The 69,840-nt window shown below is 33.2% G+C and overlaps 4 protein-coding genes across 4 annotated transcripts in view; 2 read left to right on the forward strand and 2 right to left on the reverse strand.

The window, feature by feature from the left end:
- The window catches only part of LOC134684396 (low-density lipoprotein receptor-related protein 2-like), a 23,012-nt gene extending 21,776 nt beyond the window's left edge, over positions 1–1,236 (reverse strand). The window contains exons 1-2 of the mRNA XM_063543680.1: positions 1,175–1,236; positions 425–547 (exon numbers count right to left, since the gene is read on the reverse strand). Of these exons, the coding sequence (XP_063399750.1) occupies positions 425–547; positions 1,175–1,229 (178 nt within the window). The 5' untranslated portion in view covers positions 1,230–1,236. The remainder of the gene's footprint in view (positions 1–424; positions 548–1,174) is intronic.
- Positions 1,237–36,716: 35,480 nt separating this feature from the next.
- On the forward strand, positions 36,717–38,555 carry LOC134683707 (complement C1q-like protein 4). Its single transcript, XM_063543020.1, has 2 exons — positions 36,717–36,939; positions 37,827–38,555. The coding sequence occupies exons 1-2, from the start codon at positions 36,747–36,749 to the stop codon at positions 38,255–38,257; spliced, it is 624 nt and encodes a 207-aa protein (XP_063399090.1). The 5' UTR covers positions 36,717–36,746; the 3' UTR covers positions 38,258–38,555.
- A 3,629-nt stretch (positions 38,556–42,184) lies between these two features.
- On the forward strand, positions 42,185–44,817 carry LOC134683708 (complement C1q-like protein 4). Its single transcript, XM_063543022.1, has 2 exons — positions 42,185–42,741; positions 44,235–44,817. Exons 1-2 carry the CDS (start codon positions 42,546–42,548, stop codon positions 44,663–44,665), a joined length of 627 nt encoding a protein of 208 aa, XP_063399092.1. The 5' UTR covers positions 42,185–42,545; the 3' UTR covers positions 44,666–44,817.
- Positions 44,818–53,180: 8,363 nt separating this feature from the next.
- Positions 53,181–60,558, reverse strand: LOC134685333 (fatty acid-binding protein, liver-type-like). Its single transcript, XM_063545013.1, has 5 exons — positions 60,469–60,558; positions 60,035–60,253; positions 58,320–58,495; positions 54,904–55,020; positions 53,181–53,518 (listed from the first exon to the last, which is right to left on the reverse strand). The coding sequence occupies exons 2-5, from the start codon at positions 60,102–60,104 to the stop codon at positions 53,459–53,461; spliced, it is 423 nt and encodes a 140-aa protein (XP_063401083.1). The 5' UTR covers positions 60,105–60,253; positions 60,469–60,558; the 3' UTR covers positions 53,181–53,458.
- Positions 60,559–69,840: the final 9,282 nt, after the last annotated feature.

A 69,840-nucleotide genomic window follows, 5' to 3' on the forward strand; every position in this document is an offset into this window, starting at 1 on the left:
AATTAATTTGAGATGAATATAACTTTGTTCGCAGGTTTCGTGGATCTTGGAAATAGGAGAAGACGATAATAAGGATAAACTACGTGTATTGAAATATTCTATTAAATTACAGTATTTATTTGGAAATCATATCTGTTTTCAGAAGTACTCTTTCATAGAAAAGATGAAATTTAAAAAAAAATAGGCACGACAGGAGTTTTGAGTAAAAACAAAAGGCAGGATGAGACACTTTGCAAAATACAAAGGCAGGATGGCAATTCATGTAAAATAAAGTCAGGATAAACTATAAAAAAGGCCGGACCGAATAAAGTGACAATTAAAAAGGCAGGTAAGAGATTTCAACTAAAAAGATTCAGGACATTTTTTTTTTGTTCTAGCCCTCCCCCCTTAAAGTCAAGTGGTAACTCCCTAACGTGTCACGAACCGTCACACCCATATTCATCAGTGCTATTTCCGCAGTCTGCAAACCCATCACATCTTTTCTCCTGTGGATAGCATTGGTCTGACCCATGGCATTTCAGTTGATCATCTGAACAAGCGTCAGCTTCTGTATGATAAATAATAGTATGTTTTAGTAATACAAGTTCATCTTTTTTTCAAACAATAGAGACAAAAACAGATGATTAAGCATCGACACAATCAATCTCCGGCGCAGAGTTCATATCCGTTCCATACATGCTTTGCAATACTGCACTTAATATGACTAGAATATTAACCCAACATCCAATGGGTTTAGTGTAAAGACGTCATTAACAGCCAGAGAAAAACTTTACCTTTTGCAATGCCAAAATATAGACATCGAAACAATCACATATACAAAACAGTCTTATATCAATAACTAGATTTTCTAGGGATACATTTTTTTTACCTAGCAATTTAAATGCAGATGACTCTCGTAGATTGGTATCGCATTATAAAACACATTGATGCCCTCAAAAATAAATCCCATCTTAACTTCACGTTTTATTTCAGAGAACCACCCCGCACTTCATAGGATGTACAATACAGTCCTACACCTCCTAGAGTGTACGGTCCAACACCTCATAGGGTGTACAATACAGTCTCACACCTCCTTTGGTATACCGTCCCACACCTCATAGGGTAATAGTACATTCCCACTGATCATAAGGCAGGCTCCCATCTTTTAACATTTCTTACATTTACTAGAACTTACTTGCTGTATGGAGTCCAATCAGAACCATCAACATAAAGCTAGATTGTCTCATCATTTTATTATAGACTAAAATTAAAACAAAAATTGCGTATTTATCTAATTTTTTCTAAAAAAAAATATAGTTTTGTTAACTGACATTTGTTTTGTCGGTATAAAGATTTATAAATATAGTATTTTCATTGAATATTTTCCCCAAAACATCGTTCTTTTAAAAAAAACGTTTACATGTGTATTTCCAAATATCAGCAAAAATATTGGAACTTTAATTGGATAGATATATAATATAAAATTAAATACCAAACATATAAATTTTCAACATAACAATTGTTATTTAGGTTAACGTACATTTCTTTACTACATAAAGTTAACAAATCTGACCATCATAATGTACATGTCAAAATTTCCACTATAACAATAAACTAGTTTACACATGAATAATGATTGTAGTCTGATCATTTTTACACGGATCCTCTAGAATATTATTAGTTTCTTATACTTAACTATCTGTTATTTGCTAGTAAGAAATTTCGCTACTCTGTTTCAAAGTAACAAGCTGTCCAAGACAGTTTTAGATTAATAGTTAATAAATAATAAAAAGCAGGAAAAGCAGAAAAATGAAGGGTATGTGCGCTTGTTTTTGAGTCATTTTATTCATATACTAAACATTGGTCACCTTTTTTTAAAGAAAATATAACAGGGTTCTAAGAAGTTTTTCAAAGATGACATTTCTAACTCTATGTATTCGAAATAGGGGGAACGGAGGGGGTGAGTGGGCAAAAACAGTCTTATTGCACTACATGAATGAAAAAGTATTCAAAATATCTGGCAATAATTTAAAAAAAACAACAAGAGGAGCAAATATCGTTCAGTAAAACAGATCATGCTTAAATTATTATACAATATTTACACCTGGACATAAATAAAACATATTACCATCGTTTACGTACGATGGAATGAAATAAAGTAAGTAAATTTAAAATAAGATAAAATGAAGATATACTTTGCAATAAATAAAGGCAAAAGACGTATACCACTGTCAGAAACTCATAAATCGATAGAAAAAAAACTTAAACTGAGGAGAACGCATCAAATATAAAAGAAGAACTACGACCCAACATAAAAATGTAACACACACAGAAACAATCTAAGCATTAGACAAAATCCGACTAGAATAACAAATATAACATCAAAACTAAATACATAAATTAGGGATAGATAAGTACCGCGACACGTCTTATAACAATATGAATTCAAACTCAAATATAAGAGGAGACAAACGACACAACAGAAACACAACATTCAAATGTAACACACAGAAACGAACTATATCATTTTCCTGACATGGTACAGGACATTTTTTAAAGAAAAAATGGTGGGTCGAACCTGGTTTTGTGACATGTCAAACCTCCCGCTTTAATGGTCATGTTAAATATAACATTAAAATTACTGAATAACATGACAGGACTACAAAACAAATAAATGTGAGAACATATTCGACAGAAAAACACATAATTAATAGCTAACAAAAGTTACCAGGTTCAAAACTTAATACACCAGACGTTCGTTTCGTCCACACAAGACTAACCAATGACGCTCATTACACTTTCCAGAGTTTTGATTTTTTTTAACTGTTATCATATTTATGCGGTTTTTTTAAATCTTAAAATGTTTCATTCCAAAAACTTTTTATTGAAATGGTTTGGTTCCTGTTTTTTTGAATGATTATTATGATTATCTTTAATAGTTATGTATTAACTGGAATAGCCATGTTCATACATGTATAGTACATTACGTTAAATAATCTTCACTTCAAACTTGATCATAAAAGAGAATAATTCAATGACTGAAATAAAGAATAAATTAAATATCAAAATATATATGAGGACAATTTACCTTTCGTCTACAGAAGCTGGTCTTATACCTGATTTGAATATTTTATTATATATATACAAAAGTAATTGAAGTCGCTATGGTAACTTAAACTCATATAATAATATATAATTTTTGTATCCGACCGTTTAAGCTGTATAGCCAGATGAGGTCGTTAAAAACTTCAATGTGTTGTAATGCGTTATTATTTGCTATACATAAACTAAATATATAATTGGTACAGAATTTTTTTTAAAGTACTAGTTACTTAATGTACTTACTTACAGTGTACTTAATTCAACAATTTCGAATGTAAATTGCATCATGATAAACTAGATTTGGTATTTCAAAACGTAAAATAATTATTTAAACAAGCTTAAAAAGATCTAAATCTTGTTTATTTGTATGTTTAAAGGACACAAAGGTTTCAGGTCTTTGTTTTTATGTATTAATGAAATAGAAAGTGCACTTTTTGTGCTGACATAAACTGTCATGGTTATATTTATAAATTAACTTTTTACAAAACTTTCAATTTTTTGAAATAATAAGGCATTTCTACCTCAGGCATAGAATATCTTAGCTGTATTTGGCAAATGTTTTAGGAATTTTGGTCCTCGAAGCTCTTCAACGTCGTACTTTATCTAGCCCTTTTAACTTTTTTGATACGAGCGTCACTGATTAGTCTTTTGTAGACGAAACGCGCGTCTGGTGTATTTAAAAATTTAGTCCTGACATCTAAGGAGTTTATCTACATTCACAACAATTTTATCATTTCTTCCAAACATAATAGCACATATGAAGACTTACTTTTAAAATAAAAAATGCCATCACTTAAAGTAAGACGCCTAAGAACCATGGCAATATAGGTCTTTAGAACAGTCAATCATGAACATCTAGTAAACCTCCATGATCTTATAAATATGAAAAAACTAAATATTCTTTCAGATTTACCAAAATTTAGCCGAAATACCTGACGTAAGAACAACAAGGTATGGCTTGAAATCTTTCAGATATTCTGCTGCCAAACTATGAATTAAGTTACCAAACCACTTTAGAACTGAAACATCTTTTATCCAATTCAAGAGTCTAATAAACTCATTTTCCATAAGATCAAAAAAGTGAAAAAAGTATATTGAAACAAAACGCATTTATCTAACAGGGTTACATGTATACCCTATAAATATATTTTTGGTGTTTTGGAAAATGTTGTTTGTGCTGTTTTTAGACCCTTCTACAACGAAATTTGTTTTACATGCCCACGTATAAAAATTGCAGTTTTTATCCAACGCAATCATAGGTTTGAACGTAGTGTTCAATTTATTTGTATGTTTAAAGGACACAAATGTTTCAGGTCTTTGCTTTTATGTATTAATGAAATAGAAAGTGCACTTTTTGTGCTGACATAAACTGTCATGGTTACATTTATAAATTAACTTTTTACAAAACTTTCAATTTTTTGAAATAATAAGGCATTTCTACCTCAGGCATAGAATATCTTAGCTGTATTTGGCAAATGTTTTAGGAATTTTGGTCCTCGACATGACAAATAACCCAAACACGACTCATTCAGATCATCGTCCTAGTGACAACAGCAATATTACACATATACAGCCTTGTTCAGTTCTCCTTAAAGACATTTTGATTTTTGATGACACAGTACAACACTGTCGCATTTCAAAATGTGAGACCAAAGGCTGCAAAACTTGTGCAATTTTAATTACAGATGCTGAATTCACTAGCAATTTGACCAAGAAGTCATATTTTACCAGAAGTTACGATGATCTGAATTGTAAATCGATAAATGTCGTCTACGGATTAGAGTGCAACCTTTGCGGCTTGGTATACGTCGGTGAAACGAAAGGAAGGCTAAACAAACGTATGTGCGGTCATAGATCAGACATTAACCTCAATGCTAACGACATTCTATACCAGCATTTCAAACAGCCCGATCATTCCATCGTTTCTATGACAGTTCGAATTATTGAAAAAATATACCATAGCTCGAACAATCCTAATCTTTCAATGACTCTCCGTAGACAAAAAGAAGACTACTGGATTAGACAATTGGGAACTGAAACACCGTATGGCTGCAATGACAAAATTGATGGTAAAGGTATTCTATCTAGTCCTTCGTGTAACTCGGTGAATGTGATGAATATTTTCAACTCGACTCCTCGACGTAGACGTAGTAATGGCCATCGTCATTATACATCACCCTCTGTGCATGATGTCTCTATTAATGACTTGCTGCCATGCATACAAAAACCGTTAGGTATTCATCACATTCGCACGAAACTTTATTCATTACCCCTTTCAAAACTTTATTCTCTGTTCAATTTATGTTTGGAATCCACTGTTACAAACCCTCATTCAAACCAATACAAACTACAAGCTATAATTTCGGATATTGCTAGTCACCGACTTTTCAAGCCAGTTCGCATTGGAAAAGATGAAAAAGAGAAAAGATCTTTTCTAAATCTTTCCTTTGCCAACAAAGGTCTCGATGGCGTCAACCTAGGCAATATCCTTCATCATAAATTAGTTCAATCGAAAATACCTCCTTATTTCAAAGACCAGTCTGTACCAATAATTTCTTATACCTATACCAAACCTATTGCAACTAAAATTTTCAATTACAAACGCGTTTTGCAGGATCTCGATATTGACGACTTCAAGTCTAAACCTCCTGATTGCATTTGTGCTAGTTCCCAATTCACATATAATCCTGCTGGCCACGTTATTACCGATGACCTTAACATTGTTAATAACACTTCTCTACGAAACGTGTTATCGAAAGGTCCGAAATATCGTGAGCCTAAATCCATCAATTGGAAACACAACTTTAAAATTTTGATGGATTCAGTCGAGGATTATGCCAGGCAATGGGCTAAGTGCGAGAAGGAAGACGTAGACACTCTATCCGAATGGATTAAGGCAGTGAGGTCGTTAATACAAATCAGAATTAAGAAACTGAATGGGTCCATCAATGCCCATGCTACGTCAATCTTCAAAGATCCAAATGTTGCTAAACACCTATCTGACCTCCATGATGAATATGTTGTTGTCCCCGCAGACAAAGCCCCAAATAACATCGTTTTTATCTGTAAAAGTCATTACATTAATTGCTTGATAAACGAATAAGGTATAGACAATTCACTTGGAAACCCAACATATACCCTCACGACACTTACCAAAGAGGAAATCCTGGATAATCATAGGTCTGTTCTTTGTCCCTTTGGTATTTCAACCAAAGATGAAGAACTGGATCTTCCATCACTGTATTGGATACCTAAACTACATAAGTGTCCTTACAAACAACGGTATATTGCTGGGTCTTCCAAATGCTCCACGAAACCCCTTTCTAAATTATTAACATCTATTTTATCAGCAATCAAAGACGGGCTTCAAAGTTATTGTGAAACTGCCTATTCTAGAGGTGGCGTGAATCAGATGTGGATACTTAAAAATTCCAAAGATCTTTTAGAGTACATACAATCTAATTCTCTTTCATCTTGTAACAGTATTAAAACATTTGACTTTTCTACTCTTTACACAAGTATTCCACATTCCAAACTAATAGACAAATTAAAAGAGTTGGTATTACTTTGCCTCATAAAAAAGAATGGCCAACGTAGATACAAGTATCTTGTCTTAGGGAGGGATAAATCATACTTTGTTAAGAATCATTCTGATTCAAACAAAAAATTCTCTGATACCGATATAATCAAGATGCTTGATTTCTTGATTGACAACATATTTGTAACGTTCGGAGGACGTGTTTTTCAACAGACTGTCGTCATCCCAATGGGAACAAACTGTGCCCCTCTACTTGCTGACTTGTTTCTTTATTACTATGAGGCTGACTTCATGCAGGAACTTTTTAGGAAGAAAGATAAGAAGTTAGCAATATCCTTCAACTCTACTTTCCGCTATATAGATGACGTTCTTTCACTAAACAATTCAAAATTTGGTGACTATGTGGATCGCATCTATCCTATCGAATTGGAGATAAAGGATACTACAGATACAGTTAAGTCGGCTTCATATCTTGACTTAAATCTAGAAATTGACAATGAGGGTCGGTTGAAGACAAAACTTTACGACAAAAGAGATGATTTCAGCTTTCCAATTGTGAACTTTCCATTTCTAAGTAGCAACATTCCAGCAGCACCTGCATACGGGGTATATATCTCCCAATTGATACGATATTCCCGTGCTTGCATTTCCTATCACGATTTTCTTGATAGAAGGTTACTGCTCACAAGGAAGCTATTAAACCAAGAGTTCCAAATGGTGAAGTTGAAATCATCTCTTCGTAAATTTTACGGACGCCATCACGAGTTGGTTGCCCGTTATGGAATAACCGTTTCACAAATGATATCGGATATGTTCCTTACGTCGTAACTACAATCCCCTTCCCTTTCATGAATTTGACCTACCGAATTAGACTATTTACCGGATTTGTAATCACATAAGCAACACGACGGGTGCCGCATGTGGAGCAGGATCTGCTTACCCTTCCGTAGCACCTGAGATCACCCCTAGTTTTTGGTGGGGTTCGTGTTGTTTATTCTTTAGTTTTCTATGTTGTGTCATGTGTACTATTATTTTTCTGTTTGTCTTTTTCATTTTTAGCCATGGCGTTGTCAGTTTGTTTTAGATTTACGAGTTTGACTGTCCCTTTGGTATCTTTCGTCCCTCTTTTTTTGAACGTAGTGTTCAATTTAGACTCATATATATATATATACAACTCTTCTAAACATCAATCCAACAATGTTAGATCTGTAAATTTCCTTTCGCAAATTTTTTTGTTCTTCCCTCGCCGGGATTCGAAGCCATGCTACTCTGATATCGTGACACCAAATCGCCAGCACTGCAGCCGTCCCGCTAGACCACACAACCACCTGGGCTTCACAAAAGTACATCCTTCGGTGGCCATGTGTTACCTTTCTTCGACAGTTTTAATCTAGCGGCATACTACAGTACATGATATATTAGGCATGGAGATGTTATTGTTACAGATCAGCTAAATTATCTATAGTAAAGGATCCTACAAATTAATGTAAGATACACTCACCGAAAATAATTATATTTATAAGTACGTCTGAGTCAGTGACAATTCTACAACAGATTTATCCATCGGTTCACCTTCAATGATGGTGATACATGACTGTGTACATTATGTATATACAACTCGTCTAAACATATATCAATTCGTTTGCTAGGATTGTGTCTCTTACGACGTTTTGGTTTCAATGAACTTAAAATCTACTAGAACACACCCGTGATTTCGCAAGTCCATGACTGAATTGAATTATGTAACTATGCGTAAGCCTTATTTTAGTATTGATATTGTGATCTGATAAAGTCATGCCGATTATAAGATACACAGTTTGCTCTGCTTTCAAATCTTTCTGTTTGAACCCGTCGACCTGGAACTTATCAATTATTGGATATATTAACCATTTAACAAAAGGTCCTGGAATGGATCATTTTTTTAATCAACAGCATTGTCCTTTATGAGCTATAAAAAAAGTTGAATTCTTTGATTCGCTGTTTTATGTCATGCCCGCTAACAAATTGAAAACTGTACCTATATGCCTTATTTTGAATCCAGATTTTAAGTATTCGTATTGTTATCTTAGAAAGTCTTACTGATTAAAATACTACAATAAGGAACAATTTGACAATGGTTGAGTTTAGTAGGGTCAACCCTGTGCTTATGACCCGTGTATATAGCAAAATCATGAATACACCGTTTGGTGGTGCGCCTGTCAGATGCGGAACGTACAGATAAGGTAATAGGTAGCAGGTGAATATAATATTGGTATCGATATCGGATTCGACCCAAACCTTTTTAATTATTGACAATATTAATTATGTGAAAAACAAAAGGGTCTGGAGTGGAGTAGTTTTTAATCTACACGAATGTCTTATATTAGCTATATATAAAGTTGAATTCTTTGATTTGCCGTTTTTACCCGATGACGGCTGACAAATTGGACCTTGTTATTTTAGTAATATAGATGGTAAGCCGTTTACTATCTTTTTAAACATCAAGGTATCTTATATCATCAGAATTTCACAATTCGGAAGCTAAAATCATACCTTTTGTCGAAGAGGTTTATTTTCAGATATAAAGCTTATTTAACTGTACATATGTTGTTTCCCTAAACTCAAGTGCGTTCATAATATGGGACAATATCCATAATGCGCCTCCCATTGAGGAACACAAAAGTTGTGTGTAAACGAAACATCTCTGTATAGTGATATTGAACATGTCAATTTTTAACAAGTGACTGAGCTTAGCCATTTGTGTTGATCTGGAAAGTAAGGGACATTAGAAGAAATGTGTAAAAACTATAAGGGGTTACATGTATTATGTATTCAACGCATTAAATTATTGAGTGAAAAAGGGACTTTTTATCATGAAAAGCCGCATCACGAAATGATATTCGGTGTATGCTAATTTACGAAAATGTAACCACTTTCGAAACAAGACATCATGCACATACAAGTCTACGATATGGGCTTAGCTACATAAGAAAACGTTACCATTACCGCCTACAGAGAAACGATTGCGCATATTGCCTCAATTTATTAGGAAGAAGCGGTATGCGTGCCAATTAGACAACTATCTATCTAAGTAACAATTTATAAAAAGTAAACCATTTTAAGTCAAGGTACTTCCTTCAACACGGATCCATATAAACCAACTTCATACAATTTACTGAGAGAACATAATATTTACAGCAGAAATTGAAGTTAAATGATAATTCTAACTTTTGTCTTTCTTCCTAAAAAAAAACCTCTTGTTTGAAGTCGTCATGATATAAATGAGGAAACAAGCGCATACCGGTAGCCAGACATTGAAACAAAATAAACACTGTTAAAGTCAACGTTCTGTTTAAATTGTGACTGTTAAAGTCGAGTTCATGAGTCCAAATACCCCCTTTTGGAAATTCCTGTCTACGGGCCTGGAGCGGTTGGTTCTCTTGGAATCAGAGTGATAATCACATACGTACAAATGAATTCCTCCATAAGGTAAGCTACTTGTTATAATTTACTTTGGCCAATCAAGTTTACGGAACAAAGTATGAACACCTTTTTTCATTTTGTGTCTTTAAGTTGGAATGGGAAATACTTGCGTGTGTTAAATGAAAAAAAGTTCAATGTTTTAATACGGACTAATGCATGATTAATGAGTCTTATATTTTATGTGCTTTTTTGAAGTGTACACATCGGATTCATGTCACCTCTAGAAAAGGTAGTTTTTACAATAACGTTTAACATTATCTATAATACTAAAATTACGAGGTCCAATTTGTTAGCCGTCATCACATAACATCGACGAAACAAAGAATTCAATTTAAAATATTACTAATATAGTACAAAGGTGTAGATTAAAAATTAAACCACTCCAGGCCCTTTTGTTTTCCAAGTAATTAATATTGCCAATAATTAAGAAGTTCCGTGTCGAGTCCGATGCCGATACCAATAGTATATTCACCTTTTACCTATTACCTTATCTGTACGTTCCACATCTGACAGGCAGACCACCAAACGGTGTATTTAGGACTATGCTATTTACACTGACGGGTCATACTCACAAGGTTGACACTACTAAATTCCATCAACCATTGTCAATTTTTTTCATATTGTAGTATTTTAATCAGTAAGACTTTCTAAGATAACAATACGAATACTTATCACAGTTCCAGTTCGACGGGTTCAAACAGAAAGATTTGAAAGAAGAGAAAACTCTGTATCTTATAATCAGCATGACTTTATCAGATGACAATAATAATATTGAAATAAGGCTTGCGCATAGTTTTATACGGGAATTCAGTCACGGACCAGCGATATCACGGGTGTGTTCTAGTAGTATATATAATATCAAAGAAGTATAAGTAATCAGAGACTGAAATTCAAATTAATTTCAGAATATCTTTGTTTCTGTTGATACAGATTTCATGCCTCTTAATGCTCTTAAATTTACAATTGTATTTTTAAATACCAATTTAAAGAGCAAAATGATTCAACTAGTTACCTGTATTGATCTTTATCTTGAACTGTGTCGGAAATAAATAAAATTGAGAAAGGAAATTGGGAATGTGTCAAAGTGACAACAGCCCGACCGTAGAGCTGACAACAGCCGAAGGCCATCAATGTAGCGAAAAACGCCCGCTCCCAGAGGCGTCCTTCAGCTGGCCCCTTAAACAAATGTGTATACTAGTTCAGTGATAAACTAAACTCCGAATTATACACAAGAAACTAAAATTAAAAATCATACAAGACTAAAAAATGCCAGAGGCTCCCGTGACTTTGGACAGGCGCAAAAATGCGGCGGGGTTAAAAATGTTTATGAGATCTCAACCCTTCACCTATACCTATGTCAAAGCCCTAATTTTAATTAGATTTTCTCTTAACAGTTTTGAAATAAATTTAGGAATAATGTATGCTATTTAAAAACAAAAAATGAATAACCCATTTACATTCTACACTCTACACGACATGATACAACATTCTCTGCACTATTGCATATAAAAAAGAAGATGTTGTATTATTGCCAATGAAATAACCTCCTAACCTGGGACACTGGTGTTACACTACAACATAACAATGAACTATAAAATCAGGTTAAAAAGGCTTAACTGATACATCCAAACAACAAAATAGACACTAAGTACAGATCTGAGAGTACTTGCAGTTACTAACTGAAGACTGCTAACACCCAATGTCAGATACATCTGAACCCAACAACTTTCTTTATTGTCAACGAAGCTATTGCCTAGAAATCTGCCAGATTATCCTTTCCAAGAATGACTTTTAAAGGTTGTTTTTTTCGCAATATTCACAGTGTCTATACAATAAAGTGCAGTCAATAGGACTCGTCACCGAATATAAAGAAGAAAAAAAACAGACTTCCAAAACAACAAATGTTGTCTTTTGATTGCCACTTAGACAACTTTCCACAAGAGACTAAATGGCACAGCAATTAACAACTATACGTCATCGTACAGCCTTCAACAAACCCCATACCGCATAGTCAGATATAAATGGCCCCCATCATTCCCATATGAAAAATGTTAAACAATTCAAACCACAAAAACTAACAACCTAGTTAATGTCTAAAATAAAGAACGAAAAACGATATGTTACAAAGCAACAAATGACAACCACTAAATTACAGGCTGTTGACGTGGGACAGACACATGCAGAATGTGGTGGGATTAAAAACGCCAACCTTCCCAATAACCCGGAGCAGTGTTATAACAGTAAAAAATCAGAATAAACATAAACCCAGTTGAAAAGGGCTAATCTTAACAGATGAGTACAAAGAGAAAAAAATCTAACAAAAAAAAACCCAGAGATATGTGGACGACTAAAAATTCATCACCACAACAAAAACACTAAATACAGATATGAGAGAACTCGCAGCTGACAGCTAGTTCCATATCAGTCATAAAAATCATGCATCTTAGACTAACATTTTATGACCTCATATTATATTCCATGGTGGATAATACTTCAATTGTAACTACCTACTATGTTTAAAATAAAATATGTAAATATCATTATTTTTTCATGTTTTTCTTGTTTTTCTTCTTTATATTTTATAACTTACATTGAGTAGTAACCCTTAATTTACTGCTACACACTAGAAACACAAAAAAATCACTATCAAAATAATTCCTAATTGTCCCACCTTTAAACTTCCCAATTGTCCCACAAACATATTCCCGATTGTCCCACAAAATTGCATTACTTTTTTACCTGTAATTTCAAAAAGTGGGACAATCGGGAAGACACCATAACTATTGTTAATGTAGACAGGTAAACGCATAACAATACGCACATTAAAATTCAGTCACAGAAAAGTCCGAGTCTGATGTCAGAAGATGTAACTAAAGAAAATAAACAAAATGACAATAATATATAACAGTATTTGCATGATGCTGCATGATTTCTTATGTGATAGTCGGTTAAAGAGCTCACCAGAGCTCATGTTTTCTCTGTTATTATGTATATATTATTAATTCGTATATTTTAACAAATTTGATTCGTTTAAGGATAGTCACATGTTAAACTATATTTTCGAAGGTAGAGAAAAACGGCGGATAGCAAAAAGCAAAAAAAAATAATTACCCGATTTACTTTGTTACGTCATGTAATGAATTTTAGGATATCGTTAAAAAGTTTTGAAAGAAATGATATCTGTGATCGATTATTTGTTGAAAAATATCTTTAATTAGATTGCAAATACATGTCAAACATACACAAAAAGTAAATTAAATAACAAGTAATATGTTGTTATAGTCAAGGAGACAATATTATATATAAAGATCTATAAAATTCAAACAAAATCAAATGACGATTTTGATACAAATATGCATAATATAAACGGAAATTAATAATATAACAAATATAGCCATTGTATGAGGTCAATACAGGATATATCGACCTCATACAAAGGCTATAAGTCAGGATCCTGTGGCCTTTGTTAGTCTTGTATTATTTTAATTTTAGTTTCTTGTGTACAATTTGGAAATAAGTATGGCGTTCATTATCACTGAACTAGTATATATTTGTTTAGGAGCCAGCTGAATGACGCCTCCGGGTGCGGGAATTTCTCGCTACATTGAAGACCTGTTGGTGGCCTTCTGCTGTTGTATTTTTCTATGGTCGGGTTGTTGTTTTTTTGACACATTCCCCATTTTCATTCTCAATTTTATTACTTAATTAGACTACTAGTAAGCATACGTATGGAAATAAAAATAAGCCATTATCAATTTATCTGTTAACCTATTATGTATATAGCTATTTAAGGTAAAAACTGTATGCAAAGTTTGCAACTGTTTCGAAATTGAGTTGATATAAGAACCCTACTAAATAGACCAAAAATCATCTTTTATGTCGTAATTGAATGTTCCAAAACCAATCAAATTCATATACATGTATACGTGTCACACGGTTTTAATAATGTCGATTTTTGTTCGACACAGCTCATCCCATCAACATTCGGCAATATGATAATTATTCTAGCGAAAAAGAACTTGTATCACTAAGATAGGCTACAGTGAAAAATTATCAAATGGCTAGTTTTGTACTTTAAGCATAATGCATACATAGATCTCGTTATACATAACGTGAAGGTTGAAATAATGATTTATTTTTAAAATTTGGAATTTAATATGTCTGCATGGGCTTCACGTGAACTGATATCTTGTTGAATAACCAGTTAGCTATGCGAGTGAAAATAAGTAATGTCATATAAACAGATAAAACAAGACATTTGAATTTAATGGGAGTTTGTATAGTAAATCGCAGCGTATTTAACATATAATTGGAAATTGACTCTTTTACGCCATCCTGCTAGATATTAACCTACAAAAAGCAATAGTACACCCAAACTGTCTGGTATTAATTGCTAACTCTCCGTAAAGTTTGCTTTTTGTGTATGCTTTATGAAAGGAACTGTTCACATAGCGTGAACAATTGTCCGAATCTTGACATTCATGTCCAGTGCAGGATGTTTATTCAATATTGTCGACATCGCGATATCTACAATGTTAAAACGATATCGTGTAAACATCGTTTACATTGTTTGAACCCTTATATATTGTTTACATCGTTGACATCGTTAACATTGCGATGTATACAATGTAAACACGATATCGTGTCAACATCGTTTACATTGTTTGAACTCTTATACATGGTTTACATCGTTGACATCGTTAACATTGCGATGTATACAATGTAAACACGATATCGTGTCAACATCGTTTACATTGTTTGAACTCTTATACATTGTTAACATCGTTAACATCGCGATGTTTACAATGTAAACACGATGCCGTGTTAACATCGTTTACATTGTTTGAACCCTTATATATTGTTTACATCGTTGACATCGTTAACATCGCGATGTTTACAATGTTAACACGATGTTGTGTCAACATTGTTGACATTGTTTGAACTCTTAGATATTTTTTACATCGTTGACGAAATCACACTATACGCATCGTTTTCGGTGCCGCTATAGTGTCGTGACTGTATTATGACGTCGCCGTTTTCGAGTCCGTCGTAAAAGTTGCTAATTTATAAGATAGCGAGTTGCCCAAAGGAAAGTTCAACTAAAGCAGGAAAATGATAATGAACAAATTATGTTTTTACAACTGTTATAATTAAATTAAAAATACGTGTCCATAAGGAAGGATCTGATTGTATTGGGGTTTACGGAATACAGAATAATGGATAAATACTGCAGAATAAAAGTCAAATAAAAAAGAAGAAAAGATTAGAGAATGATGAGGTGCTAAAATATAAAGAATAAAAATACTGGTAACACAAACTTATTATTAATAAATGAATTACCCTCTATCCAGACCCTTATGATAACAACGAACATATCCATTCAAAACATATAATCAGTAAGAACGTTTGAAATTCATAGCATATTCAATATTATTAAGTACCCTCTAGAACCATTTTCTTGAAAACAAAGTATGCGACATATACTTTTCTTGGAGCGTATTGTCGCGATGCTGTATGTAGGGTTCATGGTATATTTTTTTGGGAGGGGAGGGGAAGAGGGATATTAATAGGTTAAGAGTAACAGCATGTAAGCGTACAGCTTCTGGAATCTGTAGTTTTCTGTTCATCCAAGGAGGTTATATGATAACCCTCATGGTTCATCAGAGTATTGTAAATAAGAACAATGAGTTTCGACTTTCTTCAAACTGTCGTTAACGCACTGTAGGACTAGCAAGTTAAACATAAGGCCGCTATAGACATCAAATAATCTGGGAACATCAAACGATATGCCTAGTTCTACATTTTGATACTATCGATTAACTAAAACAACATTAAAAAGCTTCGCTGAGAGCAGCCTGATACGCCCGCAGATGTTAAATCATGAACAGTTGGGGCACGTTTGGACACAATATTCTGATACTGTCTGAGTTTGGATTGTGATCATCAAATTTTTGAGATAATATAGGTTTCTGACACAAAATATATGTGGTCGAAGGTCTTAAAAAAACTATTGTGCAAAATATGACACCCTCCCCCTTTTCGACCCCTTTAAGAATAATTACCCCAAAACTCAATCCCAGCCTTTACTTTGTGGTATGGAACCCTGAAGTGCATTTTTAGATAGATCCACACACTTAAACACATGTTATTGTCAAATAGTAAAACTAGCAAAATGCTTGTTTTTGGTCCCTAATTCCTGAAGGTTTTGAGCAATTACATGCACCCTTAACTCAATTTCAGCCTTTCATATGTGATATGAAACCTTGTGGTACAATTTCAGAGAGATTCATTACTTCTCAATGTCATATTAGCAATTTATAAAAATATAAACGGAATTTACATCAACAGATATAAATAATTCATCAAACTTGTATGATAATTGGTGGAAGCATTTTAGAGTTATCGTACAAAAACTGGAAAATCCCCCCTTTTTAAATGAATAAAACCCTACATCTCGGAAACGTAAAATCGAAAATCTGTAAAATTCTAAAGGGAGCTTACATAAATAGATATGACTAATTCACCAAAGTTTTATGAAAACTGCTGAAAGCAATATTTAGTTGTTGTCCGAAAACGGATAAATCCCCTTTTATAATGAATAAAACCCTATAACTGAGAAACATTAAATCTAAAATTCATAAAAAAAAAACTAAAGGGAGCTCACGTCAATAGATATAAACAATTCACCAAAGTTTTATGTCATTTGGTTAAAGTGTCTGACGTGATGACGACGGACGGACAGACGGACAGCGATATACCATAATACGTCCCGTAAACGAAGGTATACCAATTTAGCACGTATTATACATTTGGCTTAACAAAAATTAATCAGTATTGGCAAAAAAGGTACACATACCGTAATAAAAGATAAATGTAACAAAAAAATATACATCTAAAGAAAAGGAGGTGCACCCTTTAGAAAATAGAAACTGCAATCTTACTCTTAATTTCATCGGAGCTCAAATTTTAACTCTTACCAGAATTTATACTCTATTAAAAGTAGCAATTTTTATACGTGTGCATGTAAAACAAATTTCGTTGTAGGAAGGTCTAAAAACAGCACAAGCAACACGATGTAAACATAAAGGTATAGACTTATATATACAATATAAACACGATGTTGACACAATATTGTCAATATCGCGATGTATACGATGTGAACGATGTAAACAGAAAGGTAGATACTTTATATATATATTTACAATATAAACACGATGTTGACACGATATTGTCAACATTGCGATGGATACGATATGAACGATGTCAACATAAAGGTATAGACTCTATATATACAATTTAAACACGATGTTGACACAATATTGTCAACATCGCGATGTATATACGATGTGAACGATGTAAACAGAAAGGTAGAGACTATATATATATATATTTACAATATAAACACGATGTTGACACGATATTGTCAACATCGCGATGTATACGATGTGAACGATGTAAACATAAAGATATAGACTCTATATATACAATATAAACACGATGTTGACACAATATTGTCAACATCGCGATGTAAACGATGTGAACGATGTAAACAGAAAGGTAGAGACTTTATATATATATATACAATATAAACACGATGTTGAAACGATATTGTCAACATCGCGATGTATACGATGTGAACAATGTAAACATAAAGGTATAGACTCTATATATACAATATAAACACGATGTTGACACAATATTGTCAACATCGCGATGTATACGATGTGAACGATGTAAACAGAAAGGTATAGACTTTATATATATATATATATATATATATAAACGAGTCTAAATTGAAAACTACGTTCAAACCTATGACTGCGTTGGATAAAAACCGCAATTTTTATACGTGTGCATGTCAAACAAATTTCGTTGTAGAAGGGTCTAAAAACAGCACAAACAACATTTTCCAAAAGACCAAAAGCGTGAAAAAGTATATTTAAACAAAACGCATTTGACTAACAGGTCGAACAACTGATGTTCTTTAACCCTGCTGACTGCCATTGACGATTGCCAAATAAAATTGATCACAAGATGTTAATATAAATTTAATACGTCACAGAAAAAAAAATTTTGTTAACTTGGTATATATATATATACAATATAAACACGATATTGTCAACATCGCGATGTATACGATGTGAACGATGTAAACAGATAGGTATAGACTCTACATACACAATATAAACATGATGTTGACACGATATTGTTAACATTGCGATGTATGCGATGTGAACGATGTAAACAGAAAGTTATAGACTCTATATATACAATATAAACACGATGTTGACACGATATTGTTAACATTGCGATGTATGCGATGTGAACGATGTACACAGAAAGTTATAGACTCTATATATACAATATAAACACGATGTTGACACGATATTGTTAACATTGCGATGTATACGATGTGAACGATGTAAACAGAAAGGTATAGAACATATTGATAGGAAACAATGTAAACACAATAACGACTCTATAAAGTTGACATTGCGATTTTGACAATATCGACAAAACATCGTGCACTGGACATAGTTCAATCTTGAGTAATTTTTAATCCAAGCATATATTGCCTTTTGGAACTATTGGTTTTGAATTCTCAACTTCGCAATGAATCTAAAATTTAACTGTTTTGATTAAAGCACCACTGGTGGGTCTTTTATAAACAAAAAAGACTATCTGGCGTGCTACAAGTCTGATATCCTTAATGAGTTTATACCAGTATTTTACAGTAGACTGCATAAGGGTATATGCTAACAACTTGATTCATTTCTAATGGCATCCCTTAAGTAGCCGAATATAAAAAGTAACAATCAATAACCACAGTTTCGAAAAATTACGGACAAATTCTACGTCTTTCTTAGTAAATAAAACACACTACACAGGCAACGCAATATTGCCAAATACGAACCCAATCAAAAACTAAGGATTTACTAGAGTGTGGTGTTGTGAATAAACAAAAAAAGGATACTGGTAGTGTTGCTATTCTCAATTGCAATGTGTGACCCACCGTGACATTTCCAAGCTTATGGCATGGATGTATAACGTAATTATTTGCAAAACGCCGTTAAAGCAGATGTCGGGTCGAGATCAAACTCCATAGATGTTTGTTATAATTTGCCAAAATGTAATTTATAACATGACTTCTTTAGTGCATAATAAAATGTATGGGTCATAGTGCTTTTTTGAAGCTGCAAAATTGTTGGATAGAACCTCCAATTTACTCCGGTATTTAATTATCGTTTTGGAGTATTTGTTATAAATAGAGGTTTCATAGATAGAATTTTTAAAATTGCATCATTTGATAAACGCACCGTAACAATCGGAATATTGATATTGACACACATAATACACATGTTAAAATAGGCACAGAACATGGTATGACACACTTAATTCTTTAATATGATATATGACGTCTTTATTAAGCTTTGTAAACATAATATGTTTTACATAATTATGTAAACGCATCAACGTACTATTAGTACGGCGGCTTTGTGAAAAATTGTGCACTTTCTGCTACAAGCAGGAAGTATGGCATAGAACTTCCTCAACTATTACTCTTTTATTTAAGATAGGAAGGATTTTGAAAAAAAATGTCTCACTTCCGGTAAAATCCAAAATGGCGGAGATCATACATCCATCAGCCCAAAATCAAATGCTAGTAGGTGAAATTTAAGGTATCATTATCATCCTACTATCAGGATATTTGGTATAAACCTTTTTTTTACTACTTTTGAATAAATTACGTCATCAGTGTCTGAGTAGAAAGTTGATGAACCAGGGATATGTCAAAGAACGTCTCGTCCTTTTTCTAAAAAAAAGTTCATCTGAAGGTACCAAGAACTTGTTGATAAATATTCTGTATCAACTTTTCAAATAGTACACGATGGTCTTGATTTATAGATTATGCGTACTGATGTTGTTTATCATCTTAACAACGTGTTTTGTAGTTCTTTCATTTGTCTTTGTTCTATTATTAATATTACTTTTACTGTTGAATGGTTTTATGTGATCTCCGTTTGACGTGGCTCGGTACTTGTACATCTCGTCAATGTGTTTGTATTGGCTTTCATTTTTTTTGTGGTTTGTTTTATATATGCGACTTTTTGTATTTCTTTTGTTCTTATAACATGACTCTGTACTATAAAAGATCCCGTTAGTATGATATTGTTCTATTATATGTCATTATAATATTTTTCTATTATGAATTACAAAATACGTTGAACCACAAACGTCAAAATCAATCAATCACGTAGTGGAATTAACCATTTGTTGATTCTTATAATAAATTTTATTTATAACTTTTGGACAAGTTTAAATCTCGGTTTATTTCTGAAATTTATTCTTACATACTTTTGATTGTTTAACCCTGTATGCTATCATTGCCTATGTAAATTTTAAAATTGTTTGTATGCACATTGAACGACAAATTTATGTGACGTATACATTTTCTGACCTCACATAAATTAAATCAATGAATGTGTTCGTAGATAGTAGATGTTTCTGTGTTCTATTAAATTGTTTCTTTTAAAATTGTTATACGATGATGACTGATGTACCCATATTTTGACTGTTTTATTTATTGTGACTGTTTATTAAACGCATCAATGTAAATATAACGGAATTTAATGATACTGTCATTAAAGTGTGAGGGTTATCGCTATAGAACCAGGTTTAATCCACCGTTTCCTACATTTGAAAATGCCTGTACCAAGTCAGGAATATGACAGTTCTTGTCCATTCGTTTTTATGCGTTTTGTTATTTGATTTTGCCATGTGATTATGGACTTTCCGAATTGATTTTCCTCTAAGTTCAATATTTTTGTGATTTTATTTTTAAGATGTCTTGAAACCCTACTTTCGGTAAATTCAACATAACGGACATTGTACTGAAATAAGGTTATTTTTTAGAGAGAGAAATTGAAATGTGTTTTAACGTAATTGCTTCTATCATTAAAATGCACTGGAACCTTTCTTTTCTTGCTCCACGTGGATAAAATGTATAAGACATATGTCTTTAAAACATTTACTTTCGGTATTATTCAAAATGGCGGACATATAAATATCAATTTCTAATTGGGATTTTGCCCTGTCACATGGGATATTCAAAATCCCGTGTTTTTATAAATCAAATTGCAAATTAGATATATAAGCAACACCAGAAAATCAATGAAATTATTGCATCCCATGTAATTGCACACACTGTGGTTATATATGTTAATGCTGTTTTGTTCCGACATTTGAAAGTTCCGGGCGGAAAGAACTAACTAGCCGAAAAGTTCTGGAGGAACTTATCAATTAATAACTTTGTTCTTTGTCTGGTTAAAAGATCCACCGGAAAAAAGTGACTTGTTGAAAAGTTCCAACGGAAAATATTAACTAGCTAGAAAGTACCTTTTTGCCAAATTCGACAAAACCGGAACTAACAAACTAGCCCAAAAGTTCCAACGGAACTTATCAACAAGTCAAAAAGTTTCATTTGGAGAATTGATGCAAAGTAAAAGCGTAACATATTATCTTTGAAAGGCTAGGTCCAAATATATGTCAAGGCGAATGTGTCTGGAAATTCTTGTTGTATTGTTAAAAGAGATCTTGACACAAACAAAGTTGGATCGTCTTGGGCGCCAGTTTAAAGCAGTTTTGACAGAGATAGAATCAATCAGCGTTGTTGAGCCCTACTCGGAAGTAGAAGTCTTCACACTACTTTTTTCCGTAGCACCAATTTATAAAAAAAAAACCAAGATCTTAATGTTTGTGCCAATCCCCGATGGTCTGTTCGGAGACAAACAATGACATCGATGAGTGATGTGGGACATTTACCCATAACAGATATTAGCTCATTTATGTCATTTTATGAGAACCTCTTCCTCAGTGCTATTTGCAGGAGTAGGTAGATAGTTTGATCGAGAGATGTTCCGAACTATCGTACTATAAACACCACGACTGGAGGAGTAGATTATTAAACAGCGTCGGCCTTCGGCGGTCCGAAGTGTTAGTAGAATACAAAGATAAAATTTTACTTCGAATTTACGAAGTCTGAGAGGTGGATCGAGAATATTCCATTTCGTGAGTACCACCTGTGGATGTTTCGTGAACAAACTTAATAATAACGCTCCGATCGTTTGTGGCACAACTTCACGGGACCTGGTTCTAAGCCGAAAAAATCATTACATACGATAAAAACGAAAAGCAATTTGTACCATAAGTTGATCGAGTTGTGTGTCTTCATGATCTCTTCTGTTAGTACACCTCTGAGGTCAAACGGAAGGTGTGTATTTCTAATCAAATGTACATAGCTTTTTAATTAGTGATTCGAACCTTGTCACCCACGTGCAACCGAGCCGTGTAAATGATTTTTCAATGCTCAACATAAGAATCTAACAACTCGCAACTTTGTGAGTGACGGGAACATGCATTGTTACAAGTGCACCATTAATACTCCAAGATTCAGAGAGAAGATGGAACCCGGCATCGTTTAACACCTCATCTTCACCAAAGTACAAATCGGTCTTGACGTCTAAATAGAAAAGTTAGTTGGACGGATGAATTAGCTAGAGGTACCCAAAACTTTTCAACGTAAATTCGAAATACGATGCGTGTCAGATCGCTGTTTGCTAGCTTAAGCTTGGACTACTGTTCTTCTCATCAGAAGAAAGAATTCACGTTTATTCTTAATATCATCAATGTTTTCTCCAAATACGACTGCTTAGTGCTGCCCAGGACCAAAATAATGTGACGATAAAAGTTGCTTTTTAAACGGTATTTAAGTCAAGCATTTCCATATTACTATGAACGGAAAAGGTTACCGAATTCCACAACAGAGAGGTCAAAGTGCTATGCCAAAACATGGCGTTGATGGCTACTGAACCGATTCCGCAAGAATAGAGAAAAGTTGGACCGCCCTATGAAGGAGAAGATGACCAAATACTTTAAAGCCAAATCTACGAGCACATGCGTGATTGGTACTTCAGTTGATCTCGTTCATCAAAAACCCCCTTCCCCTAAACTGATATCGATGAAAATGACTCCAGACGATAAGGTATTGCGAAGTAGAAATAGAGGTGATGTGATAATGGAAAGGTAATTTCAGTTATTTATTTTTGGAATCAAACAGTTGCACATTGAGTCACAACCTCTCTCTTTAAGCATAAAGGTTCCTGGTTCGATCCCCGTTCCTGGGAGAAAATTTCAGGGACCAAATATGTAATCTCCCTTGACACAATTTTAACAAGATGATAGTCTGTCGGAATTATACAATAAACGGATGATCTGTTTTAAGATAACCATATCTCTTGCACGTAAAAGACACCATTGTAAATTTCGAAAAAGAGCAGGCTTATGCCTCTAAAAGCAGCACTCGCACCAGCAAAGTGGAGGGGATTAACATAAGTTGCAAAAACTTGTTTCTCCAATCCACTAAAAATAAATATGTTTGAAATAACCTGTCTGGAAGGTCTATATTTTTTATGATTCTCCGATACTGTTAAGGGTTAAAAGAATGTGAAGGTTACTAGTAACCAACAGGTTTAATGGTATTTTCTTATATAGCAGGGTTACTTGTATAAAACTATACATATGCTGCATTGGATTGTACATGAGATGTCGACGTGTATCAATTGGTGTAAGGGTTTAACTAAGAGAAGTTGGTTGCGGGTACACTATTGCCTGTAGGTGAAATTGTGATATGCATGTGTGTGCCAGAGGGAGTTACATAACTAGTTTGAAAAACGGTAGTACTGGCGTGTAAATTATGATAAGTTGATTATGCGGATTGAGTGAGTTTACTAATTTGACTGATTTTTTAAATGTAAATCAACCACGTCTTCATACGAGCAAACTTTACAATTTTAAACTCTTTCTGAATATCCTTTTCTATGACACGAAAAGCTGTGACATTCTCAATTTCTATATCGAAATTATTTCTTCTGTCATTTCTTTAAAATTCTTCTAAAGTCTTGTATCTGGTCATTTATTTCCAGAACGAATGGCTTTCAGCTTTGTAACCATTTTCCATTGTTATGATAGAAACTATCCATGATCATCCCTCTCTATCAGTAAAATCAAATAAGGGTACCATGTTTTATTTATTTATACTAGTCGCAGCAACGAGAACCCCATGCTAAACTGTTGAAAATAATGCAAAGTAGACTGTCAATTAAGTCTGTAAGTGTATAAGGAACTTAAGTTGGTATACTTTGCTGATTCTGATACGCCTTTTTCATAATTGTTTCTTGTCTAACATTTGAGTTGGCTTCATACATCACTAAATTTTACTTCCCTTCGACATAATTAAACATAACACCTCTAGAAGCCTTGCGCAAACGGTGCACATGTTTGCCCTTTACAAAACCGATTGTTGAGAATACCGCGGGAGTTAAGACGTTGGTTTTACCGATGTATATCTAGGGTTGACGTCAGTGTGCGATCAAGACTTAGCACCTCTGATATATATGAAGTAAACGTTAAACTGTATGGTTGTGTTGTATATGTATTACGATAGTAGAAATAGCATCGACATTAATTGTGCCATGGCCAGAGGGTAAAATGGATACAAAGATGAAAGCCATTTGTTCCGGACTTAAATGAGCAATTACAAGACCTTGAAAAAAAAATTAGAGATAAAAGTAGTTCCGATATAGAAATTGAGGCAGTCGCAGCTATTTTAGATTCATCGCAACAGATCTAGAAAAAGGGACATTCTTATAGATCTTAACGATAAAATTCTAAATTTGTTTTCAAATTCAGATTTTATGAATGAAGTTTTCTACATACGGATATAACTTTCCTTACCAGTCAAAACTTCGCAATTAAAATAGAACACCTAGATGACGGAGATACTTCCAACCGGAACTACGTCATCTAAATGCTTTACTTTACCTGTACCCCAGTTTTTTTTTTCATCTGTTCAGTAACATAATTACTACTATAGAAAATTAGTTAGGTGGGTAATTATCAGGTGGTAAGTAGAAAACTTCATTCATAAAATCTGAATTTGATAACAAATTTAGAATTTCTTTTCATTCATTTTCTACGTACCACCTGAGAAATATACATATAGATAGATTACAAAGCCTTACCTCTCTGGTAGTAGGGTAATTGTCTATGGCTCTGCGTCTCTTCATCCTAGGTATAATCTTTACTTCATACCACTTGTTCATTTTAAAAACATTCTTCTGTACACTTTCAATATTTACAATGTCTTTATTTTTTTCTTCTTTTTCTTTAGTCTTTTTATCTTTTCTTTTTTTTATTTCTCGAACTGCACATTACATTAACAAATATATCATGTATTTTTTTATGATTTTAAAAACAATCTGTTATATACACATCAGGATAAAACCTTAACATCTACATTTCTCAAATAAAACTTGTTGAAAGTTGTATCTCTAGACCAGTCAGCTGACTCTCAAATACTCTTCATACTAGCCCCATTGAATTAGGCCCATGAAGGTCCAATTGCTCTCGTACTGTGAGCTTTCACTTTGAAATCTGTATTTTCATATGCATTTTGATTGTATTTACTAACCACCTAAAAATTGGATGTGATGTAACCGGTTTGAATGGTTTAACCGTTGACAAGAAAAGTTTTCCTTCATCTTTCCTTGTTTTTTCTGAACGTTTCAAATAAATCGCAATGGCTCTTTTATGAACCAGCTTTTTATTGTGTTCAAAGTAAGGCACAACAATGTTAGTTCCATAATGATTTGGTTTATCTTGTTTTGGTCTCAAGAAAACAAGTCCTTTCTTATGAACATTCACAAACCCCTCTCCTATCCTCAATGCTTGTAAGTCTGAGCACCTCCTGTACGTTGTGATTGCTGTAAGAAAATCCACTTTATAAGTTAAGCATTTAATATCAGCTTTCAATAAAGGTTCAAAAGGCGACTTTTGTAACATGTCCAACACTTTTTGTAAATCCCATTCTGGGACTAAATTTATTTCAGGAGGTCTAGAATTGAAAACCTCTCTAAGTAGTCTAATAATATAGGGATGTTGCCCAATTGGAACATTATCTATTGGAGATAGCAATGAAGATAACATTGACCTATAACCTGCTATAGTACGATATTGTAAACCTGAAGTGTACAAATGAGATAAAAAATCTGCACATTCTGCTAAAGTCGCTGCATAGGGATCTTTTTCCCGTTCACTACACCAACTATAAAGCATAGTCTTGCTGTGTGCAAGATCTCCATGATGCGGGATTCGGGATTTGGATGGTAAATGTTTGTTTTTGGTTGATACAGTAGATTTTGCCTTATTGGTAGTTTTGTTGGACTTGCTACTGATTTTTGAAGAAGCTCTGTGTATCAATGTCTTCTTGGCCACATTGGAGCTATCAGAATTAGTCGACAATTGAATTGACTCATGTGTTTTAGTACGTTTGGAATTAGACATATTGGGGGAAATGCATATGCCCATATTTTCCCCAATGATATCGACAGAGCATCTACTGCTAGAGCACTAGGATGAGGTTTCCAAGCACAAAACACTGGTCTCTTGTTATTGTGCACTGAGGCAAACAATTCTATTGTTGGTTCTCCCCACATTGCAGACACTGATTGAACTATCTGATTGTTCAGTGTCCACTCTGTGGGTTGTATTTTGTTTCGAGACAGATGATATGCAAGAACGTTTGATGTCCCCGCTATATGTGAGCTGCTATGAATGTCAGATTGTTCTGAATAGCCATTTTCAATAGACACCATGTCTTGTAACAAAGGTGTATGGACTTGGTGCCCCCTGTTTGTTTACATATTGAACCACTGTTGTGTTGTCGCATTTGAGTTGCACATTTTGATTTTGTAATTGTGGTAGAAAAATTTGCACTGTTCGAATTACAGCTTCCAATTCCAAGAGATTTATGTGTTGTTTCTGTTCTTGAACAGACCAAAAACCTTGAAAATCTGATTGTTCTTGTGACCCCCAAACCCTGTCTTTGAAGCATCTGTTGTTATTGTGAGGGTTGCTGACCACTAGTGTAATGATTTGCCCTTGGTAGTGTTTGCTCTGTCCAACAACCAATTAAAATGATCTTTTAGGTGTTGAGTAAATGAAATTTGATAAGTGAGATCTCTGGTGAATGATTTCCAGAAATGAAGTAGATGTTATTGAGGAGGCCTCATATAAAGGCGTGCATTGGGTATCAATTCTATGCAAGAAGCTATCAAACCCAACAACATTAGATAATCTCTTGCCGTATTGTGTCCTTTCATTAAGCGTATCACTAACATTTCTAACTTTAATAAAACAAAAATCCAAAGTTGGAGAAACTATCTCCTTCTTGAAATTGAACAATGCTCCTATGTAAGTGATCTCTTGTGATTGGATAAGAGAAGATTTTTTGAAGATTTACTATACATCCCAGTTTTATCAGAAGATTGAGTATTTTCTCTCTGTCTGAAATTAACATTGTCTCTTGAGCATTCACTAGCAACCAATCGTCCAAATAAGTTGCTAGGCGTATGTTCTGGATTCTAAGATGAGCTGATACTACAGTAACTGTTTTTGTGAACACTCGAGGTGCTTGAGAAGGACCGAATCACAGAGCTACAAATTGGTTACATTTGCCTTGTATACAAAAACGTAGAAATTTTCTGTGTGTTTTGTGAACTGAAATATGGAGATATGCATCTTTCAGATCTAGAGACAACGCCCAGTCATGGGGTTTTATTAGATTCAAAACCTTTGTTAAAGTGTTTATCTTGAAATGTTGCTTCCTCAGATAATGGTTGAGAGGTTTCAAGTTTATCACAGGTCTTAAATCGCCTGTTTTCTTGGGAACCAGAAAGGTGCACTCTAAAAACTTTGATGTATCTCTGCTTGAGGTACAATCTCTATTGTATTTTTTTCTATTAAATCTTCTACCTCTGCTAGAATAATAGGTAGATTCCTCGCATTGACAGAAGTGTGTTTTTTACCTGTCAAGTGAGGAGTTTCTTGAAGTTCTAATTTCAAACCCTCTTGTAAAGTTTTCAGTACCCATTGATCGTTTGTTATTGATTCCCATTCCTGAATAAAATGTTTAAACCTCCCATCACTGGTCTCTGAGGCAACAACATTAGATTTTTGGCATCAGGAAATACATTAGAGAAAGAACTTACCCATGGTTTGTTAGCTTGCGTCTGTTTACCAGATGACTTGAACTCTCCAAAGTTCTTCGTTGGTATCTTAAAGTTACTGTCAAATTTAGGCTTTTTCACAAATGTTGACTCTGATGTAAATGTAGCTGTTTGTTGTCTTTTACCTAACTGTGAACCAAGTGTAACTCTTCTATTATCAGGTAAAACCTCAGCTAATTGTTTATTTCTGTCAGTTTTCTCTTTCATTTTGGTATCAAACTGAGAACCAAATATACCATCTGCTGTTAATGGTAAAGTCACAATAGTGTAAGCATAGTCTCTTAGTTCATTTAGACCTGTATCATACATGGTAGCACGACGACGTAACATGTGGTGAAAAGCACCAGTTCTTGCCGTCTGATCTAAACCTTTGGTTGACAAAGCAAATATGTCTCTTACATTCTGAATTGCACTATCTAAATTTTGCGAATCAGATGTTAAATTATCCAATAATTTTCCACTTGCTTGTTGCAAATAACAAGTCGTGATCAATCCCGTGGGGGCCGCAACTTAAACCTGAAAATCTAACTTTTCAAGTGACTTTAATTTCTTAGTAAATAAACTTGGGACTCGGCCAAAAACAGCGTTTGGACCATACCTTTCAACAGTAAACTTTCTACTGTATTGTCCATTGTCGGTACATTGAAGTATTCTTGACAACTTGCATCTTTTGGGGAAACTTTGTCTATAATTTTCCTTATAATTAGTGATTTTGTGAGTAGTCTCTGTTCTCAAAGAACCACGTGAAACATCAATTTTGTTTTGTTCTAACACTAAACCTGTTTTCTCAGTCTTTAACGTAGTATAATTATCTAGACCAAACTTGTCACCTAGTGTATGACTCACATAATTATCTTGCTTCTCTGTTTCACAAGATTTTTCATTTCTGTTCTCTAAATATTTCTGGAACCTGTCATGTTCACCAGATTTAACTAATACTGATCTACTGTCACAAGTATTGACATCTTCATGATCAGAATTTCTAGAATTCTCAGAGCCCTCTTCACTGAATAAAAACCACTATTATTACGTTCCGAATCCGAAATTCGAACAGATAGTGTTTCAATATCACCACCGCTATTTTGGTGCTCATTAATAGCACTTTTCAACGGGTTAAGAGGTCTACGAGCAGCACTAAATGCCTCGACTGTGACCGTATTTTGATTCTCATGTTCTGAACTTGGAACTTCATTTCCGGTGTCAGTTAACTTGTCTTGAAGTAAATCAAAGAATTTACCCATTTTAGTATTCATTGAATCAAATTGTTTGTCCTGTTCTTCAATTCTTGCCAACATACGACATTCTAAGTCTGACAAATTGTCTTTCTTGCTACGAGATGAAGTACGTTTCTTACATTTCTTCTCGGGAGCAGAAGTGACTTTGTCGGAGGCCATTGCATTATCCTCTAACACAGAAGAAGTGTCTTCCTCGACATAGGCATCCGAGCCTTTACTTTTCATTATCTTAATCTTATATAATTTAAATAACTTTGAAAATATTTTTTAACGTCTGAACTCTTCGGCATAAAAAATAAAACTGGGGTACAGGTAAAATAAAGCATGTAGGTGGCGTAGTTGCGGTTGGAAGTATCTCCGTCATCTAGATGTTTTATTTTAATTACGAGGTCTGGACTGGTAAGGAAAGTTATATCCGTATGTATATTTCTCAGGTGGTAAGTAGAAAATGAATGAAATGAAAATGTGGACGCTATCTCAGATGAAGAAGTGGTGGTTGAAATTCAGTAAACAGATGATTAGATTCGAGTTCAATTCAGATTCAAAATCCGTCATATTAATAAACTTATTGAATCCTCACAATTAACTTGGTGCATGCGCGAAGATTGAAGTCGTATACTTTTGATCTGTGCTTAAAAATGTATCTTTTCATCTTACACTTCCCTTATTACTGCCATAGGATTGTAAGATCGTTCCATAACATTAAAAAGATACTCATTAATCCACAAATTGATCGAAATCCTAATCTTACAGGAGCAAAAAAAAATTAATTTTACGGCAATCATCAATGTAAACAAAGACAAAGATGGCGGCAAATACGAATTGACAGCTATCTGGAAAGAAGGGAAAATGTGTGTGTGTAGGTGGGTTCATCCTAGCACCGCAATTTTCTTCAGATACAGCAAATTATGTCAAGCCTTGTCATATTCCTGTCTCTTATGGCAACTGGGCAACTCATGAAAATCATCAATACTGTAGATCATTTAGATCATATAATAGTATATAATTATCCTAAATTAACCATCATGAATAGTACCTCATGAGAACAACAGCTCATCCTGGGAACTTTCAAAATACACATTTATTTTACAATAAAACAGAATTTTTTCATGGAGCACATGGTAAACAAACATATCATTTTGCATACTTATCTATGCTACTGATAGCCTTATCGAACGACATTAATCTTAAACAAGGCCCATGCAGATACAAATGTTTTTCTCTGTGGAACCTATGACGAACCCGTAACATGGGAATACAGGGGTATAGTGTGTGATACCTGTAACCAGCGGTGCCATACCACCTGTAAGTCAGTCAGGTCTCGAAAAATAATTATAACATCTAAATGCTATAACTTAGGACTGTCTTATCTGTGACTGTCCAAATTAAAGCTCCGTATGCTTCGAAGTAATACTATCCACCTCAAATTCATTCAGTATCTTGTCTGACATATCATTTCAGAGTCCACTGCCATATGAATGTATCAAACCTATGCATGCATCCATACCGGACAGAAAGAAGCAGGATAAAAATCCAAAAAGTATACCTATCAAGATGCTTACTTTAATCTTTTGTTCTATCTAGTCAAAACAAGGACTAGTAGAGAACTTAGTAGAAAGCACTAAACCAGGGAACTGAAACATTGATTGATTCCTCTGTAAAAGACAACCAGGTAATTCCACAAAATTGTACCATCTAAAGAAATGATCGCAACATTAAATAAAGGAATTGGTGTGCTTATAGACAAAAATAATGACTATGTAGGCACACCTGTGCCAGACCTACAGATAAATCGCGAAATCGTATGGGCTAAAATTAGCCTAACTAGAACCAAAGATCTGTATCTGGCATCAAACTATAATTCAAAAACAGCAAATGAAAAAAGCCTTGAAGAACTTGCGCACAGTCTTAAAAGAGACAAAGCAAAAAAAAATGGTCTTTATAGTAGTAGGCGATGACTTCAATCTTCAAAGCTTAAAACACTTTAGAGGCCCCAATACTCTAGATCTAGTAAATACAAACAATCCAACTCGTTTTTCTCGCACCAAAATTATACCTGGAATATCATACCACATCATCGTCTTTAGTGAAATAGACACCAAGCCTTTATCAAGGAAACACAAACCACTGGAATCCCATTATATAGAAAGGCAACCTGGGAAACCATCAAATAGGAAATGATTGAAACCTATGATAAACTAAAAATATTAGCTGCAAACGGAAGTTCAACAGAGGAATTCTGGCTAATACATTTGTATTTAAAAAAACAAGCTTAACCAAAGTGTAATAGATCATATCCCTCATGAAATGGCTAAACAGAAGGATAGCCTCTTTTGGCTTACACTAAATTTACGTAAATTAATATGCCGCCTTGGCAAATTATATAAACAAAAGAAAAGGTCAGCGGATCCTAAAATCACATCTTAATTTAAAGAAGTCAGGCAAGCAGTACAGAAAGAACTCCGTAGACAATATGAAAGTACATCACAAATATACACATAAAGAGGAAACCCATCAATACATTAACATGAAACGATTCTTGGCATAAATTAAACACATGAAGACTGACAGTAGCTGAGTGGCACCACTACATAGTAATGGAGAACTACACTCACATCCTGTAGACCAAGTATTTATCCTATATAAACAGTTTCAGTCTGCATTCTCTTCGAAGGAAATATATAGTCCAAAATGAATTCAAATATCGTTGTCATATATAAAGGCAACAGTAGTATACCGCTGTTCATAACTCATAAATCCATGGACAAAAAACAAATGCCAGGCCAATATCCACCTGCAGAAGAACTTAATGTAACAGAAAATGGAGTGCTGATACTACTCACAAAAACAAATCCAAACAAAGCATCAGGACCAGCTGACTATCTAAAACTAGGAATAATAAAAGAACAAAGATTCTTACCATCATTTTCACACCATCACTTTCAATAGGAGGGGAAGTGTACCATCTGACTGAAGGAATGCCAATGAAAGCCCAGTTTTCAAGAAAGGTGAGAGATACAAGTCAGAGAACTATAGTCAAATATCTTTCGCATGCATCTGTTGTAAACGCATTGAACATATAATAACAACCCATATACTGAAGCATGCTGAACTATATCATTTACAGCACTGTCGTAGTAAAAGATCATGCGAATTACCCAGTTGATTTAATTTGTAGATGATATCACCAACAACATGAGCACAGGAAAGCAAAAACATGTACTAATATTGGATTTTTTAAAAACATTTGAAAAGGTTGGCCACAGTATCCTCATACACAAGCTAGAACACTATGGAATCCAAGGACATGTTAACAAGTGTCCAGCTTTTTGTCACATCGGATCCAAGCAGTAGTTGTAGATGGTGAAAGCTCATCACACATTGCTCTAGATTCTGTAGTACCCCACGGCTCTGTACTTCGGCCTTCATTATTTCTATTCTACATTAACGACAGGCCAGATGGATTAAATCCACCGTCCGATTTTTTGCAGACGATACTTTAGTGTACCTCAAAAAACCTTCAGACAAAGACTCAAATGATCTACTAAAAGATCTGAACAAACTTGGAATTTAGGAAAAGAAATTGAAAATTTCCTTTAATTCGGACAAATCCAATGTGCTTACCATCAGCAGAAAAAAATCCAACACATTTGCAACCTCATACAATTACATGGCCACATTCTTGAACCAGTCAGCAGTGCTAAATACAAAGGCTACCCATTTACATCAGAACTAAAATGAAATGACCATGTAAACAACATATGTAATAAGTGAAAACAAAACAATTAGCTTTCTTAATATAGGATCAACCACAGTAAAGGAGAATTCCTACAAAACATTAGTTCGAATAATAGTAGAATATGCCAGTCCAGTATGGGATCCATACATTCAAACAGACATTGACAGAATCGAGATGGTCCAATGAAGAGTAGCACGTTATGTATCAAACAAAACTCATAACCACACCAGTGTTAGCATGATGCTCCAACACCTAAAAAGCACATATCTGGAACAACGATAAAAAGAAGCAAGACTTACTATGCTTTATAAAATAGAAAACAACAAAGTGGCAATATCAAAGAAAGAACAACTAATACAACCAAAAAGACTAGAAACATGCATGGCAAATGCTTCCAACCACCATCGGCTTCCAGTGATCATCGCAAAAATTCATTTTCGCAAAGAACGATTCGGGATTGGAACGCTCTCCCTCATGGGGTTGTATCAGCCCCCTGTCAGTCGATGCTTTTAAACCATCGATGACAAAGCTGAACTATTTTTTTTTAAATGGGGGGAGCGGGTGGTTTTATATGCGCACCAAACACATAGGAGTATGATCGATTGATTGATTGATTGATTGATTGATTGAAAGATTCTCTTTATTTCCTCCAGTATACTGAAGATTTACATTTTATAACACAAATATACTTATAACAAGTAATGAACAACATATAAATACAAACTACAATTAAAGCACATACAAACAAACAAAAAAAAACAATGTTACTTATATATATATATATATATGTGTATCTTTATGCTACATTTGTTTAGTTAAGATATTTCAGTGACCAAAATTAAACCTATACTCAGATAATTCGACTTTACATTTACTGTACAGATGAAATATTTGTTCTGCAAAGCAACACATCATGTTTTTGTCAAGACATACATGCGCAAACATACCTTACCAAGTTTACTGATCCTAAAGCCCGCATATCTATAGTCAAACGAGACAATTTATGCTTTAATTGTTTAGGGAATCACCATGATAATGAGTGTAAATCAATACGAACGTGTAGACAACGTAACAAGAGACATCATTCCAGCTTATATAATTTAAGTAATCATTGTAACATTGAACTGCAGGCAACCCAGATAAAGAGAATAATCTCAGTCTGAATCAATCTACATCTGTATATATCAATAATGATACTGAAAACAAGGAATATACGAAAATTTTACGATCTTTGACACAGATGCGCACTAATGTGCTATTGAAGACGGCTGTAGTATGGATACTTATTGATTAAGGTGCACAATTTTTTTTTGAAAGATGATCTAGCAAACAAACAGAATTTGAAAACTGAAAGAGTTGAAGATGTACACCTATCGGCATTTGGTAAGGACAACACCAGCACGAGAGAATTGTAAATCCATCGTTTACATTGAACCAGAAAAAAATAGGCCGACCCCCCTGTTTTTTGCCATTTTTTTCAAATTTTGATCTCTAGTTTCAGATTTTTTAACATAGCGCCCTTCGATACCTTGCGCAAAAGAAGCGCCTGTTTCTCCTCTTCAAGACGTATATACATGTAGTCATACCCCGTGACACCCCTCATTATTATTCTCTAGAAACCCTGGAATTGGCCAACCCCATTTCTGCAAATGTGTATGTTAGTTTGATTAAACAATGATATCAAAAGTGCTATAAATTACAGGGTAGGACTACTTTTACATACGTTCTAAATTTAAGTGGGTGCATTGGTGGTCCTACACCTTCAAATATTCTGTTGATATATGCAGAGTTACTGTGGTACGGAATATTAGCCTAAAAAGAGATGTGACTTATTTTATCAATGGATGGGATCTAAAACATTTCAAAATTGAGTTGCATTTGCAATATTTGGAAGGGTTTTATGCCTTTCTAAATATTTTTTTATTTAACTGCCGTTGTTGTCTTACTCTGTTTTTTGGTTTGTCAATATATCGCCTTATTGTTCGCTGGCTTATTGTTCGCTAGCAATTATTCGCTAGCTTCAGCCTGGTTATTAAATAAACTGGCTTGTCCTTTAAAAAGATGATATTTCGGATTTGTCAATATTTGTCGCATTGCGTAAATATATTGAGTAATGTATATGTTATGTAAATAGCACGGGATTTTTAAAGCGCATATAGTTGTTTTGTTTAAGTAATTGAAGATATATTGACATTCGAAGCTCGTATACCGTTCAGTAAGGCAGCTTAGGTACCCCCCGGATTTAGATGCTTGTATATTTGAAATATTTGCACTCATAGATATATATATATTTATACTATCAGCTGGGCAGTGTTTGTTTGATTATTTAGATTTCTATGTATATATGATTTCTGACTTCGTTTTTCAATTTTGTAGGCTGTCGTGTACTATGCAGCGATGTTGCCGATATCCTGACAACGGGACTCAGTGTTTTGTTTTAATTAATTAAAACAGTAAGCTGCACATGTTGGCGAGCTATTCCTATGTAAAGTGTTTGTTTTTATTTTATAAATACTTTATCTACGTTTGAGAGGACACATAAGAAAATAACGCAATTTAGCCAAGCTTATAACGTTATAATGCAAATATCTTGATTTGAATTATAATTCATTGCGTTTTCTATAAATGCCCCTCTGTCATTCATTTCGGTTGTGATTTACTAGTAGATAAAAGCTTTATCAGCCCGGACAAAAACAAATTCCTTGGTAAGTTCAACAGGATAATTTTGTTTAGTATACATACTGAAGGCGTCATTATTGAGAGCCAAAATATCATCCAAATATCTAGAAGTGTTGTTAAATTTTTTAATCAAATGTTGTTTCGATGGGTCTTTGCTAGTTTTAGTCATAAAATTTGTTCTCGTCTTGCAAATTAAAATAGAACCAGAAATATACTAGTGTGAACATCATTGATGGGTTGCTACGTTAAATAATCAAATGTGTGTTACAGGTGATTCACTTAATTTATTTTTAAAAAAATACATCTGGGACTTGTTTTTGAAAGAAGATGTCCTAGGCTCCGTCCTGAAACTTAAATTTGTAATAAATCAGATAATGTTAAAACTGACTTCCGACATGTCTGACTATGTACATCAAAGATTTTTCTTAGGAATTCCTCATTACTTTAATTTATGGCTAGGATATCATAATCCTTGTCCTATGTGTGTGATGTATTGAGTACGGATCTATACTTTGCAAATGGTTTATCATTATCCGTAATCATTCTTTACCGTATTTCTACGAACATTATACGGCCTTATCCTTGAATATAACGTAGATAGGTGAATTTACTGTCATTAAATATACCTTAAAGTTAAGACCACTTTCAGACAACATTAAGACACATTAAGTTTGCGTTCTTAACTTGTGCCAATTCTTTGAACAACGATATGTGTTAGGATGCGTTCATGGCATGTCCCCGTCTTTAGTTCGCTTTGATAATCAGGTCCTATGTCTATAGATTACAATAATTTTCATCGAGGTAAACTGATTACACTTGAACAATGTTCTTATCTATACAAATCATATGATCAAACTTGAAAGACGCATAAATACACAATTATTACGATGATAGTATTTTATCTTTTCTTCTTTTTGAATGTGGATGTTTTTGCATTGAATATTACACGTTCTTGCGACGAAGATCCGTCAAGCAATTTTTGTCTTTTGCAGAAATTGAACTCTTTAGAACAGGAACTAAAGACATCGCAGTCAGAAGTTCAGACCCTGAAGAAGACAGTTGAGACCCTTCAAGCACAAGGTATAACATTTAATTTCGTTTATTTTATTATTCAAAATATGAGAATGGTCCATATGTGATATAGATATAGGAAGATGTGTTGTAAGTGCCAATGAGACAACTATCCATCCAAATAACAAGTTATAAAGGTAAACCATTATAGGTCAATGTACGGTCTATATGTTCACTTTCTGATGTAAAATTTGCAACAAAATGTTGAAACACGGTTCATCTTCATAAGTCAACAGTTGTACATGTTGCTTTTCTAGTTTTTTTTCCGATTCTTCAATTTATGAAAATTTCAATGTACAGTTTTTCTATTTTATTTTGTTGAAAGTTAACACCAGTTATCGAAGTGGATTATTTGAATAACGAATGCCAACCAATAATATGTTGCATAGTTTACGTACTTACACCAGATGTAGCAAATGATTGCAATCATATGTTGATTGATTTGAATCACTTGAGTTTATGCATGTGTGCAAAAATGTCCATATCACTTGCGGTATACAATCTTAACATTTATATTTTTTGAAGAGCGTTTGTTTTGCTGTTTTCGATGTATAACTGCACTGACAAATCCCTGCTTTTTTGGGGAGTGGGGGGAGGGGGACAAGTGAAACTCAAATTACAATTGTATTTGAAAAGACTTGCAGCAAGTCTGGGCTAAATGTATGTCCCATCGGTCTTCATTTGATCAACATAGGATTTCTTTTGAAGCGATATCTCCTGAATTAGACACTACAGGTGTCGTTCATTTTTCGTAAAATATATGATCATTGGCTTGCAGATTGTTATTTTTATTCCCTATTCAAGCAGAAACTATATTGAAAATGATATCATGAATGATACAACCATTACAAAGCGTTTCAAGCTACGATGAAATAAAACTTTTATCTATTTTTCAGACACCAACTGTCCGACTGTTGCATTTAGAGCTCAGCTTACCAAGGATGTAAACAATCCTTCTGCAGGTTTCCATTTCGTTTTTGACGATGTTAAACTTAATATTGGCAATGGCTACAATACCCACCACGGCGCCTTCGTAGCACCTGTTTCAGGCATATATTTCTTAAGTTTCCGATTTACCATTTCTGGAGGTAATAGTGGTTCGTTAATTCGTCTTGTCATGAAGATAAATGGGGAGTTAGTTTCAAACACCATGAGTGCGTATGAGTCTCACATTGTTGCGGATTCATACACGAATATCAACCATCTAAATGCTGGGGATGATGTGTGGATTGAAGTGAATGAGAATAATTATCCTTTTGTCATTTATGGAGATAGAGCAACCGTTGGACCATATTCTGTATTCGAAGGATTCTTAATTACCTGTTGACACACATAATGTCTAAGGGATAACCAAATATTGATAATGTAGTAATGCAGTAGTAATAATATTTATTTCCAAAAGTTATAGGTTTGCAACATAAAATACACATAATGTATATGGGATAGTACATGTTTATGTGAAACATTTTATAATTTACCATATATAAATGCTTATGCTCTCAAAGTATATATTTTCCCAAATGACAAAGCCCTGCAAATAATTCAAACTAATTACATTTATAGAGCCTGAACTTTTTGATTGGTATTCGTTGGTTCATTCCTTTGCATATTAAATGTTCGTCAATCGTATTGTTCATATTTTTATCGAATGGTTGAAAGTTGTACGCGTATCATGTCAGAAAAGAAGATTTTGATTTATATTCAATTGTAAGGTTCTCCACGTTTAGCAGCAATATACCTAGCTGCGGAACCGTAGCTTTTAGGTCTTTATGCTATTTTTTTTACTTGTCCAACATGGTCCGCAAATAGTCAAAAAATAGCATAAGGAACTAAAAGCTACGGTTCCGCAGCTACACTATACCAACCTTAGCAGCAGTATACCAGCTTCACCTGCATATTTCATAAAAGTTTCCCAATTCATTCAATATTAAAGAGCTTTCAAATGCCCACAATACTTTCTAAAAGTCATCCGTGTTTAAGCAAAACATTATGAACGAGGGCTATGTCATTGAACGTTTCGTCCTTTTTTCAAAAAAAGTTCACCTAAAGAGAGTTTGATGATAAAATATTCCGTATCTACTTCACAAATGATAATGATGGTCTTGAAGTATAGATTCGATTTTTCTGGCTACTGATGTTTTTTTGTCATCTTAATATTGTTGTAGTGTTCTTTATATTTGTATATTTGTTTTTACTTTACTGATAAGTATATTTATGGATCAACACTGTTGGCGTGACTCGGTATTTATTCATCACGTTAAATGTGCTGCTTTGACATCTATGTTTTTAAATGTCAAAGCAGGACCGGGACTGTGTCACTTACCAAATGTCTGACAACGAATAGTTACTTTCAAATAAGGTACCGCTAGTCTTCCGTTTTTCAAATATTCAATTTAAAAAAAAAAAAAGGGGAGGAACTGATAAATTTTCGTCTTCAAATATTTAATAAGAAAAATAAAATTAAACAAGGAACTCATTATATTGTTTTGATTTGTCTTCTTTTGAAGCGTATTATGCAAATTCAATATTTTAAGCTAACCATCAGACGAGCAATTTATGTACAAAAAGCTCACCAGTGACGCTCCAATCAAAATTGATCAAAGGTAAAATAAAGTACAAAGTTGAAGAGTGAAATGTGGGAGAATGCACTGAATATGTCAAAACATCAACAAAAGTAAAGGTCAAACGAGGAACTTGTATTTATTCCGTTTTTGAATATTCAATTTAGAAGAATTATAAAAGAACGAACTTTTACCTACTCATTTCTCCTTCTTCAGATGGCTTACAAATAAGCTGGTAAGTGTCACACGATAATCTTTTCTTTGTCGTTCATGATAAATTGAGAAAAAGGTAAATCTGTTGATTGGTGGTTGTTCATTGATGTGATTACCACATCGCTTTATTTAGAATTGAAAGCTTCTTGTTTTTATAAATTCATTGGTTGTTAACAAAAGCACAATTTAAATAAAGCACAGGTACACAATCTTTGTACTGCCGCCACACATCAACGGTATGTTCGATATGGTTAGAAACTACGATCTTAAAATGTACCTGCTTGGTATCGAATTAAAAGTTGAACTTCCAGCCAAAAGTCAAACCAAAACCAGCGATTTATTTCAAACATTACTTTAGTATGCAATGTATGGGTTTTATTATTTTCATAATATTGTTAAATGATACATTTGAACTATTTCTTCGAAAAAAAGTAATTTTCTGATATCATGTACTAAATTTAGCCTGCCATGAACCATTTTCTTAAAATATTATTTAATCAAATTATTACACTTCTCAATAAACGTTGGTTGATTCTTATTTTGTTACGATATTTGCCATTGTCATTCAAGATTTGTAGGACCTACCTGTTGGAAAAATAAAAGTGTATGCACATGGTTCCTACAAATATGCTTAAACCAATCTATATTAAACATTATCAAATAATTAAGAATGGCAGTCTAAAAGTATGAGGGTCTTGTAGTTTTTGTCGTTTTCTTAATTATTTTCTAGATATGCCACAAAAAAAACTCTTGTTGGATACGGTTTGTTATTGGCAGTATACCGCAGTAATTTACTCCTTTGTTTTTTTTTGTCATAAATTTATCTATTATACTTCACGTTAAAATGCCAAGTTTTAATTGGCTTATACTAGGGTGTTAATTTACTCTAGCACATGGCTGAGCGGGTAGACCAACGGTAATTTAAACGACAATGCATTGAATTGACATTAAGTCATTAAAGACAATACTTAAAGTTGTATAATATATCAAAAAACATTGTGAACCGACTCAAACTAATTTCTTTAACAATTGTTGAAAAAACATATTTAACTTGTTAATATTTTTTCTTTTAAACCTATAAACCATTGTGTGTTATGCTTATTGTTGATATTTTTTTATTCCATACTCAAACGCATTCGTTCACCATCGATTGGTTTCAACAGGTGATGTACGTACATTTCATCATGTTCATTGTGATGTATATTTTTCCGCCAGATATGAGGCCTTTTGGAAGTTTTTTTTCTCCAAAATTTAAATCAAACAGATAACAATAATAAATTAAACAACACTTGTTAAGATTTTTTTCTAGATACACTGTAGCAGAGCTGTTTTCCTGTTTTGGGCCGATTTCTTATATCGTTGATATGTCAATTATAATATTGTCTATTTACGTCACCTCTGTTGATTTTTCTACTACTTATAACGCTGTGTAGTTCGTGACTACATAAAAAATACTTTTAAATAAAATTCATCTGTATGAGACTATAATGATATGACATTCAGTATAATAAATTAAATAACACATAGCTGAGCGGATGATAGAGCATATCGGTACTCCTTGAAAAAATCTTTTTAAATATTTACAACAGTATAAGTAGTTATCAAAAGTACCAGGATTATAAGCTCTTTTTCCCTACAGTACCATTCTCCATACTCATAAAAAATCAATGAGACTTGATAATAATGATTGAAATTCTCTTATTTTTTTAATTTATATATTTGCACAATACCACGCTTAATTGTGAACGCCTTAAGCGCGTTTCCTTCCAATTGACAAGGACAGGCGAATTCCAATTAGGATCTACGACATACGGTATTTCGATTTTTTTATTTTTTTTTAGATGAAAACTTATTCTAAAGCAGGAAATTTAAAACAACTAAAATTCAAGGCTTCGTCAGTTAGAATACATGGCGTTTACGAAGGTGAGTATACATGGTGCTTTTCCAGAACTGAGGATTTTATTATTTCTCATGAATTTATTTGAATGACATCATGAAAATGAAATTATTTCATAAAGATGACTAACCGGAATAGTTTCCACATCCTTGTTGTACTCCTTTTTGATTATTAAATCTTAGATTTGATAGATCCATGTTTTATTGACATTTGATCAATACCAAATATGTAATTGATTCTGTCACAATTCAGAATAAGCAGTGCAACATATTACGATAGACATCTATTGTCCGTCTTATTTATACACATATTTCCTCTTTCCTGTCTCGTTTTTAAGTAGTAACTTTTACTTCCAACCTTAACCTTCCTTTGCATAGGATGTGGGTGTTTTACGTAAAAAAAGGAATCAATCAATAAAACATTAAGGAATTACACTAATAATTTATTGGAATATACAGTTTGGTTACAAAACGCTGGCGGTGTTGCACTTTCAGCTATTTTCTTTAATTATTAAAAGTCATTTTTTTGGCGATGGAAAATATTTCTGGTTTTTTTTTTTCATTTTGCAAAATAGAACCCGAAATCAAAATCTACACAAAATTGATGGGTTTCTACATTAAATATATGTCAAATGTGTGTTATAGGTGATTCACTTAATTAACGAAAAAATCATTGAAACCGGTTTAAAGAAGATTTCCTAATCCCTGTCAAGAGACCTAAATTAGTAATAAATCATATTGATGTTATTACTGACTTTCGACATGTCTGATCATGCACATCGCAGTTATCTTAGACATATCCTTTATTTAGTCTGCTTTGATAATCAGATCCAGGTTTATAGGTTACAAAATTTTCATTGAGGTAAACTGATTGCACTGGAACAATATTCTTATCTATACAAATTATATGATCAAACTTAAAAGACGCATAATTACGCCATTATCATGAAGTTAATCATTTCTTTTCTCTTCGTTTTTAATGTGGATGTTTTTGCATTGAATACCACACGTTCTTGCGACGAAGATCCGTCAAGCAACATATGCCTTTTGCACGAATTGAAAACTTTAAAACAGGAATTAAAGACATCACAACTAGAAGTTGAGTCCCTGAAGAAGGCAGTTGGGGGCCTCCAAGCACAAGGTATAAAATTCAATTTAATTTATTTCTTCATTGTAAAATTTGATAACAATCAATACTTCCTGTTCTCTATCTGTTATGCATGTAGTTGAGAACAATGTACCACCCCGACATTATTAATACAGCGATCGTGTGTGTTGTTTCGTAATTGTTCTTTTGTTTTGTTTTATCATGTTTATAAGAAGACGATTATGATTCTTTTGTCGTTGGCTTAGTTTCTAAGTTTCTTTCATTTTTGGTCTTGTTGTCATTGATATTGTTTTTGTAATATCTAAATTTTGATATTGATAGGTTACAAGTCTATTTGCCACATGTTAAGATAGTCGGTAAGATGAATGAATAGACTTTTCAAGTTATATCCTTCACCGGAAAAGTTCCAATATTATGTGCGCCCTTACGACGCCATTTACCAGATGGAGGTGGCAATCTTGTAATTGAATACTCCTTAGGCCTACATGCAAAACAGCTGATCTTGGAAAATAAAACAAATAAAAAATGCTACATAGATTTTTTTCATGTTCATATCATGTATGTACTAATGTGAGATTGTGATTTAACCCAAAAAAAGTAGGTCATGCCACGAAGAATAAAAAGTTAAGTAACCCTGAAGTCATAATAATGTTTTGCTACTTTCTGTTTGTTGGTTTAACTAGGCAGCACCACTTCCAGTAAACATGATATCCTTCCACTTTCATGGATTTGCGAAAGCAAATTGACAGATCTAACATTGTTGGACTGATGTTTAGACGAATTATATATACAGAATATACACAGCCTTGTATTACCGTCACTGCTGGTGATCCGATGGATACATTTGTTGTAGAGTTGTCACTGGTTCAGATATACTTATAAATATCATTATTTCTTCTGTAACTGTATCTGGCATTTTACAATAGATATTTCAGCTGATCCGTAACAATTCCAACTTCAGGCCTTATATATCATGTACTGTGTTATGACGCTAGATTAAAACCGACGAGGAAAGGTAACACACCGGCCACTGAAAGCTTTATTATTGTGAATCCTATGTGGCCGATTTTACTAGAGCGGAAACAGTGAAGGCGATTCAGTGTCACGATGTCTCAGTAGCATGAGTTCAAATCCAGGCGACTATTGCCTAGCTTGATAATATGATAAAACAAAATAATAAATATTGACAAATCAAACTCGGCATCGTTCATTCACACAAAATGCACTATGCATGAAAAATTATACAGGGGATGATTCATTAGGAAGATACATGTATTGTATTAATTTAGAAAAAGGAAAATAAAAAAAATACTAGGAAATGTTTAAAACGGAAAATTTGTTACTCAGAGGGCAATATCAATAGCATAAACATACTCAACAAATGAAAAACAACAGTCATATTCCTAAACTGTCACACATGCACTTTCGAAACTGTCAATTCAACATACGCCGTATGCATATATACGTACGAGACACATTTTAAAGCTATATCAAATAAATAAATGAACAATATATTTATTTTTTAGATACTAACTGTCCGACTGTTGCATTTAGAACCCAACTAACCCATGATGTAGCAAGTCCATCTGCTGGTTTTCATTTTGTATTTGACGATATTAAACTTAATATTGGTAACAACTACAATAACCATCATGGTACCTTTGTGGCACCTGTTTCAGGCATATATTTTCTAAGTTACCGATTTACTATTACTCCAGGAACTAGTAAATCGTTAATTCGGCTTGTCATGAAGATAAATGGGGAGATAGTTTCTCATGCCATGAGTGCGTATGAATCTCACTACATCACGGCTTCGTACACGAATATTAATCATCTTAATGCCGGAGATGATGTATGGTTAGAAGTGCTAGAAAACAATTATTCTTTTGCGATCATTGGAAATATAGCAAACCTTGGACCTTATTCCGTATTTGAAGGATTTCTTATCACATGTTGAAACACCATATGCATTTCATAAGAAATATTAAACATATTTTATAAACTGTGCGCCTCTCCTTGTCATTCTCTTCTTATTTTCTACGAGGCAGAGAAATATATTGATACTATCAATCGACAATCCAAACTTTTAAGATTGGGTTCCATATATATATATCCTCCAGAACTAAAAATTAACGACACAACAGATACGGTTTCCCCCTGAATCATTTTTAGGCGTACCAAGACCTAGTTGATAAATACCCCGTATTAAATTCAAAAATAATAAACAATGGTCATAAAGTACAGATTCTAGACACTGTCGTTGTTTATTTTCTTAAGGAAGTGTTAAGTATTCTTATATTTGTCTTTTTAAAATTTGTCTTTTACTGTTTATAAAAAAGGAGATGTTTAGTCTATTTTTGGTAACATTCTTTTGACGTGATTCGGTACCTGTACATCCGGTCATTGCGTTATTGTCCTATAGTATTCTTAGCTTTTGTTTTTGTTAATGCGCTTTGTCTACTTATATGCCTTTTTGTTTTCCTTATAAACATTTTTTTTGTTTTATCGTGGTTAAGATTATAACACAATGTTGACTGTTGTACCCCCATTTTTGACATTTTTACCAATTTTGTCCTTGTTTTTTTTTTTTAAATCGTTGTCAATGTAACGCCAATTCTATGCGACTGTCATACAAGTGCTAGATTAATCCACCATTTTCTATATGAGAAAATGTCCGTACCAAGTCAGTTATATGACATTTGTTATTCATTCGTTTGATGTGTTTCAGCTTTTGTTTTTTCCATTTGCTTACGGACTTCCCGTTTAGAATTTTTCTTCGCGTGATTGGAATAATAGTTAAAATCATTATATTTATCAGATTAAATACATTCAACTATAGGTATGCAACATAAAATACACATACAGTGCAGTTCGATATATATACGCATCTCAGACTTGTGACTTTATTTCATTCAACTGATAAAACCAATAATTGGATAATCTTGTGTGAACACATTCATAACATGCTTTATTTCACATTTTTTTTTTTATATGGTTTCACCCTTAATATTTTGTTAATTGCGTGTACAAAATTAGAGAAAATCCCGTCTTGAGAGTTCCTTAAATGTCTTGTGATTTCGCGCATGACTTCCAAAAACAGTTTATTTCGAATGAAGAAAAGATTTTATACTATGAAGTAAAGTTGAATCTGAACCAAACATATTTAAAGAATGCACAGCATTTGTTTTTCATTCTGATATTTTGACTTAGATAAATTAATACAAATATATCTGATGATGCAATTGTTATGCCCCAATTATGGGCATTATGTTTTCTGGTCTGTGCGTATTTCGTTCGTTCATCCGTCCGTCCGTCCGTTCGTTCGATCGTTCGTTCGTTCGTTCGTTCGTTCGTCCGTCCGTCCGTCTGTTCCGCTTCGGGTTAACGTTTTTGGTCGAGTTAGTTTTTGATGAAATTGAAGTCCAAACAACTTGAAACTTATTACACACATGTTTCCTCTGATATGATCTGTATAATTTGTATGCCAAATTAGAGATATTCCCCCAATTTCACGGTCCATTGAACATAGAAAATGATGGTGCGGATGGGGCATCCGTGTACTGGGAACACATTCTTGTTTTAATGGAAATTGGCTAAACATGGTTAATCTTAGGATTGCAGTGATAAATTAATACATGAACTTATCAATAATATTCTTGTCTATCCAATCAGAAGGCTAAAACAATTACAAGAAAGATTTTATTTGTGTTATTGTGCGGATATGACGGGAACGGCTGATGCGCGATATCTCCGGTCGTGGACGCCACTGTACATGTAATATACATACTAGAATAGCAGGTATTGAGTAGATGATAACTAGTAAACTATGTCAGATCTTAATGTTGCAGCTCAAAGTATTTTATTAAGTGTTTAAAGCCCCTTTCATTTATCTTAACTCAATTACTAAAAAGTTATAAACATGTCAAAGGTTAGTGTTTAGATTTATTTTTCAATAGTAATTTGAAATCTCAAAACTTGCAATAATATATAATAAAAACAATTTACAGTTATTTTTGGATGTATTATAACTTTGACGGCTCCTTTTTTCCAAGTAATTTTTCCTTATTGGATTTTCGAATGACGCAAAAGTAGGTCGATATTTGACAGTTATTGCTCGTTATATAGGCGACAGAGTAACAGGTCCTGATTTGACATTAATATTTTTCACACAGGTTACTCGTGTATTTCCTCCATGGTTAATATTGAATTATTTCCTTTATTTGTAAAGCGCATGCCTAAGCATTTATTCTTTTAGATAATCACTTGATTTCCTTATTTGCGATCAATGAGTGACATTCACCTTTTTGCGTCTGGTGCAAATGCAAAATTTCAATCCTGGTATATGACGAGATCACTTGTAGCATACCGACGCAGTTTTCTCACTTGTTTTGTTATATGATAATGATATAAAACATTATAAAAAAATTGTATATGTAAGCAAATATTTGGGGATAGAGTGAATGAGTTATGATTAATAGATAATAATATGAATAAATATTCTTTATTTTATCATAGTTTGTTCTTTATTCTTAATTAAATTTTTCATTGATTACCCCATTATTCTCTCTCTGTTCTTTGTTATTTATTCTGCAATTTTTTTCTTATTCCCTTTTCTTAAATCCCTAATTTTGACTTAAGTTTCAGACTTTTGAACATAACGCCCTTCGATACATTGCGCAAAAGAAGCGCCTGTTTCTCCTCTTCTAGACGTATATAATCATACCCCGTGACACCCCTCATTATTTTTTTTCTAGAAGCACTGGAAAAGGCAAACCCTCCTGTTTTTTACCAATTTTTTTTTCAAATTTTGTGATATTGTTTCAGATTTTTGAACATAGCACCCTTCGATACCTTGCGCAAAAGAAGCGTCTGTTTCTCCTCTTTAAGACGTATATAGTCAAACCCCGTGAAACCTCTCATTATTTTTCTCTAGAAGCACTGGAATAGGCCGACCTCCCTGTTTTCTGCCATTCTTTCCAATTTTGTGATCTAGTTTCAGACTTTTGAACAAAACCCCCTTCGAAACATTGCGCAAAAGAAGCACCTGATTCTCCTCTTTAAGACGTAAATAGTCATACCCCGTGACATTCCTCATTATTTTTCTCTAGAACACTTGAATAGGCCGACCCCCTGTTTTTTTGCAGTTTTTTTCGAATGTTGTGCTGAAGTTTCAGATTTTTGAACATAGCGACCTTCGATACCTTACACAAAAGAAGCGCCTGTTTCTCCTCTTCAAGACTTATATAGTCATACCCCGTGACACCCCTCATTATTTTTCTCTATAGAAGCCCTGGAATAGGCCGACCTCCGGTTTTTTGCAGTTTTTTTCGAATTTTGTGCTGATGTTTCAGATTTTTGAACATAGCGCCCTTCGATACCTTGCGCAAAAGAAGGGCCTGTTTCTCTTCTTTAATACGTATATAGTCATACCCCGTGACACCCCCATTATTATTATCTAGAAGCCCTGAAATTGACCAACCCCATTTCTGCAAATGTGTATATTAGTTTGATTTAACACTGATATCAGAAGTGCTATATTTTACAGAGTATGACTACTTTTACATACGTTCTAAATTGAAGGGGATGCATTGGTGGTCCTACACCTTCAAATATTCCGTTGATATATGCAGATTTACTGTGGTACGGAATATTAACCTAAAAAGAGATGTGACTTATTTTATCAATGGATGGGATAAAAACCATTTCAAAATTGAGTTAAATTTGCAATATTTGGGAGGATTTTATGCCTTTCTAAATATGTTCTGATTTAACGGCCGTTGTTGTCTCATTCTTTTTTTTTTATGCCCCACCTACGATAGTAGAGGGGCATTATGTTTTCTGGTCTGTGGCTCCGTTCGTTCGTCTGTGCTTCCGTTCGTCCGTATGTGCGTCCGTTCGTTCAGGTTAAAGTTTTTGGTCAAGGTAGTTTTTGATGAAGCTGAAGTCCAATCAACTTGAAACTTAGTACACTTGTTGCTTATGATATAATCTTTCTAATTTTAATGCCAAATTAGACTTTTGACTTCAATTTCACGGTCCACTGAACATAGAAAATGAAAGTGGAAGTTTCAGGTTAAAGTTTTTGGTCAAGGTAGTTTTTGATGAAATTGAAGTCCAATCAACTTGAAACTTAGTACATATGTTCCCTGTAGTATAATCTTTCTAATTTTAATGCCAAATTAGATTATTATCCAATTTCACGGTCCATGGAACATGCAAAAGGATAGTGCGAGTGGGGCATTCGTGTACTTTGGACACATTCTTGTTTGTTTCTCTAAATATCGCCTTATTGTTCGCTGGCTTATTGTTCGCTAGCTATTGTTCGCTACCTTCAGTGTGGTCATTAAATAAACTGGTTTGTGTTTTAAATATATGATATTTCGGATTGGTGAATATTTGTGGCATTGCGTAAATATATTTAGTATGATATTTGTTATGTAAATAGCACGGGATTGTTAAAGCGCAAATAGTCTAGTTTAAGTAAGTTAAGATATATATACAGTCGAAGCTTGTATATCGTTTAGTAAGGCAGCTTAGTTTAGGTTACCCCCCCCCCCCCCCCCCCCACCTCGGATTTAGATTTAGATGCTTGTATATTTGAAATGTTTTCATCCATAGATAGATAGATATTTATACTATCAGTAGGGCAGTGTTTTGTTTGATTATTAAGATTTATATGTAAATATGATTTCTGATTTTGTTTTTTTCTATTTTGTAGGCTGTCGTGTACTACGCAGCGGTGTTGCCGATATCATGACAAACTGACTCAGTGTTTTGTTTTAATTAATTAAAACAGTAAGCTGCACATGCTGGCGAGCTATTCCTATGTAAAGTGTTTGTTTTTATTTTATAAATACTTTATATACGTTTGAGGCGACACATTCGAATATAACGCAATTTAGCAAACCTTATAACGTTATAACGCAAATATCTCGATTTGAAATATAATTCATTAAGTTTTCTATAAATGTCCGTCTGTCATTCATTTCGGTTGTGATTTACTAGTAGATACCAAAAAAAAAGAATCATACATACAAGGCCAAATCATTAAATTATAAAAGATATGCATAGGAATAATGGAAATTACTTGAAATGCAATTATACAGAATCAGAGTTTGAATCTGAAACAATATAATAAACAAAGCTATTAATTCATCACATCCACCGCATATCTTCATGTAATCTGTTAATTATAAATTTCTAACAAAACATGTGGACATGAGAGCTTAACGTTAGATTGTGTTATTTTCCATTTATCTTTAATTCCAAGAGGCACAACCCTTTACAGTCAGGATTTTTTGTTTTGTCAGAATTATCTCCCCATTACGCCAGTTAATTGTAAAATACAAAGGGTAAAATAAATTAAAATAGTTTTCCATTGCCGTTAGCCATTTGATTATTTACTTCTAAATAAAAAGAAATAGAAATTATGTGGTTAAAAGCGGTAGGAAAAGAAAGAACAATTCATTGTCAACATGGCTTTTACGGGTGAATTTTATGGCAGTCTGATTAAAACCAGCACTTACTATCCCCTTGCGTTTGTAGGCAACGCAAGTGGGTAGTGGGGGCTGGTTTTAATCAGACTGATTTTATGGTTGTCAAGAACGCATGACAATCCCGAAGAAAAATGTCACTGATTTTTATCACTTCTATTAACTGAAGTCCTACTAAGAGGCTTAAATGAAAAAAAATATCAATCTGATATCACAACCAATCACAGAGACCCAATATTGTTTTTCTCTATGCCATGTTCCCTTCGTCCAACGGCTTCGTCCATAGATTTTTATTTGGTACATTGAAACCTTTTTACAATCATAAAGATTGAAGCCATTGTATGGATAAAGCGCTGCTTAGCTCTTGAAACCGATTGATACATCCACACAGCACTATTACGATCCTTCTATATGCCACTTGTATTTCAAATGACACATGTATCTGCCAGATATTGAGCATCAACCTTCGAAAACTCGACGTATCAACCGATGAGACAATAGATTCAAGATGACTGAAAGCTGATGTGTTTTCTACAAAAAACCTTCTACGTGGGCAGAGATGAAACTAAAGGCTTTACAAAGATCAATCTACATATTATCTTTCTGTTGATTTCTTTTCCGGTGGAATTTATGATATGTACAAAAAAATAATTCACATGCATCTGAACCTGCTTCAATCGACTGTTTTAGGATTATGTGTCTATTATATAATAATTAAAAAGTTTACAAATGTCTCGAAGCTCCATTCTAAAACTCAAGTAAAAGATCGAATATAAGATGCATAAAATCCAAAATTATCAAACTTTATTAAACTTTAAAGCCCATGAAAAACAGATGTAAACAGTTAAGGATACCGATTTTGCTTTTAACCATTTCTTACAAAGAGTTCCATTTCTTTAGTTTAATTTCAACTTGGTTTCCGCCTGTTTAGATAAAACGTCTCTCTAAATCGAAGTACTTTTTAAAATGGGAGATAACTTATGTGTGCCCAAACCGTTGTATGCATTAATGTCATTTTATCGATACTCAAGAACCCTCAATATTCAAGTTTTGAAGTCACTTGAAGGCCATTTGGAGGGGAATAAACTTATATGTTACATGCTACAACCTGCAAATTTCAAAAGTATGTACTTGTTGTAAAGTATATATAATTAGAAAATTACTTGAGTAAATACTACCTTTGTCCATAATTCGGTAGATATTATATTCATTTGAAACTAACACGAGACATCTCATATAAAATCAGGTGCAGCATTTTAAAGAGGACTTGAGATAATTTAAAAAAAAACATTGAAGACCAAAATTCTATTTATATACCTGCAATATTTAAACTTACCATGTACAGTAAAAAAAAACAATATGCTTGAAATTATTTGCTTTCCACTGAAAGAACAAAACAGCATGAGAGGAAAAAGCCGGGTTATTCCCTCCCCGTAACCCTAAATCTCAGGCTGCCAATTTTTTCATGCATTTATGTTCTTGTTATTATATATTATAGGTTTTTAAGAATGTCATTTACATGTAGAATCCAAACTTATCAACAGACAACTTTGCTACATATCAAATTCTATATATATCCAAAAGTTTGCAATTATTAATATCCGCTTCAATATCATCAACAAGAGTAACAACATCCACTCTGTGTATTTTGTTAGATGTATTTCTCTTTTTATCCATTTGATGAGTAAAGCCTTTTTCAACTGATTTTTATAGTTCGTTCTTAATATGTTGTACTGTTACAGCACTTTCCAAGGTAAGGGGATGTATATGCCTGTCCCAAGTCAGGAGTCTGTTATTCAGTGGTTGGCGTTTGTTGATGTGTTACATATTTATTTTTTTTCATAATTTTGTTTATAAATCAGGCCGTTATATTTCTCGTTTGAATTGTTTTACATTTGTCATTTCGGGACCTTTTATACCCGAATATGCGATATTGGTCTTTGCCCATTGTTGAAGGCCGTACTAAGTGACCTATTATAGTTGTTAATTTCAGTGTCATTAAGTCTCTTGTGTGAAGAGTTGTATAAGTGGCAATCATACCACATCTTCTTTTTTATAACACATCAGTTATATTTAATTAGCACATGTGACGGAAATACTTCTGATCCCTCCAAAATACCTTATTGTATCCTCGGTCTTTGTTTTTGATTTAGTTGTGCAGGGTCATAATTGTAAGTCTAGTGCATGTTTTAGGATATAAAGAACTAAATGGTGGTCCCGTTGCCGGCAATGCTATTTTTAGCAATTATCTCCTAATAAGGCGTTTTCATTAAACTAATTATGGAAAATCTGTTGTTGTCTAATTGAAGCTCTATATCTATTTGTGATTTTACCGCACTCAAATATATATGGTCCCATGGCTTTTCTTGGTGAATTTTGGGGTTTTTCACGATACCTGACGATTTCGCAGAAAATTTTCCCTAATTTTGAGCAACATAAAAAAAATATTTTCGGCATTTCATACTATACATTTTAGGACAAATTTGTGCTTGCATGAAACTTCATTCATAATGCTTTCCAGAAGAAAAATTTATAAAAGATATAACAACCAATCACAGAGAGCCATCTATTTTTATCTCTATGTCATGTTCCCTTCATAAAATGGCTGCGCCCATGTAATTTTATTTGGTACATTGTAACCTATAGTGGTATGTTTTGTCTAGGTTTTTCTTCTTTTTTCTCTCTCTTTATAGGGATTGTGATTTTTGGATTGGCTGATTTTGCTTATTTTTGTATTTTCCCAGGGGTGGATTGTTTGCTCCCTTTGAACCTTTTAACTCCAATGATATAATTTTTTTTTTTTTTTTTTTAAATAATATCTTTATTGCACTTTTCTTTGCTGTTGTAACAAATTACTCGACCTACAGCAGTTGGGCGAATATCCCTGTGTATTAGTCACTGAATAACGAATGATATAAGTGCACTGAAGGAATTGCTTTATGATGTAACTATGAAAAAATAAATTAAGAGAAAACTATCTCAGATTTTTTCTTATTGCAAAGCTGCCAACCATTGTTTATTTAAGACAAATATTCTAGTGGTTAAGCATAAAAACAAATGATTGTCTTATTTTCGAAGAAGACTTCTGTGCTCTTCTGTTCTTTAAAAAGTTGTTTTTGTCGCTTTCTTATTACACACACACACACACACACACACATCTTGTGTTTACATTCATTAGGCATCTCGAGACGTTTTCACACATACAAACAACACTTATGCATGACGTTCACTACCACTCCGTTTGTTTGTTCCTCAGACTATGTGCATCTCTCGAAAATTTGGGTCATCTTTGCGCCACTTTCCAGTTCTTCAAAAACCTTAAATGACAATCAGTTGATATGACAGGATTTTCAATATAATTATGATTCATTCGTAATAGGTGATTAGTAAATATTAATAATTTATGTTTCTTACACCAACATATGTCAGACACAGTTAAAGGTAAGTAGTATATTATAACAGCTACAAAATAAAACTGGTTTTGTGGCAGATAATTGGTATAGTTCAATTTGTTTAAAAGTACACAAACAGTTGCATTATAAATAGTTTTTACCAATTTGATTATTTTATATTCGGGGTGGGATAGGGTGCAGTGGAGTGGTAAGAACAATCCTGGCAACTAAACAAAACTTTTTTGACCAAGACTAGTTGAAATAGAATATTCTTAAGTTTAAACACGAATGTGTTGTAATAAGTATATATTTTAGTTTAGGTATGATTAAAAACAGTTGCACTGAATATATTAAACGTTTAAGCATCCATTAAAACTTTTGTCCCTATTTTGTGAAATTTACCATTGATCTTACTCACTGATAAGTTTCTTTCTCAGAGGATTCGAGTGATATAAAAATTATTACCAGAAACTAAGGGAACACGTTGCTAATGAAATTGATATGAAATGACAACGTCTTCACAGGTAAAATAGCGATAGATAGATTATCACTGGTCGTCTCATCTCGATTGCTTTTCTCACTATTGCCGTACCGGCTCAAGCGAGAAAACCAATCCCATTGAGATGATCAACGATAATCTATAAGTAGTGCTTCGTAATATCCGGAGGAAAGATGTGATTTATGTGGTTGGTTTATAAATAAATAATGTGATGCGTTATGATTGGCAATGAGACTACTCCCATACAGATGGCATGGCTACAGAAGGGTTCATAAACCTTAATGTGATGTGTTATGATTGGCAATGAGACTACTCCCATACAGATGGCATGGCTACAGAAGGGTTCATAAACACTAATGTGATGTGATATGATTGGCATTGAGACTACTCCCATACAGAAAGCATGGCTACAGTAGGGTTCATTAACCTTAATGTGATGTGTTATGATTGGCAATGAGTCTATCCCCATACAAATGGCATGGCTACAGAAGGGTTCATAAACCTAAATGTGATGTGTTATTATTTGCAATGAGACTATCCCCATACAGATGGCATGGCTACAGAAGGGTTCATAAACCTTAATGTGATGTGCTTTGATTTGCAATGAGACTATCCCCATACATACGGCATGGCTACAGTAGGGTTCATAAACCTTAATGTGATGTGTTATGATTTGCAATGAGACTATCCCCATACATACGGCATGGCTACAGAAGGGTTCATAAACCTTAATGTGATGTGTTATGATTTGCAATGAGACTATCCCCATACATACGGCATGTCTACAGTAGAGTCAATAATGAATACTCACTGCTGTCATTTTGTTTCCTTCAACTGTTCGTACAAGTTTTACATTTTTCCAACCAGCTGAAAGTTCCATTTTTTCCATTACAGTCATTTTGGAATCCGAGTCAAATTTGATAGTAATCTAAAACACAAAGATAGTTATCAATGATACCAGGATTATAGTTTAATACGCAAGACGCGCGTTTTGTCTGAATTAGACTTATTAGTGACGATCAGATCAAAATAATTATAAAGCCAAACAAATACAAAGTTAAATAGCATTGAGGACCAAAAATTCCAAAAAAAAGTGCCAAATACGGCTACGGCAATCTATGCCTTGGATAAGAAAATCCTTAGTTTTTCGAACATTTTTAAAGTTTTATAAACAGGGAATTTATAAAAATAACCATATAATTGATATTCATGTCAACACCGAGGTGATGACTACGGGACTGGTGACACTTTCGGGGACGAAACATCCACCAGCAGTGGCATCGACCCAGTGGTATAAATAGATATCAAAGGTACAAGGATTGTAATTTAATACGCCAGACGCGCGTTTCGACTTATGAATGGATCGAAAAAAAATATTTCTTTTTCAGCGAATAGCTAATATACAGTCAAGCAAAATTTACGTATAGATAAATGGGAGCGGAGTGACAATTGGATAATGTGCTTCATTTTGACATTAATGAGAAAGAAAGTAATTTTAACGTAAACTGAATTTAAGGATTGATGTGTGCTTTACGTCCATTTTGGACAAAAATAATATTCAAAGTCGGTAAAATGGTTTTATGCCTTGTCTCCGTGGTGCATTACGGACATAACACCAGTAGATTCCTGTTTTACATGACCTGAAATTAATAATAAACCTCCATACTCCCATTCATTTGTTTGATCAACTTATCAAGATGGATCAAAATAATAAATTCTCACATTTCTCGAACTTGCAAAGAGAAAAGTAAAATCACAAAAATACTGAACTCCGAGGAAAAGTCAAAAGGGGAATAAAATGGAGAATGGAAATGGGTAATGTGTCAAAGAGACATCAACCCGACCATAGAGCAGACAACAGCAGAAGTTCACCAACAGGTCTTCAATGCAGCGTTAAATTCCCGCACCAGGTGGCGTCCTTCAGCTAGCCCCTAAACGAATATATATTCTAGTTCAGTGATAATGAACGCCATATTAAACTCCAAATTGTACACAAGAAACTAAAAGTTAAAATAATACAAGACTAACAAAGGTCTGAGGCTCCGGACTTGAGACAGGCGCAAAAATGCGGCGGGGTTAAACATGTTTGTGAGATCTCAACCCTCCCCTATACCTCTACCCAATGCCAAAAAAAAAACTCATAACAAAACGCACATTAAAATTCAGTTCAAGAGAAGTCCGAGTCTGGTGTCAGAAGATGTAACCAAAGAAAATAAACAAAATGACAATAGTACATAAATAACATCAGACTACTAGCAGATAACTGACGTGCCATCTTCAGACTTCAATTAAACTGATTGAAAAATTATGTCTTCATCATATGAATATAAGGTACAATCCTCCCCGTGAGGGTTTAGTATCATACCATCATAACATATATGAGAAGAACATAACCGTGTGCAGCCAACAAGTGTTTTTTAAATAAATGCTTTAGTTCCGATGCAAATACCCAATAAGTGAATCAATATTTACGCCAATATGCAATCTTAAACGACCTGACAACAATATCGTAACTATACCCCTTCTTAAAAAGCCTATTTAAAGGTTTTGTTAGCTTCTGAGGGGAATACTGACATTTTTGTGCTTTATAAAGAATATTTTTACAAAATTTTGGATGTGAAATACCTGAACGTATAAGAAGTCTGCATGTTGAGCTAAATTAATGAATGGTGTCCTTATATCGATGATAAATTTAGAAAATATTTTGACTAGTTTGTGATATCGAAAACCCTGGTGTAATAATTTTTCAGTAATACATAAATTTATCTCGTGAAAATCTAAAACATTGTTACATACACGAGCGAATCGTACAAGTTGGGAAATGTAAACACCGTAAGATGGTGACAAGGGAAGGTCACCATCTAAAAATGGATAATAAACGATAGGAAATGAGAAATCATCTCTTTTGTCATAAATTTTAGTATAAAGCTTTCCGTTAATGATATATAATATCTTTTTTTTTTTTTTTTTTCATTAAAACTAAGTTTTGTTAACATATTTACATTTGTTAATATATACATCAAATACCGGTACCTTATCCCGGCCTCGTTAACATTAGTATAATACATCTAAAATAATGGTTAATTATGTTAGTACACAAATTTTCTTAAATCCGGATATAATTCATGTCTTTGCCTGAATGATTTTCTAAACTAGTATCTTTGTTTACAAAGAAGGTAGATTAACACGTGCAGTGCATATATATATATGGAATATCAACTAATAAGTGCTTTTCATTCAAGGAAATGTTTCCAAAATATTTGTTTTGAACGGATTATTGATATGCCGTTACCTTTTTCTGTTGTGAATATTCGATTGATATGCAAATGCATTTTGCCAAATATGATATATAATATCAAGATCGAGGAAAGGGCAGTGGTCATTGTTAGTATTAGCTTTATTTAAAGTAAGTTCAACAGGATAAATTTCTTTAGTAAACATACTGAAGTCGTCATTATTGAGAGCAAAAATATCATACAAATCTCTAAAGTATTATTAAATTTGTGTATCAAATGTTGTTTCGATGGGATTCCAATAACCTGACGACATACGGAATCTCCAAAGCGAACAAAAATGTTATCTAGTAAAAATTCAAGGGCAGATATAGTATCAAAGCATGTCCAATTGGCATAGTTTTTTTGTTTATTGCTTCTAAAAAGTGACTTAAAAGAGATTGAACATATATATGCACAATCTGACTCTTTAAATTGTCATTTAATTAGGTGTGTGAATTTTTTCTTAATGAAAATGTGAGACAATGTGGTATATAGTGTAGATAAATCAAAACTTTGAACAGATTCAAAATCACCAATATAAGCATGCAATTTATCAAGTACTTCCAACGAGTTTTTGACACTCCAAAAGTAATTAATTCCATTATTTTTGAAGGCCTTGAACAATTTATTATCATGTTTTTGATTGTACTACGTGAACTGGTAGGAAGTATAGATAATTTAGTAGTGGAACAATGGATTGAAGACGAAATAAATCTATATTTGTAAGGTGTTTCGTGTAACTTCGGAAGCCAATACATAGTTGGGACTTTCATTGTTTTTGGTTCTGATTGTAAAGCGGTAGCTAGTTTGTTACAGATGTCGTTTGCTGAAAATGGAGTCAGTTGGAATGTTGTTGAATTTGTGAAAGTCCATAATCAAACGACAAAATCAGAAGCTCAAACACATAAAAAAATAAAAGTAAATTATAATAGTACAATTCAATTTTGACTACCTTAAGACATTGTCCAGATGAGTTTTTCGTCACCAATTCCTTCCCCTCTTCGTATGTATTAGTTGATTTAGGTGTGTTGTTTGATTCATTTGTAATTGAAAACTTATCTCCATCTTTTGTGAATTCAAATGTCCATTTAGATTCTTTGTACTTTTTAATCATTTCATCTGTAAAGCCTGAAAGTTTATTGATACATGTATATTCAATACGTAAAAAAAGCTAAGACTGAAACAAAAACAAGCAAAATTATATTGAAAGCTCAAACTAGGATTTCATTAAATACAGTTGTCATTCTGCTGATTCTATATCTTGAATTTGTAACCGGCTATCGACTTTGGCAACAAATACAAAAATTAGTTGGTCGTCATCGTAAATTAATCCCTATATATTACATTGACAAAGATGCTTAAATTACTAGTTAAACCTTACCTGTCTTATTAGTATAACGTGTACAATGGTATATGATTTGTTTCTTATCTCGAAATTATAATCCGTTCCCTTTTCACGAATGTGACCTCATGAATTGGACTATCTACCTATTTTGTAATAAAATAAACAACACAACAGGTACCACATGTGGAGCAAAATCTGCTCACCATTCCGGAGCACATGATATCATCACCGTTTTTTTGGTGGGGTTCATGTTGCTTAGTCTTATAGTGTTCTTTGTTGTGTCTTGTGTATTTTCATTTGTCTGGGTTTTATTTGTTTTGTCCGGGTTTTTTTTATCTATGAGTTTGAAAGTCCCTCTGGTTACTTTTGACCCTCCTTTGGTAAATGATATTATTAATGGGGTTTTGTTCCTCACTAACCATGACTTATGGTGAATACAACTTTTGGGCATTTTTTCACAATTTTTTTTTAGTGCATGCTATTCCGACTACTTAGAATTTAGAATTGTGTGTGAGTGTTGGTACAGCTTATCGGCACTCACTATTTTTTTTTATTGAAAATGGGAATACATCATTTTAACATTTAGTGTATTCAAAGTATATAACTAGACTTAAGATATTTTATATAGGTAACATTGACATAGTCCTAGTGATAATTAACAGAGGCGGATGTAGGGGGGCAGGGTGCCCGGACACCCCTATTTGGGAAAAGAATGGTTGCTTATATAGGGAATCATTGAAGTGTGACTGATGCGGGCCCCCTCTTAGTTCAGTCAGTGGGCCCTCACTTATGAAAATTTCGGGATTCGCCACTGAGTAATCATTTTTATGTTTCTCTTCTCCTCTGGCCTTTAGATTTATTGTAGCATTAATATGATGAATATTTGAATGAAATAAACGATTATCTTTTAAAAGAAAGTCCACGTACATGTGTTTCATAGTAAAAGCTATATTAAACATATAAAACTTTTATGTATTTTGAACGATCATATTACTTTAGATAACAAATTATTTAATGTGATATTCATTTTAGTAACAGCATTTGCCTTTAATTATTCATCTGAGCAGAATCACTGCTCTTACTTTTACTTTGGGTCTTTGTAACTTAAATCTTTTTGATAGTTGCATGTGATGCGTTGTCTTGTTCTGATGACTCAAGTCATTTTTTTAAATTATTGTGGCTTTATATTTGATTTTTGCTTATTGTTATGGACACAATAAGACACGAAAATACAATATATAAGACCGAAACGAGTTTTCGTTACTATTCAGTACATAAGCAGATATGCATAATAAATATAAAATAAAAAATAAAAAACTTACCCATAACTTTTCCTACAGCTTCGATATTGGTCATAGATACTGAATTCCATTTTCCTAAAAATTGAGCCATATCGAAATACTATGTAGACGTTAACCTGTAGCGCTGGTTGAATATTTGTTGGTTATTCAGTGGCTTTACGTTTCTTTTATATGGTATATACACTCGTCATTAATCAATATAACTGATTCATTATAAAGTAGAACGTTCTAAAATATGACCTGCAAAAGGTAGCATTTCTATTCAATATGTACAATTTAAATATTGATTGTGCTAAATTGTAAGTAGAACGTTCTTATAAATATTCTAAACAAAAGTAGAATGTCCTTTAATTTATGCAACGATATGATGAAATAGAAAAGTAAAATAATTCTTATTTTCAATCAAATTTGATCTTTTGTCCCGCAAAATCATTCATTTAAAATAATTAGAGAACCTTCCTATCCTGTTAATACAATTTGAAATATCAAGAAACTATTACAACACGTCCATGAAGTAGTAACATATATAACTATCAACGATTAATGTTTCCACAAAAATGCCTTTTAGCGTACAATATAATGGAAACAGAAATATTCGATTTGCGATAACCTTAATTGATTCTGTTATCTATCCAAGTTCATGTCAGTAACCGATAAACAGAGCATATATAAAAGGGTCTAATAAATGTTTGTTTGTAACTTTTTTGGAATCTCTATCACGAATTATTGTATTGAGCGAAACAAATCTGGGTCACAAACCAAAACCGTGTGAAATACATCAACTATAAGAGGGGAACAACGGAACAACGGAAAAATTGAACTGATACAAACAAACTTGTTTTATAGCTACACACAGCACCCATTTATATGGCAATGTTATAAATACCTCTAAAATGACAATATTACATATGACGGTAATATTGTACAAATTAACACAAGAACACACAGGACAGAGAAATACACAAATAAATAATATAGTTGCTGTAGTTCATTAAAACATGTTCCATGCCTTAACGAGAGTATATAGTATACCACAATAGAACTATAAACTGTGCATCACACAAATGATTCAACGCCATATGAAGATACGTATTGTTTGACGTTCATTTCATCGCAGGAAAATAAAAAAAAAATAGAATATTGAAGTGTAATTGAGTTTGTAATGTTGTTATTCAATATATTTACATGACCAGAAATTGTAAAAGAAAAAATATGCCAAACTCGAAGAATCGACCAAAAAATAAGGGTTGTTTAACGGGAGATTGATCATACTTATAGATATATAGATACTCAAGAGTCTCATGTTTGAGGTTTATTATCTTTGCCGCAAGTTTTCTGTTTGGTAATAAATTAATATTTAGATCCATCTTGTTACACCATGTGAATAATTTATTTGGCAATCGCCAATGGCAGTCAACAGGGTTTAAAAAATCAGTTGTTCGACCTGTTTGTAAAATGCGTTTTGTTGAAATATACTTTTTCACTTTTCTGGTCTTTAGGAAAATGTTTGTTGTGCTGTATTTAAGGTGGTACCCAACACTTTAACTAAAAATTTTTTGGCTCGTTTAATTTTCTTAAAATTTTGACAAAGTATTTACTTTGACCCTTTAACAAAAATATAAAAATTTCAAAAGATTTGAACCAACCGTTTTATCAGAAAAATTACACTGGTTATATAGCAGTTTGACAAACACTTATTTTGATCATTGAGAAGCTTACTATTCCTTTTACAACACAACGTAATTAAAACGTTTTGCTGATTTTACGGAGTTATCTCCCTGTAGTGTAAGGTACCACCTTAAACCATTCTACAACGAAATGTATTGTACATGCACACGTATAAAATTGCGGTTTTTATTCAATGCAATCACAGGTTTGAACGTAGTTTCAATTTAGACTTGTTTATATATGTACAAAATAGTGTTTCCCTTGTACATCATTTAAGCATTGATAAAAGAAAATTGATTAATAGCAAGAACCTCTATTTTGACTACCTTTAGACATTGTCCAAATAAGTTTTTTCACCAATTCATTCCATTTTTAGCTCACCTGGCCAAAAGGGCCAAGTGAGCTTTTCCCATCACTTTGAGTCCGTCGTCCGTCGTCCGTCGTCGTCATCCGTCGACCGTCGTCATTATCTTTAAAAAAATCTTCTCCTCTGAAACTACTGGCCCAAATATAACCAAACTTAGCCAAAATCATCACTGGGGTATCTTGTTAAAAAATGCGTCCGGTGACCCGGCCAACCAATCAAGATAAAAATAAATTATAGGGGTAAAATGCAATTTTTGGCGGTTCACTCAAACACCAAAGCATTTAGAGCAACTCTGATAGGGGTATAAATTTTTACCAGGTCAAGATCTATCTGCCCTGAATTTTTTAGATGAATCAGACAACCCATTGTTTGGTTGCTGCCCATGAATTGGTAATTTTAAGAAAATTTTGCTGTTTTTAGTTATTATCTTGAATATTATTATAGAAAGAGATAAACTGTAAACAGCAATAATGTACAGCAAAGTAAGATTTACAAATAAGTCCCCTTTAGGTGTTATTGCCTTTTGTAGTCAATTTTTAACCAATTTTCGTAAATCTTAGTAAACTTTTACAAAAAATCTTCTCCTCTGAAACTACTGGGTAAATAAATCCAAACTTGGCCAAAATCATTTTAAGGGTATTAAGTTTTAAAAATTAGGGTATTAAGTTTTAAAAATTTGTCCAGTGACATGGCCATCCTACCAAGATGGCCGCCACGGCTAAAAATAGAACATAGGGGGAAATGCCGTTTGGCTTCTAACACAAAAACCAAAGCATTTAGAGCAAATCTGATAGGGTGTAAGATTTTTTTATCTGCCCAGAAATTTTCAGATTAATCGGAAAATCCTTTGTTGGGTTGCTTCCCCTGAATTGGTAATTTTAAGGAAATTTTACTGTTTATAGTTATTATCTTGAATATTAGTATAGATAAAGATAAACTGTAAACAGCAATAATGTTCAGCAAAGTAAGATTTACAAATAAGTCAACATGACCGAAATGGTCAATTGACCCCCTAAGGATCAATTGTCCTTGGTAGTCAATTTTTAACAATTTTCATAAAATTTGTAAATTTTTACTAACATTTTCCACTACTGGGCTAGGTTCATTAAAGATAGAGATAATTGTAAGCAGCAAGAATGTTTAGTAAAGTAAGATTTACAAACACATCACCATCACCAAAACACAATTTTGTCATGAATTCATCTGCTTCCGTTGTTTAATATTCACATAGACCAAGGACACCGACACAGGCTCTTTTGAGCATCTAGTTTGTAAATATTATTTCTTCTAGCATGATATAAGTGTAATTTTATTGATAATAATAAAAAAGTTAAGGGACAAAAACAACATACCATATAGAGAACGTATCTAAACTATCATTAAAAATAATCGTATTGAATGAAGTTGTTCCATTACTTGTCTGACTTAATTAAAGATTGATTGGACTAATACTCTAATTCATTTCAGTTTACTATTGTAAAATAGAAAAGTCCCTAAACATATTTTTTCTAGTATAATGTTTATTTTAGTAGAACGTTTATCTATGTATTATAAACAATCGTCCATGGCGATTTGTTCTATATTTTACTAGTGTAAAATGAAGCCCATTCATATATAATTTCAACATTTAAAATAGGTTACACATACAAGAAAGATTTGTTTGACCTTTAAAAGGTAGAATTTCTATTCAATATGTACAATTTAAACATTGATTGGGCTAAATTGTAAGTAGAACGTTCTAATAAATATGATACACAAAAGTAGAATGTCCTTTTATTCTTGCAAAGATATTATTAAATAGAAGAGTAAACAATTCTTATTTTCAATCAAATTAGTTTTATTTTGATCTTTTACCCCACAAAATCATTTATTTAAAAGAATAAGAGAACCTTGCTATCCTTTTAATACAATTTGCAATTTCAAGAAACTATTACAACACGTACATGAAGCTGTAACATATATAACTATCAACGATTTATATTGCCACAAAAATTCCTTTTAGCGTAAAATATAATGGAAACAGAAGTATTCGTTTTGCGATAATCTCAATGATTTTGTTATCTATCCAAGTTCATGTTAGTAACCGATAAATAAAGCATATATAAAAAGGTATAATAAATGATTTGTTTATATCATCAATTATCATTTATCTTTGAAGGCAGCACCAATACGAGGTTCTAGCTTTTCAAAAGTGTGCTGTTTTATTTTTTTTTGATACCTTAAACCGGTTTTCGGTACAACATATGCATAATGCACATGTAATACAGATTGAAATATGCTAAAACTATTGCAAAATCTAAGGAGCCCTCTAAGCAGACCTCCTTAAATTATAATTTTGTAAATTCTCGTGCAAACCAGTTGAAATCTCTATCACAACTTATTGTATTGAGCGAAACAAATCTGGTTCACAAACCAAAACCGTGTGAATTACATCAACTATAAGAGGGAAACAACGGAACAACGGAAAAATTGAACTGATACAAACAAACTTGTTGTATAGCTACACACACCACCCATTTATATGGCAATGTTATACATACCTCTAAAATGACAACATTACATATGACGGAAATATTATACAAACTAACACAAGAACACACAGGACAGAGAAATACACAAATAAATAATATAGTTGTTGTAGTACATTTAAACATGTTCCATGCCTTAACAAAAGTATACAGGATACCACAATAGAACTATAAACTGTGCATCACACAAATGAATCAACGCCATAAAAGAGAAATTAAAAATAACATAGAATATAGAAGTGTAATTGAGTTTGTAATGTTGTTATTCAATATATTTACATGACCAGAAATTGTAAAAAAAAAAAATATATGCCAAACTCGAAAAATCGACCAATATAATGGGTTTGTTTAACAGAATAAGGATCATACTTATGGATATATAGATACTCAAGAGTCTATCCTAAATTGAGGTAAATTATATAGCCTTCCGAAATCCGGATGTGGTGTACAAAAACCTCATGTTTGTGGTATAACATCTTTGCAGCAAGTTTATTGTTTTCTGTTTGGTATTAAATTAATATTAAGATCCATCTTGTTACATCATTTTATCAATTTATTTTGCAATCGCCAATGGCAGTCAGCAGGGTATACAAAATCAGTTGTTTTACCTGTTTGACAAATGCCTTTTGTTGAAATATACTTTTTCACTTTCTTGTCTTTCGGAAAATGTTTTATTTTTGTGCTGTAAACCCTTCTACAACGAAATTTGTTTTACATGCATAGTATAAAATTGCGGGTTTTATTCAAATCAATCATATGTTTGAACGTAGTTTTTAATTTAGATTAATTTATATACTTGTATAATATAGTATTTCACCTTGTTATTCATTAAAGAATTGATAAACGAAAATAGATCAATAGCAAGAATCTCCATTTTGAATACCTTAAGACATTGTCTAAATATTTTTTTTCCCCAATTCATTCCATTTTTTGTAAATATTATTTCTTCTAGTATGATATAGGTGTGTAAGCTTATTTATAATATAAAAAAGCTAAGAGACTAAAAGACATACTATATAGACAACGCATCTTAACTATGATTCAAAATAATCGTATTAAATAAAGTTGTTCCATTTCAGATTTATTCTAATTAATAACCTGATGTCCCCATATATCAACTCAAGAAGAATATAAAAGAAAAACATAATTCTACGTTCGAGATCATATATTGGTTAAAATATGTATACATGTACTGCAGTGAATCATAGCTGCGGAACCGTAGCTCTTATGTCCTTATGTTATGTTTTGACTATTTGCGGACCACGGATTTTTCCTATTTTAAAACGTTCGGAAATGCGACCCATGTTCAGGTCGCACTTTTTTCCCTCAAATTTATTCTTTATAATCCATGCAAAGCTTGTCAATATATCTAGTTCGTTTCGTTAGACATTTTTCTAGGATATGACGTACCTATTTATGTTTGAAGAAATGAGTGCGACCTGAACCTGGGTCGCAATTCCGAACGTTTTGAAATAGGAAAAATCCGTAGCTCTATGGTCCGCAAACAGTCAAAAAATAACATAAGGACATAAGAGCTACGGTTCCGCAGCTAAGTGAATCACTGCTGGTGGAGTTTTTATTCCCCTAGGTTATCACTACCCCAGAAGCCAGAACTTATGTGTTGACATGAATTATCTTTGTTGAGGTCATAATTATATACTAGTTAACTGTTTACAAAACTTTGAAATTTTTCAAACACCTGGGCTTTTCTACCTCCGGAATAGAATACATTAGGTAGCACAGTAAGGTGTGTAGTTTCGCATTTTGGCCCTTGTGGATTTTTCAAATATAGAGCTAGTGTGCAATAAAATTTATTTTTGAATAGCTGAGTATTAAAAAAGGCTTTGTATTGGGTTTATATGAACATCAAGGTTATGTAATGTATGTAATATAGGCTGTTTTCTGTATGACAGTCCGTATTTGCATGTCCATACCATACATTAGTCCGGCAATTATTGTAATGTTTTTTTCCACTTTTTATCGAACGAACTTTGTGATTGGATTTTACAAAGAAATGAGGCGAAAGACACCCATGTTTTATTTGATCATTAGGAAGATTTAGGAAAACAGTTCTAACGAGGTATTACTCAAAGGCATTGAAATTTTAGTTTGATCCAAATTTTGGGGGATATGTGACATGTTCATCCCCCTTTTTTGCAATATTTTATGGTAAATAAATACAGAATGTTGCCTTGGATACACATAAAAGGAATTAATTTTCACCCTTTTAACTTTTGAAAATCAAATCTATGGAAGATACTGATTACATACATATACATGTACAGCGCAAACAGTTAAGTTAATGTATTAGACATCCAGGAATAGGAGATGATAAAACATTTTGTGGCTCATTTTTAATTTTATTTTCTAACTGTGGAGTGCTACCTTAGTTGTATATGGCAAAACCTTTCGGATCTCTTTGACACATTCCCCATTTCCATTCTCATTTTTATCTTCAACTTCGTACTTTAGTTGGCCTTTTAAACTTTTGTTTTATTTGAGAGTCACTGATGAGTATTTTGAAGACGAAACGGGCGTCTTGCACATAAATTCAAAATTTGAATCCCAGTATTTATGATGAGTGTATTCCAAATTTACTTTTAACATTTGCAACGATGAGTTTGGCTGAAGTGATACTATACTTTATCATTATGTATTGTGATTCACTGAGATTATGACAAATACTTCTGGATACAATAGCCTGTATTTCAATACTTGTCAACATAAACAAAGCTGTTGGTTATGTCTTTTCAGTTGTTTTAAGTTTAGTCATATCAAGACCTTGTATAATTTACTGTATGGTAATATTTTGTCCTTTGTTGAATACTGTTGTAGATCTATAGCTGTTTTTATGTACAAAAAATGTACGCATATTGGTCTATGGCCAATCCTACCGCGCTTTCTTATTGTTTCATTACGTCAAACAAAGGCAACAATAGTATACCGGTGTTCAAAAATCACACATCGATTAAAAGAAACAAATCCGGTTAATAAACTAAAACCGAGGGAAACATATCAACTATAATAAAAAAAACAATAAAAGGAAAACCCCGACAACTAAAATGCAACAAAAACAAACGCCGACATACATAGAAACAAACTATCGAATAACTGCCATATTCCTGACTTGGTACAGGACATTTTTAAGAAACAATGGTGAGTTGAACCTGGTTTAATGGCTAGCCACACCTCTTGCTTGAAATGAAAATGTTAGAAAATATTGCTAAAATGCCAACAAGTTACGGGACAGAAATACATCATATGCACTGCACTCTCCACTGAGAAACGCACAAACGAAAAATACAAGGTCGACACAACAGGCAAACTGCCGAACAATAACGAACCTCTTCCATCAACGAAAGACACAACAAAAAGACCAAAATGACATAGATGGATGTGAACATTTATAGGCCACTGTACGGCCTTTAACAAAGGAAAAAGCCATACCGCATAGTCATTTTTAAAAGGCCCCAAATTGACAAATGCTACAAAATTTTAACGAAACAATTAAAGGCCGAACGAACGAAAAAAGAAACGTAAATACCAAATATGATATTCAGCAACAAACGACAAATACTTAATTTTACCGGTACATACAAAATGTGCGGGCTTATACATATTTGCCTAAGCTGAACCAACCTCTTACATTCGGACAGTGATGTAACAGTTCAACTACTTTGTAATGGTTGTAACCATTGTTAGAGATAATATGATTACCCAGGTGTTTTAAAAAATGTCTGTGTCATTGTGGTCTCTAGTTAAGAGTTGATTCATTGGCAATCATTTTACATATTTTAATTTTCATATATTTTGTATGATGATATTGTCGATTAGTATTGTTCTATCGTTACTGATAGTTTAGTAGCCTTTAAACCGATCCATAAAAATTTAGAATTATGCTGAACCTTTTATTGACTTTAATGTAATTTAAGGTGGTATGGGTGTCTTTCGCCATCTTGGATTGTAAGTAAACAGAGAATCTAAGGTCTATATTTGCTATCAAGTTAGCAAAATTTGATGCAGGAATGCAAATATTTAATGTGAATTTTTATTTAAAAGAACCAATTTATAAGAATATAACTTAGAAATATTAATATTTTTACAAGTGCGGATTATTTTGGGTTGTTTTTCAATATTTTCAAATTGGCAATTTAAGGGGAGGTAACTCTAAAACAGTGCTTCTGAAGGACTCTACATGAAATTTTCCTATTTCGTCTTTTAGCTGGAAAAAACGTACCTTGACCCTATCTTTTCTTTTGATATTTTCAAAGCATTGTCAGAAAGCAATCTTTTCCTAATTTATTTTACAATTCTATCATTTTGTTTAGTTTCTATTCACAAAATTTAGTTTTTTCCTGTATAATCCATACAAAATTTGTCATTTTGTCACAACCTGTAGCTTGAGCAAATGCGCAGTGACCTATCATTTGTATAATATTTTTGAACACGTATCAATAGATACTACATTTTGACAAAGTATGAACAAATTCTATCATTTTTATTTTAGACTCCCATACCACCTTAAGATATTTATATCAGTCATCTTGAGATTCAGTTTAAATTTTCCTCATAGAATATACAATTTAAATGAAATACTTGTATCTGTTGCTATTATTTATTGTTCTGTACTGTTTTGTATACTATACTGTTTGTTTGGTGTTTTTTTTGTAGCCATATGTTGTACCTTAGGTTATTCTTATTTGAAATAAATGTGCGCCTGATGTAAATTAAAAAAACGGTTTACTGAATCTTTGTTGAAAAGAGATCTAACAACATAGTCTTCATATCAATTTTTTTGTTTATATAGTAAATAAGAAAATACCACTTGGATTTGCCTAAATTTCTTTTCAGGGTTTTGAGTGCAATCATTCAGTAGAAATAAAGTGAATTAATTTCATGAGCAGGCAAATAACGGTAGGTTTGCCTCATTCTGTATATTGAAAATATACAAACATTAACATGAGGTTTATAATCATAACAAGCAGGTGTCCGATCATCCAAATGAGCAATATGTCAGTTGTCTTTTCAAGAACAACCTGATCATCCCCGATTTCTGATTTTGTTATCAATTTTGTACATTGTTTAGATTTCTGTTTCGTAATGTGGAGTATATATAGGGTAATTGACTGTTCGTCATTTTGTAAGGATTTTGGCACTTGTATAAACTTGTATTTTATAGGTTTGTTTACCTTTTGGTATCTTGCGCCTTTTTAAAAAAAAAGTAATACGCTTGATTGATCCTTTAATATAAAATTATCCTGAAC

The sequence above is a fragment of the Mytilus trossulus genome, chromosome 9 (genome assembly GCF_036588685.1).
Source record: "Mytilus trossulus isolate FHL-02 chromosome 9, PNRI_Mtr1.1.1.hap1, whole genome shotgun sequence".
NCBI classification, from domain to species: Eukaryota; Metazoa; Mollusca; class Bivalvia; order Mytilida; family Mytilidae; genus Mytilus; species Mytilus trossulus.

Bases quoted from the DNA above. Each gene is read 5' to 3' on its own strand.
- LOC134685333 (XM_063545013.1), bottom strand. From the start codon at position 60,104: ATGGCTCAATTTTTAGGAAAATGGAATTCAGTATCTATGACCAATATC. The intron at 58,496-60,034 runs GTAAGTTTTTTA...ATAAACTTTCAG, and splicing joins AGCTGTAGGAAAAGTTATGG to GCTTTACAGATGAAATGATT. The intron at 55,021-58,319 runs GTAGTCAAAATT...TTTGTGTTTTAG, and splicing joins CATCTGGACAATGTCTTAAG to ATTACTATCAAATTTGACTC.
- LOC134683708 (XM_063543022.1), top strand. From the start codon at position 42,546: ATGAAGTTAATCATTTCTTTTCTCTTCGTTTTTAATGTGGATGTTTTT. The intron at 42,742-44,234 runs GTATAAAATTCA...TTTATTTTTTAG, and splicing joins TGGGGGCCTCCAAGCACAAG to ATACTAACTGTCCGACTGTT.
- LOC134683707 (XM_063543020.1), top strand. From the start codon at position 36,747: ATGATAGTATTTTATCTTTTCTTCTTTTTGAATGTGGATGTTTTTGCA. The intron at 36,940-37,826 runs GTATAACATTTA...TCTATTTTTCAG, and splicing joins TGAGACCCTTCAAGCACAAG to ACACCAACTGTCCGACTGTT.